The following is a 71,457-nucleotide window of genomic DNA, read 5'->3' on the forward strand; positions in this document are numbered from 1 at the left end:
TGACACGTATTTATAACTGTCATGCATATCGTTGAATCATTTTTGAATTATCGATAGATCGTTAGGCTTACTACGAGTTCCGGAGCTACCACTGCCGTTCCCTAGCGCCGGTCTTGGCCCATGAGATTGGGTCGTGACAACAACTTCCCAGAAAGTTAGTAAGTAAACCAAGTAAAACAATTATCAATTTCTTTCTACTAACTTCCTCGACAATTAACTTCCTGGGAAATATATTTCACGAGAAGTATACATTTACGAATCAAGTGCAGCCTTACTCTTTTACTAATAAAAAAGACTTTATAAAATTTGTTTTCAAAAATACAGGGACCAAGTAAAAAAAAACCTAAGGACGAAGTAAAGAAAAAAAAGAGAATGCAGGGACCTTAAGATAGGTTTTTCTACTAAAAAAATTATATCAACAATTAGTATATGGATTGGTGAGAGAAACTATATACATAAAAAATATCCTATATATTCCTTTAAAGTGTAAAGTCTTAGGTAATGTTTTTCACACTCTTATATCTTTTTTCTTCTTCTTTCTCACCTATACTAATTTGAGCGTTTGAGTGAACAATCAGATCAGAATCTCTTTCCGGCATTCTCATAACCTTCCATTTTTCAAATTTTAGGTTGCCAAGTAGGCTATCGGCTACAGTGAATACTTTGTGATTCATCACCAGGCCCCTTCTGTGGAAAATACTTTTTCTCAGTTTGTGTTGTTCAATTTTATGTCCGATGATTTTGTTTGGATAAATTAGTATATTGCTATCATTTTTGTGAATTTGTTTTGTGATAATGGGAAGATTAGATCCATTACTAACTGGTTCAAGCTCACCTCTTTTACTGTGAGTTTGACACAGAGTAGTCAATCATAAAAGTGATTAGTAACAATTAACTTTAACAAATAATAGTACAAGGATTCCAAAATGAGTTGAGCTAATAAAAATTTGTATACAATGTTTAACAGAGGTTCATATAATAATATACACTATATACCCAGCAAGTGGGATTCTAACATGTATTGCTGATGTGATCTAAATGAAGATTCTAACTGCTATACACAGATCATATACATATTATATATAGGCATATCATACAACAAACCTAGTTTTTGGATTGATTTAATTGGCAGCTACGCATACGCATACGACACTTCTGCCGGTATTTCCATGCAACTTGAATGTGTGCAGCTGCCAGACCTCTCCAATGAGGAGATTCATACCTACCAGAAAGCAAAACAATTACGTTATTTTCGGTTAAGCGCCAAACACAGATTTTGTATCAACTACAGCATTTCGGTTTGGTTTCAGTAAAAGTTAAAACCAACCGGTCTATAAAGAATAAAATAAAAATCAAATCACATCAAATATTTTTGACAAACTTATGGAAAAATAGTAAATCATGACCCATCCAAATGATTTCACAAGAAGAAAGGAAAATTCTAAAGCCAAGTTTTTGAGTGGCAATTATCAAAAAAACAAGTTTTTGAGTGGCGTCTTTTATAAGAAAATCAAATTCAAAATGCAGCATTTACATACAAATGAACTACTACCAAATACAGTTAAATTTTGTGCAGAAGTAACCTTATTGCTCCTTGAACACGTGGATTCCGCAAGCTTCTTGCAAAGTGATTAGTAACTTCTTCAAGGTCTGCAGCATGAAGAGAAAACGCTTCCACATTTATTAAGCATCTTACTGTCCTGCTGCTAATTAATCGTTGTCCATGAATCTTGATTTTCTTTCCATCTGTAAACAAGTATTGTTAAAATGTTTTACTTCAGAGCAGTAAAATTCCCTAAATTGTCATCCTAGTGAGACCTGAATGATATTTTATGTAGCACATAAACATAAACGCTGAAACAGGAAATGCCGAAATAGAATAAGGAGAAACAAATATTTTTACAAGAATAAATTATAAATATTGAGTTTTGGAATTTCAGAAGCATTTTAGAAAACAGAACCAGAAGGCCAAAACATAGGACTCAAGAAGTTTCCGTGCAATATAGAATCGGTACCTTCAAGTTTAATTCTAGCATCTCAAGCCACCCACAATTCAATTATATTTAGACCTATACGACATCATAGAAAAAAAACCTATGATGGTAGTAACTAAAACTCACATCGCTGTGCTTCTATTGGTGCACGAAACATAAATCAAAAATATCATTCTACATTTGGAAGCAATCTAATTTAAATATAAAAATGATGACAATACCTTTGGTAACTGAAGAATGCTCTAGACACCAAGTGAGAAGTTCCTCTCCACAAACATTCCCTTCAGATAAAGGGGTCACAGTCCCATCTTCTCCAATACTTTCGAGTTTTCCACGTGCAATGAAAACCATCTTCTCGACCACACCACCGTGACACATAATTTCACTGCCTTGGATGTATATTTTTTGTTTTAGTCTCTCGCAAATGGCATCCAAGACATGATCGTCCATCAAGGCAAAAGTCCAAACCTAAAATATCATATTTAATTTCAAAATAAGTTGGAAGAATTTGATTCAAAATGAATGTATGATGTAACTAAATATCCCTAGGCTTTAATTGCCATACTTCCACTGTTACCAATGTCTCAACAGTAACATGAAACATTGTCTCAATAGTAACATGAAACATTTCAGTTGTACAAAACTAGCATCTAGGAAACAGAAACCCTGCAGTTGTACATCAGCAATTATGCCTTCTACATTCAGTTGATATAATGCCAGAAGACTGATTGCATCATCTTTAGGAGCAGTGAAGTGAAGGACACTAGGAAACAATGGTTCATGAGGCCATAGTGGTATATGCTGAAAATCCTAATTGTTTTAGTAAATTAACAGTCCTAAGGATCTAAAATAATGCAGTATATTGATAATCCGATCAATAAGCATGTAAAAGGAATTTGTTCTACTATTATACTCATATAATCTGAATCTCACTTTCTTAACAAATTTGAAGAGATGCCGTCTTATATCCCTCTGAAGATCTTCAGGCAAATTTTCCATAAGCCTTCCTTCATTCACTCCTCTGGTTACGGCCCAGTTATACCTTTCAGCTTCTAATACTTTCCTACACAAGCATAAATAGATGGCTAAACAAGCAAATTAATGCCACATTCTCGAATAATATTATGCCATGAAACTAAAATTTTAGTTTCCTTTCTATAGTAGAATAAAATGGATATATGTACTATTAAAATTGGGTGAAAGGAAACTTACTTTTCATAATGACTAAACAATTTATAAGCACACAATTGAGATGTATTAGTAAATTAAGTTATTTAAGGAAGTGTACAAGTTTTAAATAAGGTAGATTTTTCCCTAAATAATTGTAATATCCCTTTGTTTTTAATTTTATAGTATATCATTTGGTTTAATAGTTTGTGAACTTAAGTTAAGGGTAAGTTGGTGGAAAATAAGAGTATGTAGTTAGATTCTTCTTTGGTCTGATATATTTAGTTGGCAGAAGTCACATTTTTGGGCTGTTATGCTAATTTGGACATGTACATCCATTTTCTTGCAAAAATGAAACAAAAATGAGATTCAGAATCTCCAAAAACCCATGAGTTTGACCATCATTTGCGGATGACGGTCACTGAAAATGAAAATGTCTCATCGGAAAATTTGAGATTTTACTTGTTTGGGCTATTTCATCTAATTCCAAACTTACTTACACTTATGAAAGTTGCTGTATATGTTAACATGTTTAATTTGGCATATCTTTCATTGAACTCCCTAGTAGTTTAATGTTCACCACGTACTCTTATAATAGTTATATATGAGTTTTTGAGTATGTATATCTCTGCATTAAAATTGTTGAATAATAACTATTATTGCTTGTCATGGAAATATTTTCATTAGACTTATGGTGGAACGATCTTTCAGGTCCCACATCCCGGATACATGACTTAAATATTGCATCGTGGCTCTGTATAAAGACGTCTAAAAGTTTTAAATAAGTTAGGTAGATTTTCTTCTAAATTATAGCTAATCTTGTAGGAATTTAATTTATATTAGGAAGTACAACAGTCTCTTTAGAATTTAATCTTAGGATTTTCTAATTTCAAATGAAGCCAAAAATTTATTAAAAAAAATAATAGCAGACATCTAAAATCAAATAAACTAAGTAATTTTTTTCATTTCTAACTCTTCAGGACTGGTCGCAAGTCATGAACAACCAAGGAAGGAAGCCGTAAACGGAAAGATGCTTGGTAAAGAATAAAAATTGGATGATCAAAGCCTCAATATTAGCTATACAAATTCATGGAGTCAATTAGCTGTTGTATTTACAAATGGTTCATGTACTAGATTGTTTTATTTATTGTATGCAAGATGGGTATGGTTGATACATATGCAGTAGGTATAATTAAATTAACTGATCAAGCCAAATTAAAATTTTAATTTGGTTCGGTTTTTGCTTAATTCAGTTTGATATGGTTAAGAATTTTGAAAATTTTGGTTAACTCAGTTTGATTCAGTTCTGTTTTTAGTTTGAAATTTCTGATTTAATCGAATTATAAATATACAATGTTCTTTTTGTAATTTTTCAGAAATTTAAGGCATTCATGTAAATTTTTATAAAACTTAAATATTAATTTGCCCCCTAGTTTTGTATCCAATGAGAAGTTAACACCATTTTTTTTAGTAACTAATATTTATGAAATTCGATTATTTGGTTAACAAAAAAACAGATCTAACCAAATAATTGTTTTTGTTCGGTTATATTTTGATATGCATATTATTTAGATTACCGTTCGGTCAATTTTATTTAAATTTAAATTTGGTTAATTCGGTGTGGTTTAATTCGGTAACCGAACCGATTATGCACACCCCCAAATATGCATACATCCCCTTGAGAGGAATTGTTAGATAGTTGTTTCCCAAAAAATTAGTAGTTCTTAATTTTAGGACATAATTATGTAAATTCATATAAAATAGATATTAGCTAATTTCTTTCTTCTTAGTTGGGGAAATTTACATAATGCATATTATATATATATATATATATATATAGAGAGAGAGAGAGATTAATGGGTATCTATAAAATACAACTACAGCCCTATTTAATTCAAAATTCTTCTTTCCTAAAACAACAATATCATAGCATTTTAAGCAAGAATTTCCAACTAATTAAGATAAAAATTTGTTGTCTTACATCAAGGAGAGGGAAAATGGTTAGATTTTGATATAATAATACCTTCTTAGATTTTGTGGCAAGCGTCGATGGCTCATCCATTGCCCAACATCACGTCGTCTTAGTGACATTTCCAACCTCCTAAATTCAAGATCAGGAACAAAAACTAATGAAGTGATAGATTTTCCTAGCTGGAATTATATTAGCAAAGCTCAAAATAAGATTAAGTAAGCACATTTGCATTACAAGTAGGTAAACATTGGAGTAACTTGTAGAAGTTTGTTGTCGAGGTATCAACATATCAATTACTGGATGTAATCTCAAAATTTGGACATTTAAGATGCAGGCTAGCTTATGTCACTTGGATACCTCTCACAGATTTCCATGTGAATCACATCCAGCAACTAAAGCATTGTAGCACATTCTTTTTCTTCCCTTGTTATTTCCTTTATTGGGCAGTATGGCCTTTAATTACCGTCAATGAACGAACTAAGGAAATTCTTGTTCTTAAGTGCCCTTGTCATTCCTAGTTAATTGTGATGCAATGCAAAAAATGAGAAAGGCAAACAACTCGATAACAGATAATTGTTATTGACGGAGAGACAATAAAATCAACTTTATAAGCTATTTATAGTTATCGAAATATAAGTTACATTACGACTGTCAAACCTCATGTAGCTCACAAGAAGTGCAAATCAAAATGCTTATTTTAAAATTACAGATGCCATGTCAAAGTAGTTCTTGGTCAGCTAATCCAGGACGAGATAAAGAGATATAGGCTTAACATTGATCCTTGGTGTAACCCAATTGTAATATAAAAACTTTTCAGTATCTCCTCCTATTGTGTAGGCACGATCGGTCTATTGTACGATATATTAGGATGCCATTAAAATACTAATTTAAATTTTACATAATTTATTTAAATTTATTAATGCAAAAAAAATATATTATAGCTAATCCGTGCAAGGCATAGGTAATCAACTGTAAACAATTTTTTTGCCTAAACAAGAACATGATCACATTTTATTTTGTAAACGTAACTTCTTTGGTAACCAATACGTAATTACACTTTAAGCTTCTATGCTAAGAGTCATTCCATAGAGATGTGAGTAAGATATCAAATTACTTTCTCCATTTTATTACTAGGGATGGTGACAACCTTAAAAGCTTTTGAATGGTGGGGAGTGGAGTGAGACTTGGAAAGTCTGAAGAGGCCAAGGTTTCCCATGGCCAACTTTTTCTACTAATAATTCAAACTCTCCAAATTAGCCAAGTAAATAGTAATGCAATTTCAGAGTACTAAGATGAGCTTTCCAGTGACTATCATGATCATTTAACAATTTAAAAACAAATCAGTTCAGAACCTAACTAATAGCTACATGGAAAAACAGACTATAAAACTCCTCCGGAACCTTATACCACCATTTATTCATTAATGCCATCCGTAAATTTAAAATCAATAATATTTAAAAGGAGTAAGAACATCTTCAATCAAAACATTTGCGCAAGGAAAAAAAAAAGCAGCCTCATAGTATAAGTGGATTTTTGCATAAGATGAAGCAGACAGCTTATTTGAAAAATCATACCTCCGACCAAGCGCCAGAAGGAAGTTCTGGATGTTTCCTATGAGAAAAGCAAAGAGTAAAAGGCCAAGTCCCACAATAGCCATCGTAAAGAGGACTTCCCAGACAAAATAACTAGGCGTCTGATTCCCAGCAAGAGTGCTGATTTGCTTTCAAAAAGAAACACATGCAACAAGGTAATAACTGATATGAAAAAGAAGAGAACAATTACTATGATGATGATAACATGCTATTAAGTGGTTACCTGGAATCCCCAAAATAACGAATATACATATCTAGTGATTACACTGTGCTCTGCAGTGAGATTAACAGCTTGGATATAGATTCCATATCGAAACCCGTCCATAGTGAAACAAGCACTAGCATTTTCATTACTTTTCCAGCTTTTCCATGTTGGATCTGAAACAAAATTTTCAACATTGTTCCCACGACCGCAATCTATGTAACTTGTACATACTGGCCGAATATTAGAATTATGGCAGGCGTTACGAAGACATTGATTAACCCTCTGATACAGGTGTAAAAGGATAATTTTAGATGACAGTAAATCATTTGAATAACATCAATGGCACAACAGTGCAGTAACGGTAAATATAACTTCTGAATATTTTTGCAATGCAATAAGAACAAGAAGATAAGAAGACAATCCCAGAACAAAACAAAAAGTATAACACGGCAAATTGAAATATTAAAAAGCCATGGAAGAAAGTAAAGAGCGCTGAACATGTTTTATTGCTTCATGAGAATGATAACATGCAATCATTTAAGCTTTCCATGCGGATTTGAGCTAACAAATAGCAAAGTGACAAAAATTTGGAATATGCTTACATGTTTAATATATAATTTTTTTGAAACATTCAGCTCTGTTTACAAAAATATCACCGAAAAAATACCACTACATGCTTAAAAATAAATAGAAGATCATAATAACTCATACCTAACCAGGCATACAAGCCTATACCTATCAAAAGTAGAAAATTAAGTACACCAAAAAAAACCCCAAAAAATTAACACTGCAAATAATTTTCAAAAACTCTACAGAAGATGTTTCCTTCGATTAATAAATATTAAGGATCCATCTGAAGCTATTTGTTTTTATCAAATGCAGATTATACAATAGGTTTAAAATCGAAAAGCTGGTTGAGATTGTAATGTTTAACTTATACTTGGAGAGGAGGATTATTAATTATCACATAATTGCAAGTGAAACAACATCACCTAAGGAAATATAAAGGAGAAAGAAGGGAGATTTAATTTAATCTATTCCTACTGGTCGAGGTTGGAAACTACATACAGCAGTATCTCTTCTCCTTTTTCTTGTAAAAATAAAGTATAAAACTATGCATTGTATTCAGGGACTTAAGATAAATCCATGCACAACAGAAGGCATCAAAATACAGTTTTTCTACTTGTTAAAGGATTATAAGCATACAGATAGCTCTACAAGCATGCATGTTTCAACATCATAATGAAATTTGATCACCTGCAACCCAAAGAGGTACCAGAATGATCCAACAACATGGCCAGCCAAAACAAAGGTGAGAAGATTTATGAAAAAGTTTGCCCACGCTGTCTCAAAAATGAAGCCATTAGGAGACACGCCAACAACAAGAGGTAGAAACCTATATAACCTTGGAATGTACTGAACAAGGACTGCAGCCCGTAGAAGGTTTTTAGCATAATTTGCCCCGGATGATCCCAAGTTATTCGGTAGGACCAATAATATAATAATCTGCATGTGATTACCATCAACATGAAGCAGGAGGTTCAAGTGAAATAGTACATATTATAAGTGTTAACTGAAAGACGTACTCGCCTTATATAGAGCTTGTAAAAACTAGAGACGTTACATAAAAATAATAATACATAGCATATATAGATGTAGATAGATCTATTTAGGAATCATAGCTGTAATATCCTATTTAATTAATTATGATATTCTTGAATTGACTTAGATAAGTTTATGTATTGTGTATAAAGGCTTATCCCCTTAAAATTCCCCCACCTTTTACCCCCAATTCGTTTGCACCCTCACGTTGTAAAACCACCAAATATACCCAAATTACGACCTTTCACTTTCAATTGTACCCTCAAGCATTAAAGTGACCTCTTTTCATTTGAAAAATGTTCAAATTAATACTTTAAATTTTAGCATATATTTTAAAATAAGACTTAATATTTTATTTAAAACAAAAATAAACCTATTTTTTCAAGTGAAAAGAGATCAATTTAATGCTTGAGGGTGCAATTGAAAGAGAAAGGTCGTAATTTGGGTATATTTGGTGGTTTTACAACGTGAGGGTGCAAACGAATTGGGGGTAAAAGGTGAGGGGTTTTTTAAGAGGATAAGCCGTGTATAAATACCTTGAAATATGTGGAATAAATGATTCAGTAATTTTCAGTCGATTATAAATTTGGTGTCAAAGTGTTAAAGTATATTAGGAAGGTGAATATATTATGATCAATTAGTCTGTTAATTACTAGTTAAATAATAGACTAACTGATTATAATTGATTATGATTGATTGGGTTTGATTATTTCCTAAAATTGAATTTTCTTCTTAAATAATGAACAAACACAAACATCAATCCTCAGTGACTAATAAAAGAACTTACTTGAGGAAGCGGTAACAAGATAAATAAGTCAACAGAAAAATATCCACGGATATAGTTCATAGCAATTTTCTTTGGATGGTCAACTAACTCTCCAGCACCAACTACCAAAGACTCCGGAGCTATATAAGCCAACTTGAACTGCATCCAAAAGATAAATAAATAAATAGTACAGTGTTTTTTTCAGGATAGAGACAAAAATAGCATCGAGGCATCATATTGTTGACTATGATAATGTTGATACTAAATAAATAAAATAATCGAATTTCTTAAATCAAGAAAAGCATGAGAGAAAATTTATTGCATAGTATTCACTATTTAAAAAATAAAAACAAATATGAAGACTTAAACGACATGTAAATTCTGCTGAAGGACATTGTAATTCATGCAGATTTTCATTATGGTCATACGCTTCAACTTGTTGCAATACGGTCACTCAACTTTGATTTGTGTTGCAACTAAGATACTTTCACCTGGCAGCAAGCTTCACAAATAAATCCCACTAAAATCTAACATAACACTTAATATGATTCGTCATAATAGCAAAAAATGAAGTGTAAATGTAAATCCATTTGTAAATAAAGAAAACCTAATTTGTTTGAATTAATCAGATAGAATGTCACAGAAGTGAAGATTGTGCCCATAATAAAAATTTGTTAAAGTTCGACAACCATTAGAATAAATTAAGCCCTCAAGCTACAAGAAAATCGTTTATGCATGAGACACTAAGTGCAGCAATGCTAACAATTAAGAAAAGTGCAATTGATGATATTGGATGAAAGTTGTGAATTCGAAATAAGAAAGAGTTGGAAATAATTGAATAAAAAATAAGGTATCATAAATTAGTAGACCAATGGTTAAATATCATGCGCTAACAATAAAGTTCTCTTTGTGCAATAAGCTGTGAAGGTGGCAGTTAGAATATTTCTTTCAAGAGGTAAACAAAAAGTATAAGCAACTTATACTAATGCTCTTTTTGAGCCATGAATAAAACTGATCCACTTAAGAGAAAAGGGTGATACTAGATGACAAGACGTATAATAGCAATAGCCAAAAAGTAGTCACTATACACCTAGAGAACATTATAAAACAGAACTTGCAACAGTTGCTAAAGGAGTTGAATACCTGGAGAATTATGTTTAAGAAGTATATGAAGTCGGTCATGCTTCTCAAAACAACAACGGCTTTAGTTAGGGCCCAATCAATAACTATACACTTCTTATCCTGCATCCAGGAATCGGTAAAAATTAATACGGAAAGGATACAAGTAGTGAACAAAATATAATAGCACGTAATACAGCATAGAAAATTGGACCACATAAAGGGCCACCTTTACAGATTTTAATTGTCAAACGCATAAAGAACAAAAATATATTTTAAATTAAAAAGAAGATAAAAGAAACTAGGCACTGTAGCTGTTGCAGCATTAAGCAAACCTAATAAATTAGATCCTCTAGTAACTTATTTATGATGAGCAAGAAGTATGAACTGTTAGAGGATGCTATTGAAGCTGTTTAAACCATCTCGTTCTAAAGTTTCATATCCTCAAGTCCATTATCATGAAAGTTCCCTTCAGTTCTATGCATTAAAGAAGGCCCTTTGAAATGTGTCGATATCCATTAGTTTGAGCAGAGGCATTGTGTTTATTATAGATATAACAGGATGAAAGTTCCCTTCAGTTCTATGCACTAAAGAAGGCCCTTTGAATCGATATCCATTAGTTTGAACAGAGGCATTGTGTTTATTATAGGTATAACAGGAAGTACCCCTTAGTCATGCAAGAAATATGAAAATGGTGACAATATACTAGCCAACAGACCGCTAGATTAAGGGTCCGTTGACAAATTTGTTTTCTCTCTCCTCTTTCCCTATTAAGAAAACATGGGTAATAATTGACACCAGCAAATCACAGCCTTTCATGGATTTGTAGAGTATTAAAAATACACAACAAATATACAACGATGTTCATATATATACATACATACAGAGATAAATTAGTTAATTGACTGCTTGATTAAGGGGCCAGGACAATTTTCTTTTTTCTCACGCCTCTTTCTCTATAAGGTAAAGCCCATGATATAAATCAAAAGCTTTTCATGGTGGCTTAATCAATATATACCATGATGTTCATATTTACAAAGAATAGTCCCATGTCATTTTACTGAAGATGATTATCATATTATACTCTGCCCAGCCAAAAACTTGCTACAATTTACAAACATATAACCACCATTACGAGCACAATCCGTGAATTTAGTTATCACTGTATCTCTATAATATGATACAAAAGAAAGAAAGCCTTACCTGTTGCACAGACAGCAAGAAGAAAAACAATGGGTCCACGAAAATTGCCACCAAACAAGAAATGACAAAAAATTTGTTCCATCGTTGAATGTCTTTTGAATGAGGATTCATAACTCCAGGAATATATGAGCTTAGAGAGGACACAAATCCCCCTGCCCAACTTTTGGCATCCCCATAAAGAGCATTGTGGAGCTGGAGAGAAGTATTAAGAGAAAGAACATGAGATAGATGCATTAACATGTCAGTATAGCCACTACAATTTATATGCAATTAACACATCGACTAATAATATGCTACTCGAAGTAGGAAATTTACAGCTATTAGACTAATTATCCTGCAGATAGAAACTTCAACTTCAACTCCATATTCATATTTATATAATGTGATAAAAAGAACAAGAGAAGATCCAGACTCAAACATCTAAGATAACAGGTAAAGAAAGGGAAATCTCTCGGATTGAGAATTCTAGTTTGTTTCTTCAAAAATACTAAGAGGGAGAAGGTTCACCTTATAGTCCAATATAGCTGAAGCTGTTGAATGTTTCTGCTGTGCTGGTTTGAAATTGTCATATATTGGGCATGTTGTGCAAAAAGGATCATTGCAGACTCCCAGTTGTCCAGATCTCAATAAATGCTCATTTATAGAAGGATACTTGTCCATTGTCCAGTCATGCTGATCCACCTCAACGTCTGCTATTTTGCTACCTGTTACACTACGTTTTGGTCGGATAATGTTATCAGCTTTACGATTGGTGTAGATTGGACCAGTCATCCGTATCATTTCAGGTCTTCTTTCACTACGCAGTGGACCAGTATAGCCTACAAGGCTGGCTTCATTTGCATAGGACTTCATGGAACTCATAGGAATAGAAATTGAAGCACTCCGAGCCCTTGAAAATGTAGGGTGAAACCCGGAATAATCATTTTCATCTACTGATCGCTGATGTACATCTGACAGCATTGGCACCTCATCTTTGTCATAACTAGCCATTTAACTAATTAATGCCTGCAGAACAAACTAAAAACTTTATAAAAACTATATTAAGGTGTCTATTCTAAGAAAATTAATGACTTTGAACCCAACTCCATTGTCAACCGAGACTAGCCCCTAGTTCTACGGAGTATAGATCCCCAGTACAGAGTAAAAGTCCACAAAAGCATAAAAGTAATATATCCTAGTAATCAAGCACGGAGCGGGAAGTAGGAAGTAGAGTTAGTTCCCAAGCTTGTAAAGCTTTAATATTCTAACCATAATTCCTTTGAAGCTATCCATATACAATAAAGCAATCAAAACGCAAATTTAGCAACAAATTCTCAGTCAAAAATTGAATATGAGCCTTAATTGTTATGGATTTACAATTATGAGGAAGAATTGAAAGAAAATACCAAATTGAGAGAGGCAGGTAATTAGTTTTAGAATCAAACTAGCGTCATCACTTCATTTACTAATGTTCCTATTCAAATTTTCGAAATAATCAAACAGAATTTCTCACAAGGACAAAGTTTGAAATTGTTCCCAACTAAATGACAGAGATTAAAAAGTTGTTGAATAACAAACAAATAAATGAAATCAAATTGTAGAGTAGCATTCAAAACCTGAAACTAGTAAAATAAAAGGCATGCTTAAGATGACATTCTCAATTATCAGAACTATAAACTTGTTGCCCTATCTATATTTGCAGACAAATAGAGTACAAACTACAATACATAAATAAAAATGCATTTGGAGTTGAAGTACAAACCAGTGAGTTTGAAGTGAGTCGGAACTAGAAAAAGCAGATAGAAATAGTAGAAGAAGCCATGCAAAATTTGGAGTCTTTTGCTGTGTGAAACACTCCAAGCCAAAAAGACTTGGAAAAGTCAGTCAATCTATCAGTGTATTTATTTGTTTTCTTATTTTCCCCCTCACTCATAAATAACTCTCTCGGATACCACCGCTCCTCTTACATTTCTGTCCACAAATTTTGATCAAAAATCAAATTACTCCCTCCGTCCCATTCTAATTGACAAAATATGGAGTTTTTGGTGTTCTATTCTAATTGACAAAACTAATATAATTACAATTTTTTTTAATTTTCCATCTTTACCCTCATTTAAAGTCATGCCTTTTATGGAAAAATGGTGTATATTTAATAAAAATTTGACTAATATACTAATAGCATTAATTAACTCTATTATCAATAGAAGGGTATACAAGTAATTCTTTATGTCATTTATTAGTTTGTATTAGTTATTGTAATTTGGTTATTTTGTCAATTAGAGTGGGACGAAGGGAGTATTTATTATATGTTGAGTTGGAAACATTAAAGTCAACCCGGAAGGTTAAAATCTTTATAGTAATTCGACTGCCGAAGGTACAAAAAAACCTCTGAACTTTTTGAGAAAGTACAAGACAGCCTTTTTAGTTTTTTTTGTCCAAAACGACCTTTCAATTTTTTTTTTCGAACAAAAAACCCCTTCTGTCCAAAATCTTTGTTGAATGGTGACGTGGCACATATGAAAAAAGTTCAAAAACAACCTTAATATTTGAAAAACTTACCAAATTTATACTTTTAATTTTTTAACACATTTCACCATATTTTTCTTTTAAATATCTATAATTAAATAAAATTACAAGTTAAAACCACTTAAAACTCAATTAAACCAATCGAAACCTAATTAAATACTTCGAAACACAATTAAAACAAATAGAAATCTAATTAAATACATTGAAACTTAATTAAACACTACAAAACACAATTAAAACAAATAAAAATCTAATTAAACACATCGAAGTCCATTTAAACCAGTAGAAATTTAATTAGACACGTCAAAACTTAATCGAAATTCAACTAATTTTTTTAAAACTTTACCGAAAAAATCAATTTTTAAAAAAAAAATAGAAATTAATCCTCTTTGAGAGGATAAATAAAAGAGGATGAACATGCCTCTGTTCATCCTCTTTTGAGGATAAACAGGTCTTGTTCATTCTCTTTTGAGGATGAACAGGTCTTGTTCATCCTCAAACCTGTTCATCCTCAAAAGAGGATAAACAAGAGAGGATTTCATCCTCTTTTAAGGATGAACAGGTCTTGTTCATCCTCAAAAGAGGATGAATTTTAAGGATGAACAGGTCTTGTTCATCCTCAAAAAAGGATTGAAAAAATAAAAAATAAAAATTGAATGGGACGGTTGCGGCAGGTTCCGGCGGTGGATTCGGTAGTCGGCGGCGATTTTAAAATTAATAAGTTTTTTTCAATTAAGTCTCATTAATGTTTTATTATAATTAATTAGGAGGAAAATTAAGTAGGTTTTTTTAGAGATTTTTAAGTGAATAAGAGGGTGAAAATGATTAAAAAAGTTCATAAGTATAAAATTGGTAAATCTTTTAAACATTAAGGATGTTTTTAAACTTTTTTTTTATGTGTTACGTCATCATTTAACGGAAATTTTGGACGGAAGGGGTTTTTTGTTCGAAAAAAAAAAATTAAGTTGTGAGAGTAGGGAGGTGGTTTTTTGGACAAAAAAGGCCGAAAGAGCACCTCCCTTATGAAACGAAGCTGGCGGCTAGATCAAGGAGATGAGTGAGTTGAGAGGGTTTGAAAAAATTAAAAAAAGATGATGATTCATGCTTCACTACGTAATCAGCTTATCATATTTATAGATACATTTTTCTCATTATTTTTTGGATAATTACTCAACTAAGTTCAGAATAAGTAAATATCTCCCGATTTTAAATGTTTAATTAAATATGCGCTTTTTTTGTTTTAAAATAATTATTTGTTGTTCTATTTTCACACAATCTAAAAATATATAAGTAATATTATTATAAATTTATTTTTATTTTATTTTTATAAAGTACTATAACAAATGTACTTCCTTGCAACAATATCAATAATAATGGACTTTAAATTAGAAAATACAAGAATTTTAATTTTAAAAATTATAATTTATTAAAAATGGACAAATATCTAGAACAAAAAAATGGACAATAGTTTCGGAGTGGAGTGAGTAAAATTTATTTCTTAACTTTTGATCAAATTACTAATTGATGGAACAATATAAAATGCTACATCGCTAAAGAGAGGAATACCACACCGAAAAGTCAATAAAAGAGGTAACAGTTTCATTTCCTTTCTTTTTTCTTACATTTATTTATGGCAAGTAGTTGAATATCTTAATACCCTTAATAACTTAAGTATTAGAGTGAACTTGGGATCCAAAGCCCAAATTTTCCCTTCTTTTACATCCGCCTTGTGCAGGTTACGTGGGTCGATTTCCTATTGTCATGGCCCAAATTAATGAGACGCAACCGGCGCTAGGGAATGAGAGTGGTTATTCCGGAACACGTAACAAGCCTAACAATGTATCGATTCCACACATATATATGCATAATATGTTATACCAAATTTAGCCCATTCAAAATATCTTTCTTTCTCTTTCGTCAATTAACACATTATGCATGCAAAACAGTATGATTTCATTTTCTTTATTACACATGCCTCATTACCAATGGATGATATCAATTTTTCAATTTGTGCATATAACTTTCTTAAATTCACTTAGCACGCACTGTTTACCAAATGTACATATAATTAAAACCTATAAATATCATCCAAAATATACATAGTGGTCAAGACGACAGACTGCTAATACACTACTACTGCTACTGTGGATATACTAGAAGCAAGAAGACTATGCATACTTCAAGATCCCAAAAATATCTTCTGTGAACAACAAAATCGGAAGTAACTTTCAAAGACGTGAACCAATATCTGAAAACGGTTCAACTTTAAAATGTCAGTTAAAACTGGTAAGTTTGTACGTTTACTAATAAACATTAATAAAATAATATAATAAATATGTATATAACTGTATACTGAAACCAGACAAAATCCTAATCCTCGATCCACAACTAACACCTCAAATCAAATTTATTCATAATCTTTGAATCTGTGGGTTAACCGTGAAAATGAGGAACCACTGTCGTTATTTGTCTAGACCAGGGATACTCAAACAATTATCCATTCAATGTAAGTAATAACCTTAACCAACATCATAATCCAATGGTAAATTCAAGCAAAACATATTCACATCAATTCCAATAAAAATCAAGCTTTCATAAGGATATTGAATTATATATATAATTTACATGTTGGCCCGAATCATCATATAGGCAACCAACATACGGTTATTGGCCCGAATCGCCATTTAGGCAACTAATAACTGAATTATCACAATGTTGGCCCAAATCATCATATAGGCAACCAACATTATATTATTGGCAACCAGCGACTATTATCAATTCTCATTGAATATCTAAATATAAGCATGACATGATTGTCATAGCCAAACATCATTCACATCAACATTTCAACCATGATTTACAAGCACATTTACATTTCAAATCAACACACACTTGAAATCGTAAACAAACGCATATATCAAGTATAACATTATCTATTCACTTACATTGACATTTCTGGTGTACACTGTTTTCTAATAGGTAAGCTTATTTCGTCTGACTATATCGGCTTTTCAAAACATATATAATATATATTTTCTAAACATTTATTTTATATATATATATATATATATATATATATATATATATATATATAATTAATAATTCATAACATTAATATTTAAAAGTAAAGTACATATGTCGATGCCTCAAAATGCAACGAATCCTTAAGATACCACTCTTCAAAAATCAAAAAATTTGATCAAAGGATTTAAGAGATTAAGTTTTAGTAAGAACGGCGAGAAAATTGGTCGAAGCACGACGAAGCAAACATGTCGTTTTAGGCTGAAACTTAATCACGGATTTGATATGTTTTTAAGCAAAATTCTACGAAACAAAAAATAGTAGAGCTAAAGAGGATGTCGATAGCTTCGATTTGATATAAAGAACATCAAATTCTGATATTGGAGTTTGATATCGACCAAACAAGCTCGACGTATCAAAACTGTTTTTCAGAGAATATATCGATCAGAGAAGAAAAACATACGATAAATTTTTTCTATATATATATATATAGACTAATATATCACCACATGTCACTGCGCATGCGTGGCACGTGTTTCCAAGTGTTGTTGTGCATGAGCGCCAAGTGTCATTATGATGCAACAGGTGCGAATATGTGTGGTAAATAAAACTGGTGATAGATAAGGTGCAAGCCGTGCGGTTTAGGTCCATGGCAACCATTTTTAAAACAATTCTGATAACGTTTTTATGTTTTATTCTTTAAAAACAGTTGATTTTAATCCTCAGTGGAGTCGCCGCTATAAACGGGGTTCGGGGGCCGCTCGCCCAAGTTTATGGATGACTTCCTAATCGGAAATGGTTTGAAAATGGTTTCGCCACTTAGTTCAACTATACAATGCCTTTTATACCGACTAGATAATCGTACTCGCTTATGGGTAAGATTATCGTGCATCAGACCAAAAGACCGGTTTGTGGACCTCCCAGAGACTCTGTGCTTGGCTTATTTATTACTGGCTTTATTTACTGGACATATTTGTTTTCTCTCATCTCAACATTCTATTAGCAGTCCACAAGAATATAATACTGGAAATAAACAAGTCTGGAAAAGCAGTAAACACGTTTGACGCGCATCTGACTCGATCTGAACTGGTCATGCAAAGCAAGTAGCATGTACTCCTAAGCATACATCTAAATCTGGCAGTTTCTAACAAATAGCAGAAGTCTGGTTGGTCTGGATTAATTACATGCACAAAGCCTAAACCGGAAGTCTAAGTTTGATTGATTTTATTATGTGATCTTGAATGCCCTATACAATAGTTACTACATTTTTATGTTAGTTCTAAGATGTCTAAGTGATTGGCTGGAATTTGAATTGACTTGTTAATTTAGCGTGGTTAGTCCTTTAGCCTGTTAATACTGAATTTGGTATGCTTTTTGGAAAGCGGTAAACAATGCCAACGGGCTCATGACAGTTGGTATGCATAAAAGATGAGGAATACTTTTAAACCTTGTTAACTTTTGAGTGTCATGCACTCAAAAGATGTGGTCAGAATTGGTTATCAGTCAAAGCTCGGAAGTTGTCTGTCTCGTCGATACGGTCTGTTAGTTTGAACCGCGGTCAATTTCGAGTTTGGGTGAATCCGAAATCCGGTCTGGAAGTTGTTAGGTTTACTGGACTTAGACTCGTGGCCTGATTTATAATATATGTTACATTTTTGGGCTAATGAGCAAGATTTACATTGGGCCTGACCCATTACAATCCATAAAAGTAAAGTACATCAAATTATCTACGTTTGGGTTCAAATCGGGCCTGATTCCGAGCCCAAACGAGCCCGAAAACGCGTTTGAAAGTTTGGATCGGAATCTGGAGGATATGGGAATCGAGTTCTGGGTAAGGGGGAAGAACATGCGGTGCCGCCACCTTCAATGCCGGTGGCGGCGGCGTCTGGGTAGCAGGGACAACAACTCGTTTTCAGCTTCGTTCTCACTCGTTTAAGCTTCGCTTTTCGTGCAAAAACAGTCAAAACACATAAAAAAAGAACAAGGAAAACATATATAATAATCTGGGAGTTTTTAAAAGAGAATTAAACACTAAAAATATTGATTTACAACAGCTTTAAGCAATTTTTTTCAAGGCAAATAAATTCAAAAACAATCTAAACATACATTCTAGGTGTTCTAATCTACTGCGTTTTTGGATTTAAGCATACATAAAACATATTTATTCAGCCATTAACATGCTTTTTCATCGAATTCATGACAATTTGAGAAAAATATTAAATTTAGCTAATATGGTAATTTTATGGCAAAACTGACAAATAATCTAAACATGCAACTAAGTAATTAAATTCAACATGTATGAATATGACATCATAAAAGTGATAAAAAGAGGGTCCTCAAAATTACTAGTCATAGTCCTTGGCTCATTTGAGGGCAAAGTGGATGCAGAATCCAGCTTCAAATATGTGCAGAGCTGTGTTATTAGAGAATTAATACGTGTTTAGTGTTTTAAGACTGGAATTGAACAAGATTTACGTGTGGTGTGTGCTAGGGGGTTCGGCTAACTAGGGTTTTTTCCTAAGGAGGGGTCGAATCTTTTGTCCCAGGGTTTTACCTTTCTGGTCTGACCGTTATCTAAGCTGTCTTAAGTCTGTTTTTATAGTGATGAATTAGGTTTAGGGTTAGCTTAAGTCTAATTACCGTTTCCTCTAGTTAGAGTTTAGGTTCTAGTTAAAGAAGTGTTAAGTGATAAGCTATATCTATTATTTTTATCATTAAAATTAATGTTTTATGATTAAAATTCGTACTAAAATTTGATGGCTAAGTAAAGTACTGCTAAAAGTTAGTTTTGATGTTCGAAAGTTTTAAAAACGACCCTTGGGACTCTATGAGTTTGGGTAAGGTCAATTTTAGTCCGTAATTGTTGCAAATTGGCCCATAAATTTTGAAGATATTGCGATTAGTCCAATTTCTCAACTTAAACTATAATCTTTTTGGATTTTTATAGGCTATTTGCGGTTAATTATGTTTTAATCCTCCAAATTTGCAGTTATGCACAGTTTACGCCTGTTTAAATTCCAACAAGCAAATTGATAGCTCGTCACTAGACAGATTTCTCTGGAAATCATCATTGGACGCTTCAGTTTCTTATCACTTTTTACCTGTCCGGAAAATAAGTGTCTACAAGTATATTTTAATCATCATTAATCATCACTTAATTTAATACAAAAATTAATGACAAATTTAGTTTTTCAAAACTTCTTTATAATTTCATAAACAATTGTTGTTCTCAAAGTATATAATTGAAACTATTTAAATATATAAATAGTTAAATTAAGGGTAATGATGGGAAGTTAATTAAAATAAACTAATTTAACTTCCATTTCTTACTTTCCGCGCAAATCCAAGTTGACCTATTTTTGTGGGATGGAGGGAGTACTATTTATTACTCCCTCTGTTCCATTTAAAAGATTAAGAAAATATTTGTATCATTGTCTTTTCATTTTTTTTCATATTTTATCTTATTAATGATAGTGAATTTTTCAAAGAATCTCTTTAAGATGACTAAATGAGGTGGTAAAATAAGATACTCATTGGAAAAATATTCTAAAAATGGAAATGAGACTTTTAAATGAAACATTTGAAAATAAAATATGAGACTTTTTAAATGGGACGGAGGAAGTATAATGGCTTATAGTAATTTACACTATTATGATATAATTTTTTTTTAAGAAATCAATATTTTGATAACATAATTTGATAATTAAACAAATAATTGACCATGTTTATATATTGATTGACATGATATAAATTAAAGGCCTAATAATTAAAAAATAGTCACCTTTCAGAATCTTCAATTTTAATCTATTTTTTTTAATTTTCATTTTCAATTTTAACTAAAAAAAAATTTAAAAAAACATTTGAACACATTTAAATTTGTTTGACATTGATGTAAAATAAACAAAAAAGGAAGTAAATGAAGAAAAAGAGTGATGGAAGGGATATAAATAGAGTAATTAGGGCGGAAAATCATAGGCGGGGAAATTGAAAAAAGTGGGTGAGTTTTAGAGAGAGAAGTAAAAGCTGTGTTGTATTTGCGTATCTGGCTCTCGGTGTGTACCACTCTACTCACTCCTCTACCAGAACCATTTTTACGCCTTAAATTCTAGACAGAGAAACCCTCTCGAATGTGGCGATGACTCTCCTCTCTCTCTCTCTAAGATTTATTAGAGAGAGAGAATCTCCTACGCTCTGCTTTTATAATCCATCAGTTACATTGCATCCCACTAGCCCCCTCCTCTTTTACAATGATCCAAATCAGGCGCAATCCTCGCCCGTTATGACCATCTTTTCAAAATTTCTTATTATTTTACCTCCTGGGTTTTCTTCTTCTTGCTAAATGGAGTTCGGTAGCCTCGGTGGTAGTAGCAACAGTGGCGGTGGCGGAGACCATGACCCCTCTGACCGGAGGAAAAAACGATACCATCGTCACACTGCTAGTCAAATTCAGAAGCTTGAATCGTAATTCACCGCCCTTTTGTTTTCTCTTTAGCTTTTGTTTTTCTGTGTAAAAAATAGTGTAAAGATGGTTTATTTTTTTGTTATTTTTTGAGGGAATGAAGAATGTTCAAGGAGTGTCCGCACCCAGATGAGAAGCAGAGGTTACAGCTGAGTAGAGACTTGGGTTTGGCTCCCAGACAGATCAAGTTTTGGTTTCAGAACAGGAGAACCCAGATGAAGGTTTGTTTTTAAGTTTGTTTTGTTTTGTTTAGGTTGTTGGTTAAACAGTGTAGTGTAGTAATGTCTGTGCTGAATGCAATGAATGATTCAGGCTCAGCATGAAAGAGCTGATAACTGTGCACTTAGAGGAGAGAATGATAAGATCCGGTGTGAGAATATTGCCATTCGAGAGGCTCTTAAGAATGTTATCTGCCCGTCTTGCGGCGGTCCTCCTGTCACTGAAGATTCCTACTTTGACGAACATAAATTAAGAATGGAGAATGCTCAATTGAAAGAGGAGGTTCCTTTAATTTACTCCTTTGTTTTCTTTTTTGATTTTGAGTTTGATCGGAAACGCTTATTTGTTTCTGATTAAGGATGGTTTTCACAGCTTGATAGAGTTTCGAGCATTGCTGCGAAATACATAGGAAGGCCGATTTCTCACCTTCCTCCGGTGCAGCCTATTCACATTTCGTCTTTAGATTTGTCGATGGCGAGTTTTGGTCCTTCGCTTGATCTTGATCTCGATCTTGATCTCATTCCTTCTACTTCAACGCTGCCTTTCCAGCCGCTTGGTATTTCGGACATGGATAAGTCTTTAATAACAGATATTGCTGCAAATGCTATGGATGAAATGCTCAGGCTTTTGCAGACCAATGAACCTTTGTGGATTAAGTCTTCCACTGATGCTAGGGAAGTTCTCCATCTTGATACCTACCAAATTCTATTCCCTCGCTCCATTTCTCGCCTCAAGAATCCTAATGTTCGAATTGAGGCTTCCAGAGATTCATGTGTTGTCATCATGAATTGTTTAGCCTTGGTTGACATGTTCATGGATGCCGTAAGTCTAAGTGCTATTCCCTCTTCATACGTCTTTTCATCATTTTGTTTTCAAGAATAGTTATTAATTGACTGGAATTCGCAGAATAAGTGGGTCGAACTATTCCCCACCATTGTCTCCCTGTCCAAGACCCTTGAAGTTATTTCATCCGGAATGATTGGTAGTCATAGCGGTTCTTTACACCTGGTATAATTAAACTCATTCTACTTAAAATCTTTCTTTTATTTGATTGTTTTGGGAATGGTTTTATATATGAATTAAGGTGGCCTATATTTGCAGATGTATGAAGAGTTGCAAGTGCTCTCGCCATTGGTACCAACTCGCGAATTGTATATCCTCCGTTATTGTCAACAGATTGAGCAAGGGTTATGGGCAATAGTTAATGTTTCTTATGACATTCAGCAATTTGCTTCTCAGTGTCCGTGTCATCGGCTTCCTTCGGGCTGCTTGATTCAGGACATGCCTAACGGATACTCCAAGGTTACTTGGGTGGAACATGTGGAAATACAAGACAAAACCCCAATTCATAAACTTTACAGAGATGTAATTCACAGCGGAGTGGCCTTTGGAGCTGAGCGTTGGCTCGCTACTCTTCAAAGAATGTGTGAGAGGCTTGCATGTCTTATGGTGTCGGGAGCTTCAACGCGGGATCTTGGAGGAGGTACATTTATCCCATTTTTATACTGTTACTTTTCTTTTTACGTACTGAACTAGTTTAGTTGATTTCAGTAATTCCGTCACCTGATGGTAAAAAGAGCATGATGAAACTTGCTCAAAGAATGGTGAATAGTTTTTGTTCTAGCATCAGCACGTCTAACAGCCATCGATGGACCACTGTTTCTGGTTCTAATGAGGTCAGAGTCCGGGTTCATAAAAGCACAGATCCTGGACAACCCAATGGAGTAGTACTTAATGCAGCTACTACGTTCTGGCTTCCAGTTACACCACAAAATGTCTTCAATTTCTTCAAGGATGAAAGAACTCGAGCACAGGTATGCAACATTTATTTCTCCAAACAGCTGTATCTGTATCAAAAGGCGCTTACATTGCTTCCGCTTATGATCATGATGCAGTGGGACGTTCTTTCTAGTGGCAGTGCAGTGCAAGAAGTTGCTCATATTGCCAACGGCTCACATCCTGGGAACTGCATATCCGTTCTTCGAGTAATTCATCTAATAAATTTTCTTATTTGAGGTGAACTCAGTTCATCATGTAGCATTATCAACTTTATTTAACGACATGTTTCACTCTATCGATGTAAAGTTGATAATCCTATATGGCGAACTGAATTCACCTGAGAATTAACTGTTTATGTAATTTTGTTATGTGTAAATGCTGACCGAGTTATCTGAACTTGTGTAATAGGCATTCAACAGTGGGCAGAATAATATGTTAATACTCCAAGAGAGCTGTATAGACTCGTCGGGTTCACTGGTAGTATACTGCCCAGTTGATCTAGCAGGCATCAACATAGCAATGAGCGGAGAAGACCCGTGTTATATTCCGTTGCTGCCATCAGGATTCACCATCACACCTGATGGTAGAGCAGATACCGGTGACAGAGCGTCAACGAGCTCAAACACACATGGGAGCACGGGTTCAGTAATAACAGTGTCATTTCAAATACTCGTAAGCAGCTTGCCATCTGCGAAGCTAAACCTGGAATCGGTGACAACGGTGAACAACCTTATCGGCACAACTGTCCAGCAAATTAAGGCAGCAATGAACTGTCCAGATTGTTAATCATCTGCAAGCAGCTTTTAAGTATTGGAGGTGTTAGTTGAGGCTTTGAATGCAGTGTCATAAAACTACACGTTTTTTGGGGTTTTGAGAAATTTTAGAGATTGAAAAGATTAGAGTGATATAAAGAGAGGAGTCAAGAACGCACCATCCATCTCTGTCTTGCTAATAAATTTGACATTAGCAAGAAAAATGTGTGGTTCGGGTATTGACTTCTGTGCTTTTTTTCATTTATTTTGCAATCAATGAATCCTTCTTTTACTATTCTCTCTTTTTTGTGTGTGTAAATGAAGACACCCATGAATTCAAATTCACCATGTCTCCACATTTACCTTCTTAAGGTTAAGACATAATTCTTATAAAAAGTTATAGTGTAGTTACTAGTTCGCCTTAATTTTAAAAATTCAATTGATTTTTCATACATTTAATCAAATTCACTAGTACTTCTCCACTTCGTTAGTTAATTTGATTGAAAAATCAAAAGATAGAAAAGACAAAAAAATCCTTTAAATTTTTTTAAATAGACATGAGAATTTTTAATTATTTTATTGCCATTTGAACCCTTAACATTTTTAAATAGTACAAAAAACCCCTATATTTGAAAAAACCACAAAATAACTAAAAATGTTGAAGGTCTGAGTATCTAATTAATGCACTAAAATGGCTTATATATTTTTTTGAAAAATTTAGAAAAAGTCTTTTGCGCCATTTAGAAATGTTGAGGAGCCAAGTGGTAAAAAATAATAATTAAAAGGGCTTACGTACCCTTCATTACAAATTTAAAGAATCTTTTTTTACCTTTGGCTTTTATCAAATATAATAAATTTATAATTATTTTATGATTTTATAAACTTTTAAGAAGAAATAAATTGAGGGACCAAATTAAATTCCATTTTAACAAAATTAGGGGTGTGCAAAACCGAACCGAAACCAAAAACCGAACCGAAATCGAACCGAAAAGTGTCGGTTCGGTTTTATAATTAAGATTTTTTTATACATCTCGGTTTGGTTCGGTTGAGTTTTCAAAAACCAAAAAACCAATATTTTAAAATTTATTAATTTTTTCTAGAAATATTACTATTATTTTTAAAAAACAATACTATTTTCTTTCATATTTAAGTGTTATTGTGTGTAAAACATTACAATTGACTTAGATTTAAAGTTTAGATTTATTTATATTATTTATTTTAATTTAATTTTAATTTTTTATGAGAAAATTTAAAGAAAAAAGAACTATTTTTCTATTTTGATAAAACCAAAAACCGAACCGAACCGATTTTTTTGGACAAAGTTCCGACCGTTTTTAAAATTCTTAAAAAACCGATCGGTTTTGATAATTCCACTTTCAAACCGAACCGAAAAACCAAATGCACACCACTAAACAAAATGGCAATGATGGAGTCTGCCTTCTGGATGACGATTAAACATGCAAAACTGAATAGATGGTCAATCGGACGTTGGTTGTCCAATTAACTCTCTGATACTTAAGTCGGTAATGAGTTTAAGGGAATATTTGCCTATCGAATGTAACTGTGTTTGTAGGCATATTCCATGTCTTTATATAATGGACATGGTGAATATCTTTTAAAATTGGTATAGGAAAGAGATTTCTATTTAGTTTTATGAATTTGAATATGAAAACGATTCTTTATTCAATAAGAGTTTTATTTAGAAATATTTTCCTAAATAGGATTATCATCTTAGTTAGGAATATGTTTCCATCTACGAAAGTAATTCCGCAAGATCTGATCTTCTAGAATCTTTATTCTGTTTCCGTGTGATCAAGTCCTCGGCGACGCGCTTTGGACGTGATTTTGGTTTTTTTTACCGAATTCTATGAGATTCGGCCTTGTTAGGGATTCGGACGAATTCTCTTGTATAATTTTAGCCACAACGAGACCTCAAGGACTCAGACACTGTTTTTTTAGGCATTTAGCCTTGGACGAGTCCTTGATTTCGCTCTGACGAGCATATCCTATATGACTCGGTTTATTATACTTATTATGGAATTCGTTTCCGTCATTAGCTCCCGGCGCAAGTGAGCTAAAGTATTGTTATTCATATCTTGTTTGATTTAGCTTTTATTTGGCGAGTTGTTTTGTCTTCTGAGTGAGCCGTTTTTTGAATCTTTTCGATTTTCTTGTTTTTTATTTTTTCGACACGTGTTCGTTAGTGTTTTTGGATTTGAGCCATGTGTTGTTTTGTTTGGCACGTGACATTCATCTGTTTGTTAAATATAGGATTTTTTTTCTCTTTTAAGTTTTTTTTTTCTTTATCTTTTTCTTTATCTTTACCTTTGTCTATTACTTTTCTGGACTTTTGAATTTTCTTTGTTGATTTCTTCCAATTTCCATCTTTCATTTTTCTTTATTTGATTTCAAGTTTATTTATAGCTTTTCTTACATTTTTTAAAAGTGCTTCAATCGTTATTTTCTTCTGTGTTTTTTTTATTCTCTGCATTCTTGTTGTTCTTTGTTTTTTTTCCTCGTTTTGATCTTCTTTTCTTTTTGAAATTCAATTTTTGTTGTTAGTCTATTATTTCACCTTTAGATGTCACCTAAAAAGAAAATGAGAGTTGCGTTTGCCGTTATGACAAGTGCAAAATCGTATTTTTCTGAGAGGATGTTTCAATGATTCCTTTTAAATATAGCTTTTTGATAGGTTATGGGATTAGGAGACTGATTTTTGTATGAGGGCATTCGGTTATCCCGGTTCGACTCAGTTGGCTGTCATTTTTTAGGAGCAACTTATAGCTGGTTTGAGGGTTTCTTTAAGTCCTTTCATCTCCGGGTTTTGCTGCGAATTGAACTGTTGGGAATTTCATCCTCGGACTATTTAAATTTTAACTATTTTTGTTGAATTTTGTAAGCTTCGGAGGCAGTCTTCTTTCATGAATATTTTTTATTAGTTTGTCTCTTTATCTAGAAACGATGAGATTTGATTTATGTCACCGGTAGGAAAGGCCTTCTCAGCAATTTCTGTACTGTTGGGGTTACTTGGGAATGGTAGCTCCTCCCATTTATTTTTCATCTATTTTTGAACTTATATTTTACTCATTAATGGATTGCTTTGATGACCTTCTATCAGGCTCTGACTTGCAGGCCGATTTTAAGCGTATGATTATGTGTAGAGCATATTACATAGTATACAGTCTCTAAAGTTTAAATTTAAATTAAGTATATATTTATTTATTAGACTTGTAGATTTAATTATATAAAATTAAAATATAACTAAATTATACTAACAATATACCAAGATATAATTAAAATTATTATTAATATATATAAATTATAATAGAACACACACACACACACATATATATATATATATATATATATATATATATATATATTGTATATGTATAACTAAACTTTTACTAAATTTTACCAATCATATATCAATAATTTATTCAAGTATACTAAAAAGGTCAATTTCTACTTTTGCAAAAATACTGGCATTTTCATAAAACTTTCTTATATATACCCACAAGATCCACCGGGGCTCTCATAGTCAAGTATTAGTAAAACGCCATTTATATTTTCTGATTCAATATTTTTTCTCACCATACCTTAATATTTACAATTTTATTTAAGTTCACTAAACCGATTAGAAAGTTTCAGCATTGTATAGTTACATTATAATAGTAAAATAAGTTTTAAACAAAATTGTCTCAGATGTGATATAAATGGCCAACACACTGATGTCTACCCATGAATTACTGTATCATGGAGCTCCAAATTTTTGATTCACATTCAAATCACTAGATAATGTACAACCATGAAAAAGATAATTTAGAGATGAATAATCTATTTTCAAAGCTCTAGATTTCATGTTTGTAGCGCATTTAGAAGTTGATGTTGTTATACAACCATTCATCAGAGACGGGTAGAGGAAGAGGTGACGGAGAAACACATACGAAAGAGAACTAAATAGAAAACTAATTGAAAGAGAGTAATAAAATAAAATAAAAATCAAATGAGTAAAAAAAGTAAAGGAAAATTGGAAAACATATATAAATGTTAAAATCAGAGTATGTATGTGTTCGCCTAAAAATATTCCGGACTCGAATCTTTGAATTTATAATCGGGATCGGTTTGAGGTTTGATACTTTAACGAACCTATGCAGATATTCACAGGGCTTGTTTGGTTAAAAACACTTAACCACGTGATCTAAAAAGTAATAATTTGGGAGTCACGGACTCAGGCGAGATTAATACCGAAAACTACTCCTAAATTAAAACAATCCGGAGATTGCGGGATAAAAAGCACTGGGCTTGGTTTTTGATTGATTGATTTGTTGATACAGAAAATATAAAGCTCTGAGCTATTTATAGCTCCTCATAATTAAGACTCCTAATTTAACTAGGACTAAGACTCTGAAAGAAAATCACTCCTATTGAGCTACAAACTCCTATTAAAATAGAAAAAGGCAATAATAAACAAGCTTTCCTGTTGGGCCTTAATCCCTGATAAGCCCATATGAAGTTCCATCCAGTATTTATTTGGGCCGGTGTAAACAATGCCCCCAACAAGCCTGAAATGTTTATCTTTTGGGCTTGTTCTTTCCTCTCAGCACTTCCAAGCCCACTACTGAGGCCCAAATCACTCGAAAACAGATTTAAAGGGGTGCGCATTTATAAACCTTTCGGTACCCCCCTTCGGCCACGTCATCTCCAGCTGTTCCCCACGATGCCACGTCCTTACTCCATGACCTTTCGGCTCCTTTCGATTTCCTCCTTTAAACAAAAACAACATTTCATTTTTTCATTTCACCTACTTTCTGATATTTTGCTAAGTTTTCTCTCTCCTCAGCAACTCCAAGTATCTTCAAAACAATTCTCCTGGTAAGTGTTCGCCCTTATTTCCTCGCCTTCCTTAAGCGATCTCTTTTCATGTTTATTTGCCTGATGTGAGCGATCAATTTCAGGAATCATGGCTGCTCCTAACATCCTCGCCGAACAAGTATCCGCAAAGATCGACGAAGTCCGAACCAACGCGCCGAACACAGAATTCAAGGTAATTACTGATGCGGGCTACGGCCAAATATGCGTCGGTCCCATTGTCACCTCTCCGAGTCATTTATGCGACCTAGCCTCTCCCTTCCACGATGCTGCTCCTCCCAGATTCTCCCTACCTCATCAATCGTCGGTTTGGGTCGGCACTACATTCCGAAATTGGCCGATCGAACATGCTGGCTTCTCTGAATGGGTAGTAAGGCTTTCACCACACTTCCGCCAATCCTGGATCGACACTGGCATCCATGATCTGATCGAACTATGCAAAGCAAGCAGGCCGATAGCAAAACACTACATCATGGGGGCCTCTCTATTCTGGTCAAGCGCCGTTAACTGTTTCTGTTTCAAATCTGGACCCATGACTGTCACCCTGCTCGACTTAGCTCTTATGCTCAACGTTCCTCTAAATGGCGAACGCATCAATCCCAACCTTCGCGCCGATACTCCTCAGTTTAACCTATCTAAGGCGCAGAAGAGTTATGGTGCCTTTGTGAAGCTTTTCATGGGCGAGGAGCCTTACAAGCCTGACCACAATGAACATATCGCCTTCCTGGCTTTTTTCATCGCTAAGTACATTCTGTGCACCTCATCTTTCAGGGTAACCGAAGACTGTTTCCTCCTAGCAACAGCGCTTGCCGATGGACGAAGGTGTAACTTGGGCGAATTCATCCTGGCACATCTATATCGATCTCTGGGCGATATAGCACCCCTGAAGGATCCAAGAACTTTCAAATGTCCAGGAGGCCCGCTTTGGATTGTTCAATTGTGGCTCGCACTATACTTTCCTGAGCTATTTGAAGTCGGTCCACCTATCAAGGCCGAATTATGTGGCTTCCAACTGATATCGGCCGGGACTCGCCTTCCTCATGTACTCGACGTTTTACAAGTCTTTAACAACCATGCTATAAGGTCGCCTGAGCTGATGTGCCCTGCTCTTCAGCTTACTTACCCACCGTCTTGGTTGCTCGCCGGCTGGGATATAGAAGACCTGGAAGAAGCAGCACAAGCCGATCCAAGGCTGAAACTTGGCGGTCCATATTGGGGCATCGCTCTTAAATGCCGAAACTTAATAGTTGGGCTTGATTATGATCGGAGTGGGGTCGAGCCGTATTGTCCGAACTTCGTTTCTCGCCAATTTGGCTTTTGTCAAGGCCTTCCCTGTCCTTTATTGATCGCCTTCAATAATCGCGGGACCCATCGAGCCTCTATAGACAACTACCCCGAACTCCAATACATCATTCGCCTCAATAAAGCCTACATTCCTCCCCTGTCCGAACTGTCTCGCCCTATCATCACCCCTTCCTGTACTCCGGAATTCACCAACTGGTGGACTTCCATCGTCCAAAATTCTTTCGACCTGTCGCCTAAAGAAATTCTTTCTCTTCATAATTTTGATTTACCTCCGTTAAACAGAAAACCTACTCATGCCGATTTATTTCTTTTGCAGGCTCCGAAACGCCAAACTTTCACAGGTATTATTGGCTATCACTATGAAATTGCTCGTTTTGAACGTTTTTATAAATTCAAATTTGACCCTCTAGATCGCCCAGGCATGAATCTAAAAATGCAAAATCATTAGAGAATAGCTCGGCAAAATTTCTACACAAAATGGGATAAAATTTGGGAGGAAAAATATAAACACCTACCCTATCAACTCTTCTTAGAAAAAGTTCGGCCGAAGTTTAAGTATAAGTCCCCAATCGTCCCTAAGTGTAATATGACTACCATCGCCCCAATTAAAAAACCTAAGAAAAGGAAGTCTAAAAAAGCTAAGGTAGATCTAACCGATCTGGGTGTAACTTATACTGGCATCCGATGTCCACCTGATGAAGAGGCTATAAATGAACTGGTGCGCATCGGTTACCAGAGAATCCCAGGTATGGGCGATCATCCGTCATTATAGTTCACTGCTTTTGTTTATATCCTGACTTTGGTTTCCTTTCAGTTGGCATTCCTCATTTTGAAAAGGAGGACAACTGGGAACAAGACGACGAGGAAGAGAACCCTGCGGCCAAGAAGGGCAAAAAGAAAAGATCGGCCAAGACTTCTGTCAAAGAGCCGAAGGCCAAGAAGGGAAGAGCCGAGTCTTCAAAGAAGTCCGGTAAAAAGCCTACCGAGCCGCAAGGTTCGGCCATGTTTAATCCATCCCCTGCGCCGTCTCAAAGCTGCCAGTCTTCATCAAAGGGAGATACCCATACTGACGGCGATCAACAGAATGTGGGCGATTCCCAAGACGCCGAAGGGGTTAATCAAAGTTCAAAGGCGACCAGCTCTCAGACCCCCAACGTCTCGGAGATACTTAGAAGAATGGAGACAAAACTCTATTGTCGCCCCTGGCCTCCGAATTCCTCAATTTTGGTGCTGACAAAACTCAATCTCCTACTTCTAAGGTAAGTCCTTTGCATTCTATACTTCAGAACATATCGCCTAGCAGCTAATCTTTTATTGTGGGCGAACTTGGCAGATTCCAGTCTCTCCCCCCCACATCACTGATGTGGCGGCCAAGGCGGCAGCTTTCCTGGACTCGGACAGTGACAACGAAGAGCCTCTTCCCGTTCCTGAAACCGAGCCGGTGGCTGAGATGATCGTTCAAGTCCCGAACTGGGAAGGTTATCTCAACGTGATGGCTCATATGAAGAACGAAGGCATCCAGCTTTTCAAATCTCCTGAGAACGTTGAAAAGTTGAGGAAGGCGACAACTGTTCTGGCCGAGGCCCCTGCTAAAATTTTAACGACGGAAGCTTGCTCTGCTGTAGCGAGGCTCTCGGCTTCCCTGGAGGCATTTCAGAGGATGTATAATGAGTCGGTCTCGATTCAGTCCGAGCATGACAAGCTGGTTCGGCAGGAGCTCGAGTCAAGGGAAAAGTTGGACTCCTTGAAGGCCAGTGTCAAAGCTGCTGTCACCACCCTTCAGGACCGCCGATCGCGTGCCAAGGAGCTGGAAGAGAAGATCACCTCAATGCAGCGTGAGTTGAGTTCTGAACAACAAAGCATCGGCGATCTTGAGGTTTCGATGGACAAGGAGATGGCAGAGGGGATAGAGGTGAAGAAGCGTCGGAACCTGCTCAAGGGGGATCTTTCAAAGATGAAGCCGAAGTATGACACGGCGATGACCGAGTTCAATCAAGTTCGTAGCGAACTGGGCGCTTGTTTCCGCCATTTTTAAATTAGTTCAGAACAATTTTATCATTTAGATTTTTGCAAGTCCAGAACAATTAAGTCATTTTGTGTGTTTGTAACAGCACCGAATTTTGGTACCCTTTGATCGGCCAGGGGGCCGTATCTTGTATTTTTTGTTTATTTTTTCAATGTTTATTCGGCCAGAGAGCCGAAAAATTCACCATTATTCACGACTTGCATTACTTTCATGTCTGATTATTTTCATGTTATCGGTCCGTAATTGGTCCGATACGAAACAATGTTATTTATTATTTTTTAAACATAATTACAATATGTTGAGAAAAACGGAGAACCCGTTGAAAAAACTCAACGAATGTGAAATGCCGAAAACGCAAACGGTGCTACCGAATGATCGGCGTTGACCAAAGAATGTGAAACGCCGAAAACGTAAACGGTGCTACCGAATGATCGGCGTTGACCTATATTCGCCGCGTACTCTGTGAATTGTAACATTCCAGGATGCTCGGCGGGAAAGCATCAACAACACTACTCTTCGTCGGCTCCAAATAACCGACGGTCTACGCCCTCCCAACAGCTCGGGACGTACTTTTTTAGGAACTGACCATTGATCGCCCTGTCGTGTTCTTCCCCATCAATATCTGCCAACAAGTATGCTCCGCCTGTTAGCTTGTTGACCACAACAAAGGGGCCTTCCCAGTTCGGGCTCCATTTACCAAGCCGAGTGTCTTTATGGCCGATAGGCAAGACTGCTTTCCATACTATATCGCCCACGGTAAAAGCCTTCCGTTTTACCCGTTTGTTGTAAGCTCTCTCGACCCTTCTTTTCTGAGCTTCTAAGTGATCTAACGCCGTTAAACGTTCTTCGTCGAGGTCAAGGGCATCTATCACCATTTTGTCAAAGTAATCTTCTTTGGACAATTCGTTCTGGTATCTGCGGCGAGTAGACATGACGGTCAGCTCCATTGGCAACATCGCATCGTAACCATAGACCAGTCTGAAAGGCGAGGTCCCAGTAGCCGACTTCTGACTTGTTCTATTCGCCCAAACAGCTTCTGATAAGAACACATGCCATTGCCTTGGGTTTTCTTCAATCATCTTTTGAACTATGAGCTTGATGGCTTTGTTCGTGGCTTCGGCTTGTCCGTTGGCCTGAGCGTAGTACGGTGTTGAGTGCAACATTTTTATCTTCATTTGGGAAGCCCACCAACTTATATCGCTTCCTGTGAACATCGTCCCTTGATCTGTTGTTATGGACTCGGGCAAGCCGTGTCGGTGGGCGATGTATTCTTTGAAAAACTTGATCACTGCTTCTTGTGTCGGCGACTTCAAAGGTTTAGCTTCGACCCACTTGGTGAAGTAGCAAGTGGCGATAATCACAAAAGTATGGCCATCAGACGAGCCGGGGTATACTTTTCCTATCAGGTCGACCGCCCATCCTCTGAATGGCCAAGGCTTGATAATGGAGTGCAGGTCTTCGGCCGGGACGTGATGTATTGGGCCAAATTTCTGACAGGCTTCGCAACCTTTGGCATATCTTATGCAGTCTTGTTCCATTTTCGGCCAATAAAAGCCGTATTTATGGATGAGCCACCTCATTATGGGGCCCGCCTGGTGGGCGCCTGCTATACCTTCGTGTACCTCGGCCATAGCAAGCATCGCCTCTTTTGGACCGATGCATCTGAATAGTAGCCCTTCAAAGCCCTTCTTATATAATTCGCCGGCTAAGACCACGTAATTAAGGGCTAAAGTCCTCAACCTCCTATTCGCGGCGTCTGGTTTTTCGAACCACTTCAGAAGCTCGTCCCTCCAATCTTGGGTGACGTCCAGCTGGTAAACCGAGAATTGTCTTTCGTTGATCGTGATGCCCCCGGTGTGGAGATTCGGTGTTTCCCTCTCTATGGCGTCGAACTCTCGGTTTACCTTGTAACCACTACCGTGCTGAGCTAGGTCGTTTGCAACGCCGTTATCGGCCCTCTCCGTGTATTCTATTCTCGTATCTTGAAAGCCTTCGATCAGGTGTTTCGCCTTGTTGCAATATCTCACCAACAGCTCGGACTCGCATTTGAATTCTCCTGTCACTTGTTTAATGACTAGCAAAGAATCTCCTTTTACACTGATCGCTTTCGCTCCTAGCTCGGCTAAAATCTCAAAACCGAATATGAGGGCCTCATATTCTGCTTGATTGTTGGTGCATTCGAACTGGAGTCTGAATGATAGCTGGTAGGATGCCCCCAAGGGTGTGACGATGTGTACTCCCGCGCCTGCCCCCTGGCTTGTCCTGGATCCGTCGAACCACATCTTCCACACGGCGATGTCGAAGAACGTGATGTCTACTCGACCAGGTGTCTCTTCCTTGAGGGTAATACCAGGGTGATCGGCCAAGAAGTCTGCCAACACTTGTCCTTTTACTGCTCTTTGAGGAACGTACACCAATGTGAATTCGGACATTGCAATCGCCCATTTTCCAATCCGATTCCTCAGGTATGGCTTCGATAAGATATACTTAATGATATCGGTCTGGGATAATACATACACTACGACCGGCAACATATAGTATCGCAGCTTGCAGCATGTGAAGTACAGGCATAGACACATTTTTTCTATGTCGGTATAGCGAATCTCTGTGTCCGTCAATCCTCGGCTTAAGTAGTAGACTGCTCTCTCGACCCCATCGTCCTCTTGGGCGAGCATACATCCCAGGGACTCGTGTGCAGCCGATAGGTATAGCAACAACGGCTTGTTCGGTTTTGGAGGGGTCATAACCGGAGGTTTTGCCAAGTAACCTTTCAAATCGTCGAAAACCCGCTGTTGCTCGTCCGTCCATATCCACTCGTCGGTCTCTTTTCCTCTTAGCAAAACACTCCAACTGCGAAGTCGGCCCGCTGTGTTTGCTATGAATCTTCTTAGGAAATTGATTTGACCGATGAGTTTTTGGAGCTGCTTCTTGGTTTTGGGTGGTTCAGCATTGATAATCGCCTTGGCTTTGTTCTTGTCTATTTCTACTCCCCGCTGGTGAACCAAGAAACCCAAGAAGTTTACAGCCGAAACGCCGAACGCGCATTTCAGAGGATTCATTTTTAACCCATTACGTCGTATACGCTCGAAACCTTTCCGGAGATCGGCCAAATGAACTTCGCCGGTATTTGACTTGATTACGACATCGTCGATGTAGACCTCAAGGCATTCAAGGCCTCTGAACAACTTGTTCATCGCCCTTTGATATGTTGCCCCCGCGTTTTTTAAGCCAAAAGGCATCACGACCCATTCGTAGGCTCCGATCGGCCCGGGGCATCTAAAAGTCGTTTTGGAGATGTCTTCTTTGCTGATTGGAACTTGGTTGTACCCGGAGTGTGCATCGAGGAAACTGAGTATCGTGTGTCCTGCTGCCCTGTCTATCAGCATATCGGCCACAGGCATCGGGTATTCGTCCTTAGGTGTAGCCAGGTTGAGGTTCCGAAAGTCTACACATACTCGTAGCTTCCCGTTTTTCTTCATCACTGGCACGATGTTAGAGAGCCATTCGGTGTATTGGGCTTCCCGAATAAACTTGGCATCTTCCAGCCGCTTAATCTCATCTTGTATGAGAGTATCCACTTCCCTGGACATTCGCCGGGGAGGTTGCCGAAATGGCCGAAACCCACTCTTTAATGGAAGCTTATGTTCGGCGATGTCAGGATCAAGGCCCGGCATTTACTCGTACGACCAGGCAAAACAGTCGCGGAACTCAATGAGTAGGGCGATCAGTTGCTCTCTGAATCCCTCGTCCAGTCCTGCGTTGATATATATAGGCTTAGGCGATTCATCTGTCCCCAGATTGATTTCGAGGAGGTCGTCCTGAACTTGGGCGGGATCGTCTTCTAACTTCCCGGTTGCCAATCGTATGTCCCCGATCCGCAGCGATCCTGTTGGGTCTTGCTCCTGGTCCTCATAGATGCATTCGGCCGATGTAATATTATACAACGAGGTTAACTGTCTAATTTTCTCCCTCAATTCTTTATGCCGTGCTATCATTTCGAATCTTTGAGGATGGTGGATCGGCCTTTGCCCCCGAGGGTCACTGATACCAGCCGATCCGAGTTAACAAGCAAGCGAGGAACGCTCGTCTCTCCTTTCGAACTAAGGGATTGTATGTTGCGCACCTCTTCATCGTATAAACGTGCTTCGAGTACGTTATGGTCCTCGCCGAAGGGGTTGGGGTCACCCTGCACAACTTCGGCCTCGCCGTCATCTCGCCATATGAAGAGCATCTGATGCATAGTTGAGGGTATACACATGTTGGAGTGTATCCAATCGCGGCCGAGCAAAATGTTGTAGTTGCTCCGGGCGTTGACCACGAAAAACCCTTCTTCGGTTTCTACTCGCCCTACCTTAATTCTGAGGGTAATGTACCCCTCGGCCGGCGTCTCGCCCCCTGCGAAGTCAGTCATGTAAACGTCGGTCGGGTCAAGCTGATCCCGTGTTATGCCCAATTTTTTGAGCATTTTCGCCGGTAGTATGTTGACACAGCCCCGTTGTCGATGAGGACTCTGTTAATCGACACCCCGTTCAGATCGGCCTTGATGTATAGCGGCCGAATGTGCCTGGTCATCCTTGTTGGAGGTTTGCTGAGGGATACTACCGCGGTATCATCGGCGCTATCTCCTTCTGGTACGATTACATCGCCTTCCAACGTTGCCTTCTGCCCTGGTTTACTTCTGTATGAGTTGGGGAGCGTGACCACTCTTACTCCGTATTCGTCCCTTACCACCGGGACCCATGCTTTCAACACACCCTTCTTGTGCGAGACGACGACTTCGCATTCTTTGGGCAATCTTGCTTTAAGTTGGCCACCGTGGTGCGATACGAGTACGTCCTTGTAGGACGATCGGTTGCTGGAATCTTCGTCATTCTTGTGAACCACTGCCGTTACGGACACATCGGCCGACTGTTTTTCGCTCTTCGGTATCCATACCTTCCTTACCTTGGCATTTCGCCTATCAGGTGATTTGGCGTCCGCATCGGCCTGGTTCCTTGCCCCCAGTCTCTCGGTTACTGGCCTATTTCCGTGCTGCTCTCTGGGAGCCGATTCTGCCCCGTGATTCGCCCGCGACTCTTGTCGCAGCCTTTGCATTCGCCTCTTCTGGGTTTTCGTCATACGAGGGGTCTCCTCCGTTGGCCGAAATATCCTCTTGAATACATTAGTGGCAGGCCTCCGTTGTGGCTCATGCCTCTGCCACTGTTCTGTGGGCGATCTCGGTTTAAAGGTCTTGGGATGCTTCCTCGTGTTCTCGCCTCCTTTGACCTTAAAACGCGTACTGCATGAGGGGCAAGTCATATCTGCTGCGGGCGAGCTGTACCGCTTCCTTTTCTGTTGCTGAGGTCGCCCTTTTTCTCCTCGCCACTTTGAACCGTCGGTCTCTACTCTCGGCTTGGGCCTTCTAGGGTTCCACTTGCTTTGTATATGCCCTTGCTCTAGGTAGCTATCAAAGTGAGGCCGAACGGTGTTAATGGATACGCATTTTACATCGGCCTCTTTCCTTGTTGGGAAGAGAAGTTTTCCTTCGTTAATTGCCTTCTGGATCACGTTTCTGAAATTTACGCAATTGTTCGTACTGTGCCTCCAGGAATTGTGATACTTGCAGTAATCTTTACCGACCAGCTCCTCCGTCGGTGGAATTGTGTGACCTTCGCTTAGGGCGATTTGTCCATCCTTCAATAAGGCATCGAATATGTCGTCCGCTTTGGTCAGGTCGAACGAATACTCCTTTTGTACTACCGCAGTTTTATTTCTCTTAACAAAGCCAGGCTTTTGCAAGGCCGAACACTCCAGGGGTTTCGTTCCCAAAAATTCGGCCATGTTGACTTCATCCTCGGAACCACTATCCTCGCTATCGGACACCACGGCCACGTCAAGCTGGTCTTTGTAATAGGTCCCTTTAGATGCGCCTCTCCTCTGTTCTTTCTCCTGGAGGAGTCTTTCGTAGCTCGTTACCCTGTTCGTTAGCTCGAACAAGTCACGAAACCTGTGGCCCTCGAAGTGTTCCCTCATGGCGAAACTCATCCCTCTTACCACCATAGGTACGCAATCGGCCTCTGACATTTTGGTGGAGCACCTACTCCTGAGATTTCTAAATCGGCCGATATACTTCTCTGCCGACTCACTCGGTAGCTGTGAGATTTGGGCGAGGTCAGCCAGGGTGACATCAGGTGGTGCCCTGTAAAATTCTTCATGGAAGAGGATTTCGAGGTCCTTCCATGTGTCCACCGAATTGGGCGACAATCTAGAGTACCATGTAAACGCCATTTTTGTCAAAGAGCTGGCGAAAAGCCGGAGCTTCCAGAAATCATGAGCGGCTGCTTCGCCGCATTGGGCTGAAAACCGGGCGACATGTTCAACCGTCGATTGGCCCTTCTCCTCGCCCGAAAACAAACTAAACTCCAGCACTTTATATCCCCTTGGGAAAGGATATAACTTGTCGATCCAGTCCGGATACGGTTTCATGTACGATGGGCGAGGCATAGGTCGCAGATCCACCCCGAGCCTTTCTAGCATGTCCACGAGTTGCCCTTGATTGTATATACTTGGATCGCCTCCCTCGGAGTACGATCGTTCGCCCGTGTTGGGCTCCTGGGTGTTGGCTCCAGTAGCTCCCCCTTGTGGTCTAGCCTCGCCTTGTGGGTTGGACGAGCTTGCTCCCGGGTGATCGGCCCTTCCTGAGAACTCGGCCTCGTTCCTCGTTAAAAGCTTAACGGAACCATATGTGTACCCCATCTTGCTGGGTTGTTGTTCGGCCGAACCACCTGGTTGACCAAAACGGCTCGGTGTTTGGTTCTGTTCGGCCCTCTTGTACCCCTGATCGGCCGCGGATTGCCCAGAAAATAATCGCCCTAGGTTTTCCATTGCCTTGTTGAGGCCGTCTAAGTTCCCTTGGATCTGCCTCTGGACCGACGTTTGGTCGGCCATGATGTTCCTCATTACTTCGGACATCTGATGCATAGCACCGTCGAACATTTGCTTGTTCTCCTGCGCTATCTCGCCCCTCATGGCCGAGAAGTCGGCCTGTGATAAAGAAGGGCGAGAGGGAGGAAGCTGGCGCGAGTAGTCTATCATGTCATCGGTCACGTCGTCGACCTTGTCCTTAGGTAGGCTTCCCTCGGTATCCGTTGTATTCGGCACCTTGCTTGATTGGTTCATCTTTTCAATCTCTAAAATTTCTCAAAACCCCAAAAAACGTGTAGTTTTATGACACTGCATTCAAAGCCTCAACTAACACCTCCAATACTTAAAGCTGCTTGCAGATGATTAACAATCTGGACAGTTCATTGCTGCCTTAATTTGCTGGACAGTTGTGCCGATAAGGTTGTTCACCGTTGTCACTGATTCCAGGTTTAGCTTCGCAGATGGCAAGCTGCTTACGAGTATTTGAAATGACACTGTTATTACTGAACCCGTGCTCCCATGTGTGTTTGAGCTCGTTGACGCTCTGTCACCGGTATCTGCTCTACCATCAGGTGTGATGGTGAATCCTGATGGCAGCAACGGAATATAACACGGGTCTTCTCCGCTCATTGCTATGTTGATGCCTGCTAGATCAACTGGGCAGTATACTACCAGTGAACCCGATGAGTCTATACAGCTCTCTTGGAGTATTAACATATTATTCTGCCCACTGTTGAATGCCTATTACACAAGTTTATAACTAAATCAGCATTTGCACTAAACAAAATTACATAAATAATAATTCTCAGGTGAATTCAGTTCGCTGCATAGCACTATCAACTTTATATTAATAGCATGAAACATGGCATTATAGAAAGTTGATAATCCTACATGACGAACTGACTTCACCTCACATAAGAAAGTTTATTAAATGAATTACTCGAAGAACGGAGATGCAGTTCCCAGGATGTGAGCCGTTGGCAATATGAGCAACTTCTTGAACTGCACTGCCACTAGAAAGAACGTCCCACTGCATCATGATCATAAGCGAAAGCAATGTAAGCGCCTTTTGATACAGATACAGCTGTTTGGAGAAATAAATGTTGCATACCTGTGCTCGAGTTCTTTCATCCTTGAAGAAATTGAAGACATTTTGTGGTGTAACTGGAAGCCAGAACGTGGTAGCTGCATTAAGTACTACTCCATTGGGTTGTCCAGGATCTGTGCTTTTATGAACCCGGACTCTGACCTCATTAGAACCAGAAACAGTGGTCCATCGATGGCTGTTAGACGTGCTGATGCTAGAACAAAAACTATTCACCATTCTTTGAGCAAGTTTCATCATGCTGTTTTTACCATCAGGGGACGGAATTGACACTATAAATTTTGTTTTCAAATCCTAGATATTCATAATTTGAAATCTAAGTGAGTCATCTCTTAGATTAGTTATTCCTTTTATGTCTCATTTCTTCTTTATTATGTTATTCCAAATTGAAAGATAAAGGCAATCTATATCTGGTGTCGCAAATGATTTAGTAACTTTCCCAAATTTGTTACGAATAGAACTGTTTCGGTTTTCTTTTTCTTTTGAAAATGAAGTAAACCCTTCATTCCAACAGAAGCGATTACAGCAACATATTTTATCGAGTTTTTAAAAGAGAAGTGAGAATTAAAGTTTGGATTGGATCACATTACTAATATCGAGTTTTTAATTTTTACAATAATATCCAAATTGTATTTTTTTTATTGCAATAATATCAAAAAGAAGAATATCACCGCACAATAACTTTAGACAGCCAACTAATTTAATGAAGAAACGCCATCACCCCAAAAGAATATCATTGTCTTATCAACAACAACAAAATAACACCTTTATGATTCGCACACCCAGTTTACTTTGTATTGTACAACTCTTAGGGCCCCTTTGGAATGAATGAATTCCATAAAATTATGTGGAATTCATTTGTAATTCTAATTTTTTGTGTTTGGAATAAATGAACCTATTAAAACAATTCTTGGAATTGAAATTCTGGAATTGGTTTTAGTTATAATTTGAGGAATTGCAAATCCAACTAAAATAGGTGGAATTTGCAAATGAATTCCAAAAATTTAAAAGAATAATTTTATTTGACTAATTTGTCCTTACTTTATAAAGTTATTTTTTTATTTTCTTTCACTTTTTATTTTTATTACTATTTTTTTTTCTTTCTATCTTTTCTTTCTAATTTTCATCTCCATCTTTTTTATGTAGTATATTTTTATTTTTAATTTTTAAAAATCATTATTAATTATTTTATACATCTTAATCATAATATTAGTGACTTTAGTATTATTAATTTTAAATATATATATATATATATATATATATATATATATATATATATATATATATATATATAATATTTAATAAGCTAATATTATTAAAAAAATTAATGATTATTTCTATTTTTAAGATATTTTTAATAAAATGTCTATAAGGTTAATATGGGAATAAGGTTACAAAGAATTCAATTCTAGAATTCATTCCAAACATAAATATATGGAATTCATTTCAATTTTAAATTTTGTATTCTTTCATTCCAAACGGTGTAATTCATTTGTAAATGATTTTCATATAGAATTCATTTGTAAATGAATTCCAATTCACAATTGGAATTATTCCAAAGGGGGCCTTAAATACTTAAATATCAATTTACCCTATGAATTCATGGGCGATGAGCAATCAATACCAACCCAAATATTTGATAAAAAAAATGGAAAATTACCTTCTATATCTCATTTTAAAAAAAAATTACAAAAAATACTCTTTTTCTCTCTAATCTACCAATGAGTTACCAACAATCTACTAATAAACTAACAATTGTGGCCAATCATTTAAATTGGAGAGGATGCACGTGATGGTTGTCCATATGACTGCCAAGTCACAATACCCGGTTCAATCTCACCCGACCTCTCTATTAGATTTGTTCATGGGCCTGGCCCGATGGGCCTTTTAATTTTTTTTTACAATCCCGACCTGAGTCCGGTTCGGGCTTTACATTTCCTACCCAAACCCGGCCTAACACTAAATTTTTGCGGGCTCGGGCCGGGTTTGGACGGACTTACATTTAATTTTGGGCTTATTACCCAATATACCTAAATTTGGCCCAGGTTTACTTTTATACCGGTCCAACCTAAAGTTTACTTTTCATACCATCCAAAATCAGAATTCTAACCTAATTGCTTTGAATTATTATTTTATTACCGTTTTCTGCTTTTCCTCTTTGATTTTGGCGGTTGCTTCTTCTTCTCCGCGAATCCAGCTCTGTTCCTTCACGATCTTCGCGATTCAAAGCACTGGTGCTCCACGTTCTTACTTATTTGCTTCCATTATCTCATCTGTGTAAGTTTTCTTCTCCATTATCTTCATTATTTTGTTTTTTCACTTATAACAAGTTTTCTTCTCCAGTTTATCCACGTTTATTCCTTCGCTTTCGCCGTTCCGCCTTCGTTGTTCCATCTCCGTCGTTTCGCCTCCGTTGTTCCACCTTTGTCTCGCCATCTTTCTTTTATTTTTTCGATTTTAGATCTGAAATTTTTTTCTTTTTTTTTTCATTTTCAAATCTGTAATTTGTTTATCTTTTACTGTTTATTCACCATTAAACATGTATAAAAAGTATCTTTAAAGAATCTAATACTTATTTCATGTTATGTAGAATAATTTTGTGATTTTATGTAATAAAATTCTGTTATTTCTGCATTTTTTGTGCTTTGTTGTATTTCTGCGCTTTTTTTATCTGCAGAACGATTTGTTGATGATGATTCGATTGCTGAATTATTGTAATGTTACAGTGTTGTTGATTTTATGTTGATATTATGTTGATATCAACTGATTTTTTTTTATTTTAACATTGACAAATAAGATAATATTGTCTGTGAAATAAATACCTCCTGTAAGTTTGCGGAATAGATGTTTATTTGAAAAGCAACAGGTGGAATGTATAGTGCACATGTTTGTTTGAATGATTGATCTTTTTGTATTTTTTTCTCGATAAACTTTCTAGCATTCTCTACGTAAATATATGCTATTGGTATTCAGCCATTTTTTTATAACTTCCATTTTCTAGAGTGTTAATTTATTAGAATGTACTGGTATGCTTATATTTATCTTCTTTTCTTTGAGAATTTTGCATATTTCAGAGGCCAACGGGACCAATTCCATTTTTCAATGCTTGGATTTGAAGTTCTTACGGGAACTTTGGATAGTTTTGGTTTTGAGGATTATCTCCATGGTAAAAATTTGACATTAAACTGTTTTAGGTATGATGGATCCTAGATGGCATCCTTGGTTTTAGAGTTGAAGAGTATTTTATAGTATAGTAAATCTCATTGGAATGTCAATGGCATTTTTTTGTTGTAAATATTATCATGGACATATAATAGTTATAGGTTAGCTTCTAGTTGACATTTTGGATTTTGAAGGAATTAGATGATGTAATTTCAATCTTTAATTTAAAAATATTCCAAAAATATTCTCATGAATCTTCACATTTGTTCTCGCTAATTGCAATTTGCGGGTACTAAATTCATTTCAGCATTTTTGGAATTTGGTTGGTTTTTTTTCTCCTTATACTATGTTCTATGTACAAACTTTATATAAAATCAATGTTTAATTTTATTGATGTACAATTATTTAAGCTATATTAATCAAAATCAACGCAAAATCAACTCGATGTCAACCTAAAATTAATCTAAAATTAACATGCGCCTATCGCTAAAATTAATTGAAGATCAACACAAAATTAACATAAAATCAACATGTGTATACTATTTGTCATTAAAATTAATCAAATATCAACTCAAAATCAATATAAAATCAATATGTGTACATTATTTATTGTTGATATTTTTTGTCAGTTTTAATATCAACACAATATCAACAAAATATCAACAACATTTAATAAACTGGATAGTATTAATTTTATAAATATTTTTTAACACTAATTTTTATTTTTAATATTTATTTACCTTTATTTTTGCTAATAATTAATCAAAATTTATTATTTATCATCTATTTAATTTTGAGAAAATAACAAGAAAACCAACAAAAAGACTTCTATTTTCGTACATTACAATTTTAATCAATCTATTTTCATTGTTACCATATTATTTTCATAATCACCAGCTTTCTTCATTTATTTTCAACCACAACCACTTTATTCCCAAGCGTACACGTGTCAAACTAAATCACACATGTAGCGTGTTGCATTGTTCTTTTCTTTTTCCTTACTGTTCTTTTTACCCTTTTTTGCCGTTTTTCTCTCATCTAGGACATTGATGGCAATGAGTATGTTGATTATGTTGGTTCTCACTGGTAGTAATATTAAGAGAAGGTGATGAAATGTACATATAGGCATGTTGGCTAATGGCTGATCTCCTGAAACTGATGATGAATTTGTGGACGAACAAAAAAGAATTTGCAACAGCAGAAATGGCAGCCGTTGATAAATTATCAAATAAAAGTCTGATACTACTCTTAGGTGTAATTGGGCTTGGATGTGTGTGTTTTCTCTTTCTTTTTTTTGACTAAAATTTGGGATTTAAAGAATTAGAAGGCTTAGAAAAATGGGTATTGACCCTTTATCTCATAAGCCAGTAGCCACTTTCTATTATTGAAACACCAATTCAAGAACAAGAACAAGAAAAATGGGTATTGACCCTTTAATTTCTATGATTTTTGTATTTTTGTATTATTGTTTATATTTTTATTTTATATTAGTGTTTTTATTTTGTACATTTCCGATACATTTTTGATTCATTTTTTATATATATTTTATTCATCTCTGATACATGTTTGATATATATTCGACCGTTCAAACACTTTTTCTTGTGTTTTATACATATTTGATACGTTTCAAATATATTAGATAATTATTAATTTATAATTTTTAAAGAAAATAGTTAAACGACGCGTATGTAGGTTAATTTCTCTTTTTCAAAATCTTGAATTGAGACAATCAATGATGGAACAATTCCGTGTTGTTGAGTTTTTGGATTTTTTTGTTGCATGGAAGAAGTGTAAATAGTTTTATAATGCCATCAGATAAGACTTGGAGGAAATTAGGTGATTCTGCCACCAAAAAAATCTTCTATGGAGATATTATGGCTATGGAGAATGTGTGGAAAATATAAATAAATGCATTAGTTAGAGAAAAAGTGGAGACATTTTGGGTCTAGAAAAAGAATTAGATGTAGTAAAATTAAAGTATAATTAACCAATTTAATTGTTATTTTTTATTTTAGTCTATTTAATTGATTCAATTGTCTAATTTGATCGGTTCGTTTTATATTTATACATCTATGATGTATAATTTATACATGATAGATACATTTTTAATGTACTTTATAGATACATCGTTGATACATAAATTATACACGATTGATACATTTCAATACATCTTAGATATATTAGATGATTATTGATTTATTAATTAAAAATAAATAGTTAAACGACGTACGTATAGGTTTTTTTTTGCCAAACGCGTAGGTATTTTAAAATTTACCTTAATAGATACATCGCTGATAAATAATTTATACATGATAAATATACTTTTTAAATATACTTAACATATATAATTTATGTATAATAGATACATCGCTGATACATTGTTATTTATCAAAAAAAAAAACATGATAGTATATTTTTTAAATGTACTAATAGATACATCGCTGATACATTGTTATTTATCAAAAAAAAAAATTAAACATGATAGTATATTTTTTAAATGTACTAATAGATACATCGCTGATACATAATTTATACATGAGATATACATTTTTAAAATATATTTAAATAGATACATCGTTGATACATATATACTTTTTAAATATTCGTAATAGATACATCCGTGATATATAATTTCTATGTGATATATATTATTATAAGTTAGGCCCGTGTATCAATAAAATTGAAAAATTATCAAACATATAATTTAATATATCGCCGATACATATATAATACATTTTTGATACATCGCTGATACATTTCTGATTTGTCAAGTTCTATAGTTTCAAGGACTGCCATCGTTGGAGTATTATTTATAGCGTGGATACATATCTGATATATTCAAATAAATCATCGTCAAATTCTATAAAAAATATATATATAAACATGATAGACACATTTTTTAAATGTATTTAATAGATACATCGCTGATACATAATTTATACACGATAGATATATTTTTAAATGTATTTAAAAAGATACATGATAGATACATTTTTACTAAATTTATACATTTTTATTAAATTTACACACTATATATTTTTTACATATATTTGTTTGATACATAATTATTTATTGTAGTTGATTAAACTAACTTTCTAATTTTTGTAAATATTACTTTGAATAATTTTGTGGATTTTTTTATATTTATAAATATACAGGAATAATAAAATACGATATATAATCAAAATATATTTTTAAAAGATAAATAAAAAACTGTCAATTTTATTTTTTTGGAGAATGTATCAATGATATCTCGGAGATGTATCAGATGATATTACAAAACTGTGTCTATAATTTGTTGATGCTTGCGTGCTATTGGCTGACGCGCTGACGCGCTCTGACACGCCAATCACATGTGCTAGCTGTTTTTATTCCTTTTTATTAAGATAATGTCATGTTTGCCATGTGTCACCTTTTTAATGGAATGGTGTTTATTGTAAACTTTTGTGCTTTTGTGGTAGGAATGATAAATAATGGAGTTAGGTGACAATGTATGAAATGTTGAGCCATTTTTGTGGTATTTTTGTGATATTCTCTTTAAATTTTATATATATCAATATAAATCAAAATTAAATCAATATTAAAGTAACCAAAGATTAATGCATCATTTTTCTATCTAAAATACCAACACAAAATCAACATAATATCAACATAAATTCAAATTTATAATATTATAATAATTCAAAATCATTATTTATATTTTTCACCAATACCGAAATCAACACCATGTCAACACTATATCAACATAAGATCAACAATGTAACATTATAATAATTTAACATCATTATTGTCTTTTTCATCGATGCTAAAATCAATAAATTATCAACCGAAAATTAACACCATATCAACACTGTAACATTACAATAATTCAACATTATTATTTCTCTTCTTCCCCGATGCTACCATGTCATTATCTAGTCTCAATTTAATTTAATTTAATTTAATTTTTTAATTTATTTCACAGAAAATATTATCTTATTTGTCAATGTTAAAATAAAAAAATCAGTTGATATCAACATAATATCAACATCAAGTCAACATAAAATCAACAACACTGTAACATTACAATAATTCAGTAATCAATCATTTTCAACAAATCGTTCTGCAAAAGAAAAAAAAACGCAGAAATACAACAAAACACAAGAAAAAGGCAGAAATGACAGAATTTTATTTCAGAAAATCAAAAAATTACTCTACAAAACATGAAATGAGTATTAAATTCTTTAAATATACTCTTTATACATGTTTAATGGTGAAAAACGGTAAGAAAATAAACAAATTACAGATCTGAAAATGATAAAAAAAGAACAGAAAAATTCAGATCTGGTTCGACAACCACCGCGATTCAGTTTTAGTTTCAGATCTGGTTTTTTGCTTTATGCGACGTCGAATCTCCACGGCTCAATCCTGCTTGGTCAAAGCACAGTAGCGGAATGATGTTGAAGATGATGGGGGCAACCATGGTGAAGAAGAATGGAAGCTGTTGAATGTAAAATTGAGTCTGAGAAGAAAGAGAGAATTGAATGAGGTGAGAGAAAATAATGAATTTGTGAGTTTTTGTGTTATTAGGGTAGTTTATATAGTACACGTATAAAAGTAATTATTTTAAGCGTGTACAGTAGTTTTCATATGTGAAAATGTAGGCAGTATAAAAGTAATATATTAGGGTAAGTTGGTTATTTGGGTAAAAACTCCTTTAATTTTTATAAAAATGAAAGCCCGAGCCCGCCTATGAAATAACGGGCTTATTGCGGGCTCGGGCCGGGCATGGTACGAAAAATCATTGCCCAAACCCAGCCCTAAGCACCGGACTTGGTAATTATAAAACAATTAATCTTGGTGTTAATAGTTCACCACGTTCATGTTGATACTTAAATTGCTCTTAAAATCCTGAGAAAACACTCATTCACAATTTCACATTATCACTCCTTGATACAAGCACAAAAACTTAAATTCTCGTAACATGAGCAAACAATACATAGAGCAAATCTAATGGACATTTTACGCGTATAATCACAATTAAGAATTGACCTCAATGACGATAATTGTTTTCTGCCGTCAAAATATAACAAAATTATGTAATGTCTACGAGGAATTGAAGGTTTGAATGTGAAGTTGCATTACCGTAAGCTTATTATGTTAGTAATTTTGAAGAAAAGGACTTGTCTGATAGTAGTATAAAAGAAAATTTTCTCGTAGAAGAAATACAGAAAATGAATGAAAAATTATATATATTAATAAGAATATAAAATCGAGCAGAACAATACTGATAATGTCCTACTTGCTAATTAATACAAAATCACAACCATTGAAGGACAAAACTACCTCTTCAAAATTGCTTGCCCTCGACACCTTGACGAAGTTCTCTCCTAGATTTTGCAAATTCCACAAATATTACCCTGCCATCCAAGAACTGCAAGGACAAGTTTATACTTGTTCATCATTCTAAGGCATTTCAATTTTCTTTTTGCAGTTTTGAATGTTTCAAGAGAATCGTTACTCCAGTGGACAGATATGCTTCCTAGGAAATTTCGTCCAATTTTTTTTAAACAATGAATTTTTTACAGTAATTAATATATTAATTTCAATTTGACGGAATAATTATAATCACCCGCCACCTTATGTTTTGCAACTTTTTAGACTCTATCACGAGATTAGATAATAGTATGCCTAAACATGAATAATCCTAGCAAGAAAGAGTACAAAAACAAAGGAGAAAGATAAGCAATGCATTGGATACATCACTCGAGCATAACCATAACAAATGATTACTTCCAAACTTTCAACAACTACAAGCAAGACAACTTTAATCCAAGCAGTAAAATTAGCATTTCCAACTTTTGTCAGTGGCTCTACATTATTTGTCCATTATTTTGGACAACTGTTTTTTCCCATAACACCATAGCCCATAACATTTTGAATCGATTGCAGCATATCAGTCTTCGTGGTCCTATACTTTAGATATACATTAGTCAACCAGTTTTAGACAAGAATTTAGGTCCTCAGAATTTTCACTTTCGACTGGACAAAGTACAAAGACCAAATTGAATACTAACGAAACAAAAGGCTTAAAGGATTTTGAGGGTTTTCACTGCTTTATCCTGATTTGTTAGGCAAACGCATGATTCCTATTGTTAGTCAATCCTATATTCCAAATATCATAATGTATCAACAATGATGAACATTGGCATATTCTGTTCATAATTATACTTTATAATATACGGTTATTTCTCCATCAAAACACCCCCAATGATGGGTGGTTATGCAACATGGAGAATAACCTCCTTTTATGTAACCTAGGCCACATAAGCCTCTTATACGCATCTAACAGCAAAAAGAAGACTCATGAGTAATGAAATGAAATATGTTGCTTCAAGTCAAACTTAGTCTTTTATCTACTTTATTAATTTTTTCCTCCAAATTTTCTGCTATTTTCATTAAACTAGATCAATTCACAAACTTTTTTTATAAAGAAAATGTCAAATAATATATTCACAAAAAAGTTCAAACTATAGTATTATTTCTAATATAAGAAAAGCAGCAATGCTTGGATGCAATAACTTAGAACATTTAAACATACCTTCCCGTGCATTCCGTCAATAGCACTTTGGGATTCCTCCTCGGTTGTGTAACGGAGAAAAGCAAAACCCCTAGGTCTGTTTGCAACTTTATCCATCACTAGATTGACTGGTAGGAAAAGAAGTAATATTTTAGAATGACAAAATTACATAGGAACAAACAGTTAGTTGATACGAAATAGCATATAGTAATTAAACATAAGGAACTCAAGTGTGTTCCATCGGAAATCTCACGTTCAACAAGTTGGCCAAAATTTTGGAAAGCATTTCGCAGACTCTCTTCTGTAGTACGAAATGATAGTCCTACACAAAACAAAATAAAATGCGTGACATTAGTATGGATATTGGGCGCCGGGAGGTGTCACCATCAGTCCTTGTTATCTGCACTATTACTTCTCTACAATATATCCTTTTCCTTCTCTTTCTCCATATGCACATGAAAAATAACAGAACTAACAATACATAGAATCTAATTGTTGCACACCAATTTGTCGCTTCTTATTTGGCTTTTTTAAGCAACACTAACAAATACATTACACTGAAACAGTTGGGAAAAGCAAGAAGGCGAGAGATTTTTGACTATCTATGCGTAGATTAGCGGGCTGAAATTTCACCAAGCGTGAAGACGAAAACAGAAAGCAGAAGTCAACATATGAACATGATAAACAACAAATCCATTGTTCAAAATTCATAACCGTAAACATGTCAAATAAGTATGCTTGCTTTGCTTAAAATATGCCCATAAAGAAAACTCAAAGCTAACTTTAGCATCCATATCCAACTACCCCATGATAAGAAAAAGAAATGAAATGAAAATTTATAAAGATAAAGATAAACTTGTAAATGTAACAAAAATGAGGGAGAACAAAACACTAACCGCTCAAATAGAGCCTAGTTCTGGGGACTTTATGAGTGGAAGATGACGACGACGGCGACGATGGTGGTGGTGGTGGTTGTGATGATGAAGAGGTCAGAGAAGCCGACAGTTTAAGACGCGAGTAAGGCAATTGCCTGCAACTATATTCCTTACAAGTAGGGAATGATAATGGCGACAATGCAACCCTTTTATCCTGAAATGAGAGACTTGAATTTGGAAGAGAAACTGTGAATAGTCTACAAGCTGCCATTGTGTTTGACAAGACTACCAAAATCTGAAACACAAACAATATTTCATTACCATTTCACAATTTAAGCAAAAAGATAAAAGCTTTCCACAATTAAAGCAGAACCCAATTCACAACTCAGACAAATAAACCCTAGATTAATTAAAACAAAAACAGCAAAGATAAAGAAGAATACCAGGGATTCCAAAAATCGATTAAAGCTACGGCAATTACGGAAGTGAAGAAGAGGAAGATGTGGGACTTCACTTCTCTTCTCTTGTGCTGCAGCTGCTACTAGAGCCTGCTATATCTTCACTTTATCTTTTGGACAGTGACAAATTAAATGGGGTAATTTATCCCGGCACTCACTGATATTTCAAATTCTTTCATTTCAGTCACTGAATTTTTAATTTGATTTTTTTATTGGATTTTTTTATTTCAGTTACTAAATCTAATTGTTTTTTTTTGTTACTAAATTTTAATTTTTTTCGTTTTGATTTTTTCTGTCTAAAAACTGTTTAGGTGGCAGCTGCAATTTATTTATTTTTTTTACCTGAAAACTTGTCATATATGCATAATTTTATTTGCAAACTAAAATTATGCATGTTTGATAAATTTTCAAAATAAAAGTGGTAAAATCCAGCTGGCACATGTCAAATTTTGGCGGCCATTTAAGTATTTTTGGCCGAAAAAAATAGAATAAAAAGAAATAAAAATTTAGTGACTATCAATGATACGAAGAACTATTGCGTTATGTCTGAACCTAGATTTTGATCATGCAGACAGTCAGACAACAGACGAGTGTCGGACACCCACGTTTTTCGAGGTTGAAAAGTATTTCTAAATTTGTATGTATACCAACTGTATTTGTGTACGTTTCCATTATTTAATCGTTTTCCAACATGTCCAAATTCAACATTATCAGGTTTGATAACTAATAACGTTAACTTAACTCCAAATCTAGCAAGTCTAACAAAATCACCTAGAAATCTTAGAACTGCCATGAAAATATAGTTAAAGATTGTATAAGTATATAAGATGACCTAAATTACAATCAAACTCACATATACATCTGTTTTAAACTTTATTCATGCAAAATGACTAAACTCACCTCTCTCTGCTACATGATAGTAACCCATGATTAAATGTTTGTCTAGGAGTACATGCCACATATTCACATGATAGTCTAAATCTAGTCATATGCGCGTATCACATGATTTTCAGCTTTACATTTACAAGCATTCCAGAATTGTTTTTGTTTTTTAATACATTATCTTATGGACTGCATATATGATTAGGATGAGATATATTGGATATGTCCAGTAAATGAATGCAATTAATAATTCAAGTACAAGAGTTTTATTAGTGGCTATAGAACCCGGTCTTTTAATATGATGCACGACGAACTCACTTAAAAGCGTGTGAGATTATCTAGTCGTTAGAAAAGGCATTTTCTCATTTAGCTAGGTGGACACTCCATTTTTTTAAAATCTAACCAAATTTGAAGTCAGACATAAGCATGCGGCGCGGCTCTCGAACTTCACTCTGCTCACAAATACCATTTTTTTGGATTTTGAAACACCGAGTTACCGAAATTGAAAGTTCATATTAAAACTATAAACACACGAAAGTTTGTAGTTTTTAAAACAATTAAATCTATTATTGCCTATTCAAAACTTAAGCAAAGATAAAAAGAATACATTGTGTTTAAGAAGAGAAGATCTCACCATTCTATTTATGAAAATCTATCTCCCATTTTCTTAAATGCAATTCTCCTGTATCCCTCACAGTATTTAGTCTGAACTGCTCTACTTAGTTACATCCAGTGTTGGAACCATAAATTTTTTGAGGGGAGTCGAATTTTTTTTTTAATCAAACAATTTGACATTCATATTAATATTCTTTAGTTAAACGGCATTGTTGTTCAATTAATTTTTCACTTTTTGTAGCTAATAATTAAATTATTTGATCTAACTTTAAATTAAAAAATAATTATCCTTTTTTAAAAGGTAATCCTATCATAATATTTTTTATTAACACCATTAAATTGTTTATATGATTAACTTTTTTGATTTAAATATTATTTGATTGGAAATTTACTTTAAAAAAATAAATAATCCATTTTCAGTATTTAGATGGTTGAAATGAACCTTTTATCATAAAGTTCAAATGAACCACTTACCAAAGATTCACCTTTTTCTTCATTTAAAAGATTAAAAACTAGTAAGTGATTGGCCACACAGTTAATGAATGGCAAATTTCAGACAAGACTATAAGATCATTTCTAAAAAGAAAAAACAAGAGAAGCCTTGTGTACCAAAATAGGTCTTTTGCAGTGACAGCATCTGAAGTAAGATTTATGATAAGGAACTCCTTCAATCTACAGCATTTCAACAGCGTAAACAGTCTTGTCACCAGCCTTTCATTTCTGGAGTTCCCGAAAACCATAATATTGAGCGAACCAGGAAATGGATCTGCAAAATCACGCAAGCTGACTGACCTAGTTGTTCAAGTCAACCCACTGCCACAGCTGGTAGTGGAGCCAACTAATGCACGATCTAACCCCTATGTCAGAACTCATGCAAGCTCTTTTGGTACAACTAATACCATGTCCCTTTCAGCTGTTAATAGAAAAGCTTGCCTGTTGAATTGTCATCAAGAGAAGGCAATGCATTTGGTCGAGTTTAAAGAGAACATGCTACATAATATAATATAAGTCCCAATCTAATAAACTTAAACTTAAATATTCATTTGGATCTGAAATTCGGACATAAACTTAAAACTCCCCAGAAAGCAGACAGCAGTTATTTTAAGAAAACACATAACTTAGCAGTAAAACATGACACGCTTCACATTCTCCTTCAATGCAGGCAAGGGACGCACAGCAGCACTACCTGCAAGCCCGCGTGTGCTCCTGCCACCTCCACCTCCGCCCATGCCTCCACGTGCAGCTGCCGGTCCACTTGTCATTGATCCACTGTCTGATGTCTCTGGTTCCATGTAGAACCGAGCTCTAAATGCTGCAAGATGAGCATAGTATGCAGGGGGCACTGCAAATCATAGCAAGTTAACTCAGATGAGCAACGGATGACAAAAACATAGGCTTATAGAAACACAAAACAGGAAAACAAGACTCACCAATGGAAACAGATCGTGTGCATCTTGCGTATCTGTAAAAGACAAGTAAAATAGAAAAAGGAATTTAAGAAAACAAACTGCAATAATAATATAGTTTCGGATCAAAGGAAGCAACTCACGTATAGCAAAGATTGTTTGTAAGGGACTGCAATCCATCAGCAGTAAACTTGTTCTCGTCCCATAAGACATGGTAATGAGCTGGCCGACTTGTACCCTGTATTTTTATTTGTAAATACATAATTCTCACTATTAAATATAAACCAATCAACTAAATTAACCGCTTTACCTGAATTCCAGCATGGCTGCACAGATAGAAGTCAAATTCAGTTGGATGACAAATTTTAGAGTCCACAACAGTACCTGTGTCAAGAGTAAAATAAAGTGTAGTTAGTTACTCACAGTACAACTGCCTAAAACACTATTAATTACTCCAGCCATAGCGCCTCATTTACCAGGCAATATATTCCCACTCCTGTCAACAGCATTACGGTCATGATGGTTGTTTGCAAACAATCTTGTGTGGTGGCGCTTCTGAACCACAACAAATGTGACAGGAGGCTGATAATTTGGTTCTAGAGAAGCACATGCCTGCAATCAACACAATTATTTAGGTTATACATACAGTATACGCCTTCAAATAAAAAAGAGGAACATTTAACAGCAAAAATGGATTTACCTTCCTGATAGCATCAAGTTCATACAGCAAAACTTGGTAGAATTGCCCTTCGCTAACACCATCTCTGGAGTGGAGGCAAATGTAAAAATTGTTATAATGAAAAAGCAAACGATTCAGGTTACAAGTAATTGAGTGGATGACAGAATAATACCTGTAAAATATAATACGCTGAGGCTTCTGCCCTGTTGCTCTTCTGAAAGATACAAGGAGTTCCCTGTGCGATTGAAAGATAAAGAGTTATGTGACAGTTCCCAACTACAAAATTTTAGCACAAAGACCATAGCATTCGGGCATAAGGTGCAATGTAAAGACACGACTGCCCTATGAAGAGACCTATGCCTGAGATTTACAAAAACAGACTCACTTCAAACTCTCGATTCATACTTACAAATTTGCTATCATTAAAAATTCAAATATACAAACCAAAATTTGTTGAACCTAAAGTTCAAGCCAGAATAAATAGGTAAAAGCCATAGGCATGCAAGAGTGAAAAAAATCTAAACTTTATCTCTAAGTCGAAGCATTCTTCACAGGTTCCCCTTGATAGTAGTCCTTCAAAATCTAAACTTTAGCAGCACAGCTATACTTAATATGCACAAGCAAATGACACCAGACACAATTAACAGAAGGAGCAGTTTCATTTTGCACCTAGAACTATGGAAAAAAGTTTTCAGACATTCAAGCATTTAACAGAGAACGGAAACCAACTAATGAAGGAAACAAATATAAAAGAAGCAAATGACACCACACACTTAATATGCACAAGCAAATGACACCAGACACAGTTAACAGAAGGAGCAGTTTCATTTTGCACCTAGAACTATGGCAAAAAGTTTTCAGACATTCAAGCATTTAACAGAGAACATAAACCAACTAAGGAGGAAGGAAATAAATATAAAAGAAGCAAATGACACCACACACTTAATATGCACAAGCAAATGACACCAGACACGGTTAGCAGAAGGAGCAGTTTCACTCTGCACCTAGAACTATGGCAAAAAGTTTTCAGACATTCAAGCATTTAACAGAGAACGTAAACCAACTAAGGAAGAAGGAAACAAATATAAAAGAAGGCCCTCTGCCCCCTTCTCTCCTCACACGGATGGCCTTACTTGATCATGCCACCGGTAACTTTTCCTCTAACAGGATCTTGCCATTCTTTAAACAGATCTTGAATAAGCTCTTGCCTATGGGCTTGTGCACAAACCAAACCAGCATATTTTGTAACCTCCGGCCAATCTTGAGAAGCCACAACCTGCATTTGTATTTCAGATTATTGTCAATAACACTGTAAAATGAAAAAAGCCAAATAAGAGGTGAGAATTAACGAGAAATGTTCAGCAGATTAAAGAGGTAGGAAAATCAAATAGCATACAGCTGCAATAGACGGGCTCGAATCTTCCCCAGGATGAGGGTGGGTGACATCAGCACCAAAAATAATAGTGGGCCTGTCACTGACTAAAGGAATGCGCCTTGATATTGCATCAACAAGGACAGTGTTTCGCCCCCCAACCTTGACATTTATTTTTAAAGCGACATTGGCCAAGTACTGTTTGCTCATTCTGAAAACATGCTTAGTTAAACAACACTGAGAAACAAGCCCAAGATCCGTTTCACAGATACGCTTCAAATCACCTGAATAGAAAGTAAACACAAGAATTCCAATCAAGAGCACCATGATGAGTTTTCGAGAATCATAGTGATTAAACTAGGGGGGAGGGGGTGCAAACACATTTAACCAGTTATGCTATTATTCATACCATATAGAGAGCCATTATTGTCAGGGAGAACTACAATAAGCAGGTCAAGCTCCTTGCCCTGTAGCTTTGTCATGGCATCATGGTAACGAGTTTTTAGTACCTTCTCTACCTGCTCTGGACGAGCACTAACTGGAGGAAGTACCGGTTCAGGATTAAATGCCTGCTTAAAATCAAGAGCCATAAGTTTAGAAATACCACATATGACATGCACAAAATATAAGAAATTACAGTAAATACGCCAGTTCATACCATCCCAGATATGTAACACATTTGTGCAAGCTCATAGCAGAAACCACGGGCCACACTGTCTTGAACATTCCGAGAAAAGTTGACACAGATCCAATTGTTCACTGTTCCACCATTAACCATTTTCTACAGCAAATACAAATATATCAGAATATGGAACCCTTGAAGTTGAAAAGGACTAGACATGCCAGTCAATGCAGCCACCTTTTTTATAATTAAATGCTTATGCACTTCTGCTATCTTATCTAGCAAATATCATCAAGTTTGCTTTCACAACTTCTACATCTCCTAAATAAATGAGGTAGCAGCAAATGGGTCTGCTTTCCAACATCTCATTGATATGCCTCTTGTCAGAACAGTAAATGAGTACAGGCTTCAGTTTGCATCCCAAGGTCTATACAGGATTACTAAGTGACAGCGTCTCAATGCTAAAATAGCAGTTAGTAAAGAAATTATCTTTTTTCATCAGTGGTGTTAATGTCATAACTTATTAAGTCAAATTTCCTTTGTCAACCAACAAGATGTCAGTTCTTGCAGACTTGCAACAATTAACAACCATATACAATACCTTACATCAAATTATTGCAATCCCATTGAATAATACTCTATTATCTTTTTCTACCTATCAAAAGATTCAAAACCCTTAAAATGTATTCTACATCATTACACATAGAATGTTAAAGTTCCTCCATATCATTATTTCTGCAATAACCTTAATGTCAATTGGAATCATTATATTATTAAACTTCCTGGAAGTGTGATTGACAACAGCAGAAACCAAAAGAAGCAAGGCCAACTAGAAATAGAACTTCGCATGACTATTTACCAAAAAATACAAAAAGAAGAGGACCGCCCAGAATTAGAAATTCAGCAGATATTGATGACGGAATAGATGTTGAAGTCAATAAATCGCTAAAATAATAAATTTAATTTAATTAATATTAGAACTAGAACCAAATGCATTTAGTATTACAGAATTTCATTGCAGAAAATACCTTATTCATCATGTTCCATTGCCCAACTTGTGGCAGGCAATCCTTTTCTCTGCCGGTGTCATGATACTTGAGCTGCCCAAAAAGTATTAGAGGTGAAGCTACAATTAATACATGGTTTTAGCTATATAAATGCAATAGAGAGATCATACAGAGCAAAAATAATTTACCCATGGGGCAGGCAAAATTCGCGCTTCCACCGAAGCAAGCTTTTCGCTAATTTTAATTCCAAACTCCTTAGCATATGGATCATTGTGGTAAGCATTATGATGAACAGTCTGCACAAGCAATGTTAATAAGAACATTAGCACCTCATAACTATAAAGAATATGTGATTCCCAGCATAAAATCCATAGAATTCAAACAGTCTTGTCACTAACTAACTAGAGCAAAGTACAACAAAGATAGTCATGAACAAAAATGAGCAAAGGGCAGCTGAATAATGAAACTCAAATTAAAAAAAGGAAGAATGACTATCACAATTAACCAATTTACTAAATATATTAATTTAGAAAATAAATTAAGAACACCAAATAAGATCTCAATGTATTAAAGCCAAAAATATTGGATCAATGTTTATAACATAACAATCACTTTAGCTTCTAATTAAAGAAAACAGTTATGGAGACCAAGCAGCTTCATCTTAAAGAGAACTTTCAGCTTTTTTAGCACAATTTTCTGCAGTTGGATTATACAATCCCCTCGGTAAATTTAACATTGCATATAAACTTTAAACAATGTAAGATCGTAAAATTAGAACACATTCAATAGTACTTGCAACCCAAATCTTATAGTATCGTATATGCAATGCATGAATATTTACATACTTTCCCATAAATTTAAACCTCTTATAAGCATAATTAAAAGTAGTTTCATGCAATAAACGGAACAAAAGAGCACACTGAAAACCAGATGAACTATATCTACTTTGTAAAGATAAACACGTCTATATGTTATAACTACTTTATTTAAAGAGAGAAATGAATTCCATTAGATATTAGAAAAAGGAACAGAAGCTTCAATAATTTCAAACAAGACAAGAATCCAATTATCTATAATCTGAAGAGGAGCTAAGACATGTAACTAAGAACTCCTAAGGAGTGCCAAAAATATACTGAAGGTCGCCAAAACAGAGAGGAAAGTAGTAGAAGTCCGTGATAATCAATGCAGATGAGGATTTAACATTTAAAATTCAAAAACCATCAATGCAGATGAGGATTTAACATTTAGAATTCAAAGACCATCATGCCACACCTGCATAATGTCACGCTCCCGTTCATGAGGACGTTGACAGGTCACCTTCAGCAAGGCAGTGATCTGCCTCTCATTCAATCTCTTAGAGTACCTCTGGCCCTCAACAATCTTGCATACCTGTTTTAAAGCAGTTGCTTGCCTTGAGAAAAGGAAACGTCCAGGAAAGAAAGAAAAATAAATATATACAAATATTACCTCCATGGGCAAATAATTTGGCCGCTGCTGATTTCCCACTTGTAGACATGGCCATTGAGAATGTTGAATTACGAAACCATAAGTCTCGTAAAAGTACTCCACCACAGATTTCATGGTTCCTCTTTCGTCAACTGGGAAACTAAAACACATATATCATAGGGAACAAGTCAGATACCACACAATAAGAGCAATAAACCATAAAAAAAATGATTGGATACTCACGTCAACTCTCGTGTGGCCTGTGATGTTAAACCAGATATACGGTACTTTCTACGCATATTTCCACGGTGAGTAACTTCAACCTTAACTCCTCTTAGGGCCTTTTTAATCTATTGATCCATTCAAAAAGAATTACCATCTCATAATTCCATTAATCATCTTAAGCAAACATCAAAACGAAAAAAAAAAATATATGTGATGCATAGATAGTTCATTAAAAATCCAACAGCAATCAAAGAGACCGTTACATAAAAAAATGGGTGTGATGGTTAGAGGAAGGATTATCCAGGACAAAAGCCAAAACAAGACTGTTAAGTAAGATACAAAAATCAATAAACAAATACTCACTTTAACTCTATCAGAATCCGACAATGGTCGAGCGGAAACATCCCTATTCAACAGTTGGGTTACAAAGTCAATGACAGGTAGTGGCTCAATGAAGGCAGTGGATGACATATCTGCAGGCAAACAAATCACAAGATAAAACATTAATTTGAGGAAAGACAAAATGGATACCTAGAGGAGAAATAATAAAATCATACACATATAACATAACAATAGACTTAAACGTATAACTTCTAAAACACGCTAATTAATTAAATAAAAAAACGTATTAATATAAACAAAAGCCAAAACCCTGTACCAATATTCAGAGACAGCCCCATTTGTGTAGGGCGAATGCTCTGGTAAAAACCACGCCAGCTCTCCAAACCCTCGCCAAGGGGTTGTCTTCTTCCAAGATCAGGAGAATAAAATGATCGACCCACTGGGGAGTACCTATAATTAATCCAATGTCAGGCTTCAAACACACTGAAAATATAATCATCAAATGTCAAAAGGAACATGATCCACACCGAGTAGTAGGCAGTTCGCGCAAAACAATGTCAAGAACTTGGAGGGCTTCCTGTGGTGCATCTGCTTGCCTTCCCTGTAAAAAGAGCCCTAAATGATGTAGGTCTGCACGAGCAGCAAATTTGATAACAACCCTAAATTCTCTCTCTCTCCTGCAGCAAGAATATAATAAAAAATTACCAGTTAAGTGAAGCAAGATAAGAAGACTAAAATGAACATGCAGAAAGCAAACGCCATGATACCTTTGTCCTCCTGATCCATCATCCTCATCTATCAGAGTTATCTTGAATTCCTTAGACAAAAATGGAAGTGGTCCAGCAGTATATAGACTCTTTCGACCATCATAGGCAGGAAGGCGCTTTCCAAGATGAGATTCTCTGTACAATTTAACTAGTTGTTCCATTACAGCACGGTTTACACCCCTTGATGCAATTTCCGGAGTGATGGTAACCTATTCAAATCGACAGTACCACATAACTGTATGCATCAAAATAATAACAGGTAAACCCATGTAAAAAAAGACAACTCACATCATACTGGTGCAAATCCTTGTCTGGCAATTCAGCAAAAAAGTGGTTTGCCTTCACTATACACTTTATTCCAGTGCTACCCTTGCCAGGCCTAAGGGGGAATCGCATGGATTTACTTGAAGCAGGAGGAGCAGCCTGGATTGCTTGGCTGGGTGAAAGCTCTGGCTGAATCGAAACCTCTTGCATCTGCTGCGATATTTCTACAAGAGATGGCTCTGGGGAATGGGATGAAGAACTCGCCTCAGATGGCATAACCTGAGGGTACACCCCGGCTTGATAAGTAGCCGGGGTTGCTTGGTGCAGCTCGGGAACTGATGATCTGGATTGACCACCAGAAGGTGGACCTCCACGGCCGCCGCCGCGACCACCGCCATAACCTCCTCGACCTCCTTGCTGAGAAGACCCTCCTCTTCCTCTGCCTTGAAATTCAGGGCCACCGCCAAACTGTTGCTGCTGGGACATCCCACCACGACCACGGCCACCACCGCCGCCGCGGCCACCTTGCTGAGACTGAGGACCCCAATTCCTTCCACCTTGGTGCTGTCCACCACCCGGTCCTTGTTGAGGAGGTACAGTCCTCTCAGTCGGTCTTTGAGATTCTCCACCTGCAACTTCCTGGGGTTCAGAGCTCTCACCCCCACCACCAGGAAGCTCAGTTCTCCTCTTTCTCACCATAATGATAACTGCAGTTCACAAATAACAACATACTCGTATATGAGAATGTACTTCCTTTTAACACCAAACAGTAACATCACTCATATTACACTATAAACAAACATCAGTACCACCAAAAAAAACACAAACCATCAGATTATCTAAAAAAAGTAATTTATTATATCATCAGAACTTAAAAAATCAAGTTTCAAACAAAATCAACAGAGTAAATAACATCATAAACCCTAAGAGCATTTTTCTAAAAAAAAAATTGTTTTCTAAATTACAATCTCAACAAAAACCACTAGTTTCACAAGTAAAAACCACAAAAAATTAACAGAAACAGTGAGTAACAGTAAATACTTAGTAAAAATCAAATGGATCTAACAAAATCAACGGTCACAGTGTTACATCGTCAACTATCAGATCCAGATAACAAAAACACACTATGCGAACTCTACTAAGCGGAACAGTAAACAGCATAAAACGAACAAAAACGGGTTTACCTGACCAGAAAACCGCTACCGGAAAACCGCTTACAGTACAGAGCAAACGACGGAACTAACTGTAAATAGGAAAACAACTGTGAGAGAAAAATGAGAGCAAAAACTAAAGAGCCAATATAAAAAGCCCTACCCAAAAGCAAAACGACGCTTTCTTTTATTTGTAATTTTCCTATCACTGAAAATGAAATACAAAAGTATTTTATGAAATGACGTAAATGCCACTGTCTGTGTATAAAAAGGAGTAGTAGGTGTTTGAAAATGACAACTCCGTCCCTACTACACTACTTCTCTCCTACTCTGTTTACAATAAAAAAAGGGCTGCTAAATGTTAAATAACCCTTCCCACTACTCTATCTACGTGGAGGATGACGTGGCTTCTTTCTGGATTCTGACTCGTCTAGAATGTGTCGACGTGGCTTATGACATTTGCTATGGTGCCGAGATGGTGGTAATTAACTATGTTACTTTGGATTCTTCATTTCGTTTATGGATAATATATTTTTATTTTTAGGTATTTCTCATTGTTAGAATTAGCTCAAATGATAAATAAAACACTTGACTAGATAATACACTTTCTTTTTCCATCGGTTATGAGAACCCTAGGATTGTCCAAACGGATTATTATCAGATAGATCGATTATAATTACTAAAATGATTAGTATTTATTTGTTGTGTCATCAAATTTAGGCCTAATCATTCAAAATCCTTTCATCTTAATTTTTTTTTCAATTACACCCTGACGTTGGAAAACTCTCTCAAAACCCTCCCGCCTTTAAATTCCATTGCAATTGTACCCTGTCGTAGGAAAATCCTCTTAAAATCCCCCCACCTATAGATTTTTTTTTCCTATTGTACCCTAAATTGGAAATTTTTATGGTTTTAATTTTAAAAATTTATTGGATATAATTTTCGGAAGAATGATTTTTTACATTATTAATAATATTAGTATTTAATTAAAATATAGATAAAAAAAATGAAAGATTATTTTAAAAAAAAATCATGTGAAAAGAGGTCAATTTAATACTTTGGGATACAATTGAAAAAGAATCTAAAGGTGGGGGTGGGGGGGTTCTGAGAGGATTTTCCTACGTCAGGATGCAATTGAAAAAAAAATAAAGGTGGGGGGCTTCTAAGTGATTAAGCCTTAAATTTAAAAGAATCATATGTGTGAAAATTCATAATATGTTTAAATAAGTGGGTAAATTAAGAGTTATGTACATGTAAGATGCGAAATCTCAAACCGCGTATTGGAAAAACCCGAATAGGCAATTTAAGAGATTATGGATTAAAGATTGTTTCTTTTAAAACTACTAGATAAAAAATTTAAGAGAGTTAGAGATTGGAGAGATTTGAGACAAGAGATTTAGTGTGGTTCGGTTCACAAAACGACTCTATATCCACTACTCAATAAAAAATTGAGATTTAGAATCCACTTATCAAGATTAACAAAAAGTTTTCTAAGCTAGTTTTAAATTTAGTGCTTGTTAGCTAAATATCAACTAATATGAGTTTTCTTAAAACTAAATTCTAACTTATAAGGGGTAAAAATTCTAGACTAATCAGGAACTCACAAATTGAGGAGTTTATAAACTTACTCCAAAAATACAACAAGAAATATGAATTAAGAAAAGAGAGAGTGTTGTTGTTTTAAAATTGTAATTGCTAACCTTGAAACAATGTAAATGAGTATCTATGTATACCCATCAACACCTTAAACAAAGCCAACAAACAAAATAATTTTTTGCTGGCAGACAGAGGGTCGCGACCGTGGCCTTTATTGTCACGCCTGCGACCTTCGTAACATGACAAAATCTTCCAACGGCTATTTCCACATGTCGACTATTTTTTGGGGCTTTCAAAATATATATGTTGAGTCTTCAATGGCTCTGAATATTGCGCCCGTGATGTTCTTCATAAATCTAGGGTTTGGATCATTATCAATGTCGCGCCCGTTAAGCTGATGGTCGCGCTTGTGATCCAAGAGTTGCGCCCGTGACTTATTTCTGTCATGGGCGCTGATAGGAGTAAAACACTCTTATATACAGAGTTATATTTTCGCATGCTTTTACCAAGTTTCACCATATTTTTATGGTGTTTTGTATACCTTATTGCATGTGTGAGTGTTTCAGGTGTTTGAGAGCATTGCGGAGCATTTTGGCGTTAAAGATGGGAGATTTGACTGAAGTAAGAGCGAGCGAAGCCGAGAAGCGAAACGAGCAAAGGAATGGGGGCAGAAAGGTTGTCTCGGATCGAGACACCCCCCCCCCCCCCTTATGTAAGTGTCTCGATCCAAGACACGATTACAAGAAGGGCAGATTGCCCCCAGAAGATCCATCTCGGATCGAGACACATTCCCAAGCTAGGTGTCTCGATCCGAGACATGCATAAAGGGGAGGTTTCGGCTTCATTTCCAATGTGAAAAGGCTTGAGGCCCACTACCCTATTTGGCTAGACACAACTTGTACTATAGTGTTTTTATTTCCTTATTTGTAACACCTATAAATACAACATTATCTCACTTTTAGGTTATGCAACATTTTTACATCATTTTATTCTCTTAGTTGTTGCCTCTCTTAGAATAGCTAGAATCTTCATAGGGTTTTGTGCTCCACCATTTCCACCATTGTTGTGGGTGTTGGAGCTTTTATTACTTTGTAAGAACAAGATCTTGATTGTGAATACAAGCTTATTATTTAGTCTTCATTATCTCATTTATGGTTTATTCCTCTACATATCTTTTTAAGGTGACTCTTCATTACTCTTTAATGGCATTTATTTCCTTAGTTAGTTCGGATGTGAACTTAGCCATGATTGGCTAAGCCCCCTTTGTTTGGGGGATAATGAAAGATTAAATGTTGTGTTGAATGTGATATGCTTGTTTTGGATAGTAACTTGTGCTAATCTTGATGCTTCATGCCTATCTAGGATTATCTACCCTAGGTTTGATTATAGTTTGTTTAGTACACCAAGAGGTGGCTAATTGAATGTATCTACGAGATTAGGAGCCTAGGATTTGGCGCCGCAAGAGCGAGTTAGAGAATAGGCGACCTCGGAATCGATTGATTAATTGCATCTTTTTAATTCCCGATGGTTAGGATCACGAGAGTGGACTATATGTTTGTTGATTGATTGAAAGTGGTTTTTTTGCTCTTTGAGGCTCGAGAGAGCAGGAGTAGCGCTTCAGAGCGATTCAATCCTTGTTCATACCAAGATTGCATATCCCGTGACCACAACATTTAGGATTAGTTCCGACCCCTAGACATCTTTCTTTGTTGTTTCAAACCGTTGTTAATCTAGTTGTGTTGATTGCTAGTGCGTATATTTACTGATATTTGTGTGTGAACCAATTCCTTTTTCAATCGCTAGACAAATTAGGATTCGAACGAAGATCATTCTTGCTTAACCTCTATCTTCATGGGATCGACCTCGACTTATCGAGTACTACGAGTTGGTACTTTTATCAACAGGCGCAAAAAACAATATGTTTCTCTAAAAAATAGAAAATTTGTTTTTTCGCTAGAAGGCTCTGAATTGATCTCTGAGTGTTTCGGAATGCTCATGCACATTTATGAAGATGATTTTGTCAAAATTAAAATAAAGGAGTATGAAAAAATAAAGGTCCAACAAGATGTTTGATTTATTTATCTTAAGATTAATTAAATACAAAATTGTTATTTTTACACAAATTTACAATTCTATCACGACATTTAAAAGTTATGGATTGCTTCCACCTTTCTCTATAATTATATCATCTTTTTAAAGTTCAATAATTTTGGAGACAACGCAGCAGCCGCGAATGAAACATACTATTTCATTTATAAAGGAGATTTGCAAATAAATTCATAAATTTTATCTTAAATTGTAATTTCATCATCTATTAGCTTTTTTATAATTACAACGTTGTTTCTTACCCAAAGTATATCCTTTCTTCTTCCTCTGGCCACACAGCCAAAGCCTCTCTCTCTAACACAAAATTATAGCACCTTTGAGATCAAAGCATCACATATATATGTGTGTACAATATTACAAGTTGTTTATCCTTACCCAAATAGAGTTTAAATAAATTAATTTTGGTTTTTAGCCTTAAAATCATCTAATTATATTTTTTAGTTATTGTTTAGTTAATAATCATTATCAAATTTATTTAGCTAGTATTTATCTAAATAAGAGATTGTTTTTAATTAGATTAAGTATTTTAGAATTTGCCAATTATAAATAGCTAGCTTTAGTATTATAATAAAGAAACGTCAATCAATCACAAAAGCCAATTCAAAGCTCATGATTTTCTATCAAAAATTCATGCAATTGGTTAATTTAGGAGTAAATTTATTAATTCTTCTTGGATTTCTTAACTATCAAATTAACTTTAATACAAAATCCACTATAAATATAAAGATCCATGTGTCTAGATATTTTTCACGCAAACATCTTTTGGCGACTAAACTGGAAACGTGTCATGGTCGACACAAGGACTGCATTTAAAAGAAAAGTGTAGTACTTAGCACCGTTGTGATGTAAGTTCATGTTGCGTGACATGTGATCCGTGAAAATCTTGACGTGACACAAGACGTATCTATTATTTAAAGATGTATGCAATTGATAAAAGGTATAAACTCATCAAGGTAGTAATAGGACAATGAGTATATGCGTAAAAACGCTAGTCATTACTCATGATTTAGTTTGGGTGTCTCTCGAGTTGATATTGTGAAGTGCATATGACGAGACTTAAAAAATGAGATATGTGAGTTATGTGTGATCGATATGTGGATTTGATTAAATTTGAAACATATGAAGGATTTATATTGGAATTGAAAGGTTAACAATTATTGAGGTATCGAGGTGAATTAAAATTACAATTCGTTAAATGATTTGATCGTTGATCGGAATTGAATTCTATATAGTTTATGAAGGGAAATAAATGCGAATGAGGAAAATGTGCGATTGTACAGTGAGTATAAAAATTGGAGTTATATTGAGATTTTTTCGATCCATTTTTGGGAGTTATTCGTGATGGAGTTCAGATGTCTCTCAAAATGGAGCAGTTTAGAAAAACAACAATCTCTCCAAATTAAACCATTGGATTTAGATAAACATTGAAATAGGGCTTTATAAGGAATCACCAGATAAATTTGTATATGGAGTGTGCGAACAAACATATGAAGTGTGCGAACTCATACCCTTTGCAAGGTGAGAAAACGCACACTGGGCAATGGACCTGGCCTATAAATAGGACCAACTCATGTCCAGGACGCCATTTCTTTCATTTCCACTTGGTTTTGAGAGAATATAAACCACATGCCTTCTTTTAACGTGCCACTAAGGTCCTCAGACATTAAAAAAATCATATAAAAACAAATTAAAACTATAAGTCTTACTCGTATAACACAAATCGAAGAACAATTCATATAACTATTAATGTTAGTCAATCAAACGTCAAAGTTTTCAACATCTTCTTTGGAATTTGTGCTTCAGGGTCGTTTTAGAAGTGATTATAAACATCTCTAAGGCAGGACTTATAAGTGTGCGTACGCACATATAGACATACGACATTATTTTGTTATGGATCTTATGCAAAATGGTGATATTGCACTTGAATTTGTAGACACAATTAACCAACTTGCTGATATTTTTACCAAACATCTCAAAAAAGAACGTAAGAATTTTATTACTTGAGATATCAGTATGCTTGATGGAGCATACTCAACTATATTACATATATATCTTTATGTTATATGATGATAAGTTTGATTGAATGTAATTAATATATGCTTACATGATTTGTTTTACAATGTTTAAAACAATATTTGAGATTAATCATTGCATATCTCAATTTTTTTGGTATAATAAGAAATGTTGAAATAATTGCTGTAAAATGAACTGAATACGATGAGGCTGAGTCGCGGACTAGGTCGCTCTCTTTTAGATGTTTCGCGGCACAGCTCGGTGGTGTAAAGCTGACTATCAACCGCGGCGTCCCTAGGATAAAACAGCCGGAAATACTGATTACACTGCACTATGAAATCAGCTCTAAAACACTTTTTTTGTATTGCTCTGTATTTCTGTGTGCTTCTAAATGAAAAAAGAAGCCAGTATTTAAAGGCTAAAAAATATAGCTGTTATGTAAATAATCAATACAGAAAACGTTTTCTGGTTACTGAAGGAAAACAGCAACAGTTAAAAACGTGGGGAGGTGAAATCAGAGAGTCAAAACAGTTACAAAAGAATTGAATAAAAAAATATTAATACTTTTGCATCCAAAAAATAAATTGCTAGCCGAACCGAACCACTCAACCCAGACCAGGCCCGGCCGACCGGACAGACGGCGCGCGTGTGGTAAATACGGAAGGATGTAACTCCTACCCCGTTCACAAAATTGGGTACCCCTTGGGGCCCAAATCCATATGAGAAAAACCAAACTTATAAACCCAATGTATTGAGTTTTCCTAAGCAATATGGGAAAATCACAAAACTCTCTATCTTCTCATTTCAAGTTACAAAGCATTTTTTCCTTTAATTTTTAAATTCAATAACTTTCCAACAAGAAATTATTCATAATGCTCAAGTATCTCATTTCTTTCAAATCATCAAAATTCATATATTTTTTAATGTTTTTGCTGATTTTTCACTGCCTACCATCTTATACCATTAAATCACTTTCAAAATTATTTTGGAACATGTTACTATAAAGGCTTAAATGCATAAAAAATCACCAACTTTCGCGTGTTTTTGGTATTTAACACAAACTTTTAATTTTGGCATAAAAATACACGAACTATCTGATTTTTGCAATAATAACACGAACATCATTTTGGGCATAAAACGACACCGTTTTTCCCATAAAACGGCACCGTTTTTGCCTTAAAACGACATCGTTTTTTGAAAAAAATGCAAACTTGGTCTTATATGCAAAAATTTGATAGTTCATGTATTTTTACGCCAAAATTAAAAGTTCATGTTAAATACCAAAAACACGCGAAAGTTGGTGATTTTTTGTGCATTTAAGCCTACTATAAAACCGAGCATTTGATCTAATAAACGATTGTATGCTCGCCCATTATATGATAATAAGTGCTACATACGATCACATAATGTGAGAAACCAGATTTTAAAACGAGTTCTTTTATAATTTTAATCAGAACAAACTATTTTTCTATTCTCTTAACGCAAATCCTTTAAACTTAACTCCTATTTTTTTTTTGAATCTTCCACTTTTGACCATCAAACCTCAAAATTAAAGCGAATCAGTCTTGTTTAAATCGTTATAATTTTATTTCTACCTGATCATTTTAAAGGTTTTCACTCAAACTTTTAAATTTTTACCACAACTTAAGTTTTTTCATTTTTGGGCAAAAATTTCAATTCATTGTATTATATTTATTCGTGGATGAATAATTAAGAGAAAAAACTTCGATTAGGCAATTCTAAGTTAAAAATTGTTTAAGACGCCATTTTGTCTTCTAGTTTAAACTGATTTGATCCATTAATCCATTCAAGGCTAAACCATGGTTACCTGGAATGCGGTAGGCTGCGCGTCAGAGTTCGAGGACAACTACATAATTCTGTTATAGTTATAAAATCTAATACTCCAGAAGAGGCACGATACTTTAAAACTATATCATAAGTTCGATGGTCAATAATATATTTTTATTTTATTCATATATAGCCTTAAAATATCATATCTATTACTATAGTATAAAACTGGGTTGAAAACACTATAGAAGTACCAGTGTTTTGGCGACTCTGTCCTTTTCTTTATTACATATCTCAATTGTGTCCTTATTCATCTCTTCTCTAATGTGAGCTCATTTTCTCCAACTCCTTTTGGCCAATTCGCCCTAATTTCTGAATCATCTTCTTTTCATGTTTTTTTCAGTCTTCTTCGTCAATAAATATCTATCAACACCGTCTCCCATGATTGAAAGAATATGAGCTCTCACGCCGCCAATGACGATGTTGTCAAGGTCTCCTCTCACTCTCTGTTTTTCTCTTTCAATTGTCTGTTTAGTAAATAATAAAATAAAATTAAAAAACCCTTAATCGACGGTTTAGGTATCAACTTCGAGAGAAATAATAATTGATGTTGTTTGGTTGTTATGAAATTCACAGCACATGTCGTTCACCTTTGAAAATTAAGTTTACATAGGTTTTTCTTCTTATCAACTGTATATACACAAGTTCTTTGTTTGTTGTTGCATTGTTTCTTATTGGAAGTCGTGATAAACTTATCTCATTTTTTGGTGTGATGGATTTTGAATTACCATTGTTTCGATATTGTTATTAAGTCACTTTACTACCAACATAAAATAAATAAATTGTTGAGGTCGTTCAGTCTGTCACCAATATTGTACTTCAGTAGATGTGGTATAATATTTTGCTATATTTTAATACCCATTGATTTGCTTCATGTTCTTTACTTCAACTGATGTTATATTATTTATAATTATTTGTTAATCATTGTAGATATTGGCAAGGTTTGGAGCAATGCCTCACTTCAGCAAATACAAATAGCAAGGATTTGCAATGGGAAGATGTCAATGTATTAGGGCAAGTGGATACTAAGGCAATTGAAGCCACAGTTTGGCTCTCAGCCAAGTTTGTCTATTTCTAGAAGCACAATCATAATGTCTTATTTGGTTTTATTTTATCTTATCTTATGTGGTATTTATTAATTGTGTTTTTGTAATTGTTGTCCTAACTTAGGCATTGAACCTTTATGTAGACCGATTAATGTAAGATTTTCAAAAATTGTGTGATAGGTTGATGTTACTAAGGCAACAATGAAGGATGAAACTGAAGCCAAGACAAGGCAAGACCTGACTGAATAAAATGCTAAGGGAAAAAAAGCTGACTCAAAGATCAAACCAACTCAAAGGCAAAGAGGAGGCCATAAGGAGAAAATTGTGACAACTTACATTTGTATTTAACACAAACACAACATCTGTTTTTAATAAACCTCATATTAATGATAACTCATACACTACTTATCTAAAATTGTGACAACTCAAATTTTAATTCAACATAAACAC

General features: G+C 35.4%; 5 protein-coding genes across 8 annotated transcripts; 1 reads left to right on the forward strand and 4 right to left on the reverse strand.

Annotated features, from left to right (window-relative positions):
* Positions 1–862: 862 nt before the first annotated feature.
* Positions 863–13,509, reverse strand: LOC126668029 (probable cyclic nucleotide-gated ion channel 20, chloroplastic). Of its 2 annotated transcripts, XM_050361226.2 has the most exons (13): positions 13,362–13,509; positions 12,128–12,625; positions 11,621–11,812; positions 10,442–10,540; positions 9,320–9,457; positions 8,188–8,436; positions 6,949–7,212; positions 6,708–6,853; positions 5,185–5,262; positions 2,928–3,057; positions 2,216–2,462; positions 1,584–1,746; positions 863–1,222 (listed from the first exon to the last, which is right to left on the reverse strand). In XM_050361226.2, the coding sequence occupies exons 2-13, from the start codon at positions 12,608–12,610 to the stop codon at positions 1,105–1,107; spliced, it is 2,307 nt and encodes a 768-aa protein (XP_050217183.1). In that variant the 5' UTR covers positions 12,611–12,625; positions 13,362–13,509; the 3' UTR covers positions 863–1,104. The 2 variants fall into 2 exon arrangements, with proteins under 2 accessions (XP_050217183.1, XP_055960803.1); XM_056104828.1 differs by lacking the exons at positions 863–1,222; positions 1,584–1,746; positions 2,928–3,057 and having other exon boundaries at positions 2,293–2,462.
* Positions 13,510–21,115: 7,606 nt separating this feature from the next.
* On the forward strand, positions 21,116–24,650 carry LOC126670229 (homeobox-leucine zipper protein HDG11). Its single transcript, XM_050363910.2, has 9 exons — positions 21,116–21,607; positions 21,709–21,826; positions 21,918–22,106; positions 22,197–22,646; positions 22,731–22,832; positions 22,926–23,307; positions 23,376–23,638; positions 23,720–23,809; positions 24,012–24,650. The coding sequence occupies exons 1-9, from the start codon at positions 21,486–21,488 to the stop codon at positions 24,387–24,389; spliced, it is 2,094 nt and encodes a 697-aa protein (XP_050219867.1). The 5' UTR covers positions 21,116–21,485; the 3' UTR covers positions 24,390–24,650.
* Positions 24,651–39,720: 15,070 nt separating this feature from the next.
* LOC126669402 (homeobox-leucine zipper protein ROC8-like) lies at positions 39,721–40,828 on the reverse strand. Its single transcript, XM_050362864.1, has 3 exons — positions 40,573–40,828; positions 40,402–40,491; positions 39,721–40,202 (listed from the first exon to the last, which is right to left on the reverse strand). Exons 1-3 carry the CDS (start codon positions 40,804–40,806, stop codon positions 39,825–39,827), a joined length of 702 nt encoding a protein of 233 aa, XP_050218821.1. The 5' UTR covers positions 40,807–40,828; the 3' UTR covers positions 39,721–39,824.
* Positions 40,829–47,876: 7,048 nt separating this feature from the next.
* On the reverse strand, positions 47,877–51,744 carry LOC126666632 (organelle RRM domain-containing protein 6, chloroplastic). 3 transcript variants are annotated; one of them, XM_050359462.2, is made up of 6 exons: positions 51,606–51,744; positions 51,184–51,457; positions 50,541–50,609; positions 50,309–50,415; positions 49,054–49,141; positions 48,104–48,229 (listed from the first exon to the last, which is right to left on the reverse strand). In XM_050359462.2, exons 2-5 carry the CDS (start codon positions 51,431–51,433, stop codon positions 49,058–49,060), a joined length of 510 nt encoding a protein of 169 aa, XP_050215419.1. In that variant the 5' UTR covers positions 51,434–51,457; positions 51,606–51,744; the 3' UTR covers positions 48,104–48,229; positions 49,054–49,057. The 3 variants fall into 3 exon arrangements, with proteins under 3 accessions (XP_050215417.1, XP_050215419.1, XP_050215418.1); XM_050359460.2 differs by lacking the exon at positions 49,054–49,141 and having other exon boundaries at positions 47,877–48,229; XM_050359461.2 differs by lacking the exon at positions 48,104–48,229 and having other exon boundaries at positions 48,943–49,141.
* Positions 51,745–54,117: 2,373 nt separating this feature from the next.
* LOC126670613 (protein argonaute 1) lies at positions 54,118–62,558 on the reverse strand. The gene is made up of 22 exons (XM_050364378.1): positions 62,432–62,558; positions 61,272–61,954; positions 60,984–61,192; positions 60,744–60,893; positions 60,533–60,666; positions 60,238–60,347; positions 59,893–59,999; positions 59,671–59,809; positions 59,476–59,592; positions 58,392–58,499; positions 58,225–58,296; positions 57,233–57,355; positions 56,984–57,143; positions 56,599–56,858; positions 56,336–56,478; positions 55,375–55,437; positions 55,224–55,287; positions 55,000–55,135; positions 54,834–54,907; positions 54,667–54,761; positions 54,548–54,579; positions 54,118–54,459 (listed from the first exon to the last, which is right to left on the reverse strand). The coding sequence occupies exons 2-22, from the start codon at positions 61,944–61,946 to the stop codon at positions 54,236–54,238; spliced, it is 3,195 nt and encodes a 1,064-aa protein (XP_050220335.1). The 5' UTR covers positions 61,947–61,954; positions 62,432–62,558; the 3' UTR covers positions 54,118–54,235.
* Positions 62,559–71,457: the final 8,899 nt, after the last annotated feature.

The sequence above is a fragment of the Mercurialis annua genome, linkage group LG2 (assembly GCF_937616625.2).
Source record: "Mercurialis annua linkage group LG2, ddMerAnnu1.2, whole genome shotgun sequence".
In the NCBI taxonomy this organism is placed as follows: Eukaryota; Viridiplantae; Streptophyta; class Magnoliopsida; order Malpighiales; family Euphorbiaceae; genus Mercurialis; species Mercurialis annua.

Excerpts from the sequence above, each read along its gene's own strand:
- LOC126668029 (XM_050361226.2), bottom strand. The coding sequence starts at position 12,610 with ATGGCTAGTTATGACAAAGATGAGGTGCCAATGCTGTCAGATGTACAT. Across the intron at positions 9,458-10,441 it reads TCTTAAACATAATTCTCCAG|TTCAAGTTGGCTTATATAGC; the intron begins GTATTCAACTCC and ends TTTTGGATGCAG. Across the intron at positions 8,437-9,319 it reads TCTTGTTACCGCTTCCTCAA|ATTATTATATTATTGGTCCT; the intron begins GTAAGTTCTTTT and ends AATCACATGCAG.
- LOC126670229 (XM_050363910.2), top strand. The coding sequence starts at position 21,486 with ATGGAGTTCGGTAGCCTCGGTGGTAGTAGCAACAGTGGCGGTGGCGGA. Across the intron at positions 22,833-22,925 it reads ATAGCGGTTCTTTACACCTG|ATGTATGAAGAGTTGCAAGT; the intron begins GTATAATTAAAC and ends CTATATTTGCAG. Across the intron at positions 23,810-24,011 it reads ACTGCATATCCGTTCTTCGA|GCATTCAACAGTGGGCAGAA; the intron begins GTAATTCATCTA and ends CTTGTGTAATAG.
- LOC126669402 (XM_050362864.1), bottom strand. The coding sequence starts at position 40,806 with ATGATGAAACTTGCTCAAAGAATGGTGAATAGTTTTTGTTCTAGCATC. Across the intron at positions 40,492-40,572 it reads ATGAAAGAACTCGAGCACAG|TGGGACGTTCTTTCTAGTGG; the intron begins GTATGCAACATT and ends ATCATGATGCAG. Across the intron at positions 40,203-40,401 it reads ACTGCATCTCCGTTCTTCGA|GCATTCAACAGTGGGCAGAA; the intron begins GTAATTCATTTA and ends CTTGTGTAATAG.
- LOC126666632 (XM_050359460.2), bottom strand. The coding sequence starts at position 51,433 with ATGGCAGCTTGTAGACTATTCACAGTTTCTCTTCCAAATTCAAGTCTC. Across the intron at positions 50,610-51,183 it reads AACTAGGCTCTATTTGAGCG|GACTATCATTTCGTACTACA; the intron begins GTTAGTGTTTTG and ends TGTTTTGTGTAG. Across the intron at positions 50,416-50,540 it reads TTTTGGCCAACTTGTTGAAC|TCAATCTAGTGATGGATAAA; the intron begins GTGAGATTTCCG and ends TTTTCCTACCAG.
- LOC126670613 (XM_050364378.1), bottom strand. The coding sequence starts at position 61,946 with ATGGTGAGAAAGAGGAGAACTGAGCTTCCTGGTGGTGGGGGTGAGAGC. Across the intron at positions 60,894-60,983 it reads GATGGATCAGGAGGACAAAG|GAGAGAGAGAGAATTTAGGG; the intron begins GTATCATGGCGT and ends TTCTTGCTGCAG. Across the intron at positions 59,810-59,892 it reads CAGGCCACACGAGAGTTGAC|TTTCCCAGTTGACGAAAGAG; the intron begins GTGAGTATCCAA and ends TATGTGTTTTAG.